The sequence below is a fragment of the Pinus tabuliformis genome, chromosome J (genome assembly GCF_031772625.1).
Source record: "Pinus tabuliformis cultivar Carrire ecotype Pingquan chromosome J, CPIR1, whole genome shotgun sequence".
NCBI lineage: Eukaryota > Viridiplantae > Streptophyta > Pinopsida > Pinales > Pinaceae > Pinus > Pinus tabuliformis.
In genome coordinates, this window is record NC_142295.1 from 1,089,485,367 (window position 1) to 1,089,557,455 (window position 72,089).

A 72,089-nucleotide genomic window follows, 5' to 3' on the forward strand; every position below is an offset into this window, starting at 1 on the left:
TATATATTTCCTCATCTAAATCACCATGTAGAAATGCAGTCTTAACATCTAACTGCTGCAACTCCAAATCAAACAAAGCCACTAATGCTAACACAATTCTAATTGAAACAATTTTAACCACTGGTGAAAATATCTCATGAAAGTCTATGCCAGCTTTCTGAGAAAACCCTTTCGCAACCAGTCGAGCTTTGTACCTGTCTTCCGTATCATTCAAACCTCGTTTCAGCTTGAACACCCACTTGCATCCCACAGTTTTCCTGCCTTTGGGAAGTTCAACCAGATCCCATGTGCCATTCTTACCTAAGGCCATCATTTCTTCCTTCATGGCTGCTTTCCATTTGTCACTATTTGAACCTTCTACAGCTTCCTGATAACACAAAGGTTCATCATCATTAGCGATCAAAGCAACTGAATCATCATACCTTCTCGGACGGCGTTTGATCCTTGTAGATCTCCTTAAGAATGTTTCTGGTGCTTCCACAACTAGCTGTCTATCAACTGTAGGAATTTCTTCATGATCGTCATCTGAGACCTATTCATGTCCTCCATCTGAACCCTGTTCATAATCTGATTCTGAAACCAGTTCATGACTAGAATCTGAACTATGGTCGTTATGACTATCATTAGAAATGTTGTCAAACTGAATATGCTGGAAATCAGATACATCATCCTGTTTCAATCTTCTATCTACATCTAACTGTACAAGAGAGGATTCATTAAACTTTACATCTCTGTTGATGATGATTTTGCGGGTAGTAGGATCCCACAATCTAAATCCCTTTGTTCCATCACTATACCCAACAAAGACATACCTTTTCTATTTCGGATCTAACTTAGTTCGTTGATGTTTAGGCACTAGAGCATATGCATCACAACCAAACACTCTGAGTTTAGAATAGTCACAAGGGTGTCCTGTCCATACCTCTTGCGGAACCTTGCAGTCTATTGTCGTTGATGGAGATCGGTTTATCACATAACAAGCAGTTGCCATTGCTTCCGTCCACAACTCCTTCGGCAACCCGGCGTTACTCAGCATACACCTTGCTCTCTCTAGAAGAGTCATGTTCATGCGTTCAGCAACTCCATTCTGCTGAGGAGTATAAACCGTGGTCTTATGTCTCTCGATCCCTGCATCCTTGCAATAGCTGTCAAACTCCTTGGAGGAAAACTCACCACCATTGTCAGTTCTTAAACATTTTATAGTTCTACCAGTGTTGTTTTCTACCAATGCTCTAAACTGCTTGAAAACTGTAAAAACATCAGACTTCTTTTTCAACATGAAGACCCAAACATTCCGAGAAAAGTCATCAATGAATGATACAAAATAAGATGAACCACCATATGAAACTGTAGGAGCTGGACCCCACACATCTGAATGGATATAATCAAGTAAGCCTTTACTAGTATGTTTGCCTGTTTTAAACTTTTGTTTACTTTGTTTACCAAACAGACAATGTTTACAGAAATCCAATTTTCCAGATCTTAGATTAGGAAGTAACTTTCGGTCAGCCAAAATTTTCAATCCTCTTTCACTCATATGCCCCAATCTTTGATGCCATAAGTGAATGGAACTACTGTCATGTTCAGACAGACACATGATCTGACCCAGTTCTACCTTCTAACTAAAATAGATTTCCTACTTTCTTAGCTTTCATAACTAGTAAGATGCCTTTGTAAATTTTCATAACTCCACCTTGAATTACAGTTTTATATCCATTTGAATCAAGTGCTCCTAATGAAATCAAATTTTTCCTTAAATCTGGTACATGTCTCACATCAGTTAATATTTTGGTTGTGCCATCAAACATTTGTAATTGTATGCTTCCAATCCCAATAATATTACATGTTACATCATTACCCATGTACACAACACCATCATCAATTGATCTATATGTTTTAAACCAATCTCTATGTATACACATGTGGTTAGATGCCCCGGAATCTAACAACTAATGTTGATCATGTTTTGAAACATTAACTGATAATACCTCATCACTCATACCTGAACCTGATACTAAACCTGTATCCGTGGTGTTGGCTTCCTTCTTTTCTGTCGAAGAGCCTTCTTTAGCAGCCTGCTTTCGCTTCCAGCAATCCTTTTTCAGATGTCCAGCCTTGCCACAATGCCAGCACTTCACCTTTGGCTTCTTTCCTTTGGATTTTGAATGAGAGTCGCTATGCTTTCCCCCGAAGTGTCTCTCTCGTGAGCGACCTCTGGCCATCATTACCTCTGATGTCGAGGTGTCTGCATTCGACCTCTTCCTCATCTCCTCAGCCAACAAGGCTCCAACAACATCGTCAAATTCAAGAATTTCTGATGTACTAAAACTTATGGAAGTAACAAAGTGATCCCAGGATTCAGGCAAAGAACATAATAGAGTTATTGCCTTATCCTCTGAATCAAATTTCAATTCTAGATTGTTTAATTGCACCAACAAGGTATTAAAAACATTCAGGTGATCAGCAATTGAGGTACCTTCTTTCATCCGCAAACTGTAAAGCTGTCGTTTCAGGAGAATTCGGTTTGTCAAAGATTTCGTCATATAGAGCTTCTCAAGCTTCGACCACAAGCCTGCGCCGATTTTCTCTGACACAATGTTAAACAGAACATCGTCCGCCAGACATAACCGAATTGCGCTCAGAGCTCTATCATCCATCTCATCCCATTCATCCTCCGTCATGGAAGGAGGCCTTTTGTTTTTCCCCAACAATGCTTTCGCCACACCTTGTTGAACCAGCAGATCGTGCATCTTCACCTTCCAGATCTCAAAATTATTCTTGCCATTAAATTTCTCAATTTCAAAATGGGCACTTTGAGTTTTGGCCATCTTGTATCAGCAAAAAACACAATAATCTCCAATATCCAACCAGCAATAAAAAAAAAATTGCCTATGCCTTTGATTTTACACAAAAATCTGCCTATGCCTTTGATTTTACACAACAACAAATCTGCCTGTGCCTCTGTACTTTTGCCACACACAAAAAAAAAAAAATCTGCCCTTTTGCACTTCACACAAAAAAAATTCTGTGTCTGCCTTTGTGAATTTTCATAAAAAGGAATTTGTGCTCCAACTAAGCAATTTCCAGCTTGATCTCTGATCTTTAAATAACAGAAATTAATCTCAAAGGAAATGCCTATGCCATAAAGTACACTGGTTTTGCTTTCAAAAAAATTCAGCGCCAATGCCAAAATAAAAAACTCAGATTTTCTCGGCGCACCACAAAACTGAACCTCAATCAAAATAAACAATATTTGATGACGCATTCTCAACACACTCATTCATACATAATCGCTCTAAATATTGGTATGCGCCAACGAGAAGCTGGAAAATGTCACGCGGGCGTTTGTTTTTTTAATTCTGCGCAATATTATTGTTTATCCATGCATTAAAATGTTTACCAACACGCATTAACGCACAGCTACAGTTTATCCATTCACGCACAGCTACACACATTTTAATTCTGCGCAATATTATTGTTTATCCATGCATTAAAATGTTTACCAACACGCATTAACGCATAGCTACAGTTATTACGCACCAGCAATGTTATAAAAAACAGGCTCCACACACCGCAGATATATATAAAACAAATGGTTTATTGAAACAACGCAGCACCAGCAAGCACATATTTAACACTGAAATATGCAAATCAGGGCTCAATCAAAACCGCATGTATAGAACCGCACCTCAATCAAAAAACGCACAGCAGTTTAAAATATTCAGGATCAGCGGCTGCCCAATCCACGCACAGAGTTGCAATCACACGGATATATCAGCGGTCACACACCAACAGCTCAGTCCGCACCCGCACCAGCACAGTCTGCACCTTCTGAATGCATTCACGACCTCCTCCGCTGCGCCTGACGTCCAACAGTGCTCCGATACCACTTGTAAGAACTCTGGACACCACATATCTCCACAATGGTATGATATTGTCCACTTTGAGCCTAAGCCCTCATGGATTTGCTTTTGGACTTACCCCAAAAGGCCTCATAACTCCCTCACATCAAATATAGGAGGCATTAACTCCCTCCCAACAGCCTGGAGCTAATCTAGGAACTAAATCCCTATTGTTGTCATCCTTCAAAGATTTTTGCCTATTTGACTCAAACAGAAAATCTCAACAACCATTTTGCCGTGTGGAGTGGTTGTGTCATTGGAGGCGTGGTGAGGCCCAAAATTTTACCCATTCTCGGCTTCCGAATCGCTCAGGAATGTTATGCTACTTATCGACTTCTTGCAAGTGTGTGTGATGGCATAGATGTCCTTTACACTCTCGTCATAGAACCTGAGAGTCTAGTAAGGCAGAGGGTCCAGAAAGCTAGCATACAGAGTGAATCCTCTGACTTCCATTACAAGACTGTAAGGGCCCTTAGATCCATCCTTGTCCAACATGCGACTCACCAATTTCTTCACTGCCGCAATGTTCATTGACTGCCCCACTAAGAGACTATCGGTCGGGTGATCGAAACTCTGATAACAGAAACCTAGTGCTCTATGGTAAGAAAAACAGAACGGTGTGGTAGAGTTTCGGTTCCCACAATGCCCTTATTGGAAGTGTTTGTGGACCAAATCACGCGCCCATCTACATCTGAGAGGAGGAGGTTTCTGTCAGTAGCGTATTTGAGAGTGGCATTCTCTCGGACGAGATCGTTCCTGTTAGCAGTCTAGACGAACCTCATGGTTTATGCTTTATCATAGTAGCCCATCCGAATGGCGAGGGCTTAGGCATGGGATAAAATGTTGTTTGGATCCCCCATTGTTCGATCAACCTGGTGGCCCATCCCTGTGTGGCTGGAGCATGAGCGTTGTAGGAGTGAGTATTTTACTCTGCTCGCGTGAGCTTTACCCACGGTGTGTAAGAGCTCCATGGGCGACTGTGGTTAAGGACTAGGGGTAAAACCCTTCGAGATCGGTGAATTTGCATGCCGAGGCTTCAAATTGAATGCCCCAAGGGTATGCGGATTTACTCAACAACGTGAGTACTTGTTTTGGCTGGCTGGAAAAGAGATAGATTAGGAGAGCCAACTGGTACAATTTTTTTATTTTGTTGGTGATAGTTCTCTAGTATTTGTGGCTACAGAAAGTGCAGTGGGCAGCGAACTATTCCTGATCGAAGTGTTCTTGCATGCTTGATGCAAGGGAGAAAATAGAAGGAGAAATGGGTCAACAAAGGAGATTGAAAGAGTCTCGAAGAAAACTAAGGAGAAAGCATCAAGGGACAAATGTAATATATTGTTTTGCTGAATTTGGTGAAGAGTTTCCAGTTGACGTTGATGGACTTATAGCTAATCAAGTCAAGGATCATGATGCAGATCTAGAATTTGTTGAAATCGTTAAGAGGTTAATGTCGTATCTACCCTCTTTTTCAAGTATGAATTATGAAAGTTGGGCAACTGAAATGAAAACAACATTATGGAAGGTAAATTTATTGAATTATGTTGAAGATGCTATCAATTTAAACTATGATAGTGGAGATGCATCAACATTATGTCTTATAACATCTGCATTAGATGAAAACATCATGTTCAACATACTACATGAATATGGTAAGATTCAAAATGCAAAAGTTTTGTGGGATATTTTAGAAATGAAGTACAGTTTGAATGAGAGCAAAGATGATGAAGGTATTGCTCTTGAAAATGATGATTGTGTTTTCAATCCCATAACTGGTTGTGAAATTGAACATGTCAACATTGAAGATGCAATGATGGGTGATGAATGTGTGCCTGTAATTGACATTAAAACATGTGATGATGAAGATACAACCATTATTGTAGAATCTGAAATTTTTTATGAAGAAAGCTTCCCTGATGCAGAGACCTATGAAGTCAAATTTGATGAGATCTATGTATCTCATGACGAGTGGATCAATCTGATGCATGAAAAACATCTTATTGATGAGTTGTTGTTCAGTGAGAAGAAAAACCTATCTCCATATACAAATCAAATGCAGGACAACATGTTTGCAGCAATAGTATTGAGTAAAGAGGTTGAAGGCATGAATCAAAAAACTATGTCAGTAGAGAGAGATGGAGAAATGAAAGCTCTCTTGAAGGAGCAAGAAGACAAGAGCCAATATGGTCCTCTTTATGAATCTAACATTGTTTTTAAGTGTGCAGATATTGGCATTCAAGAAAAAACAATTGAAAAGTCCTAAAAACCTGCAACATTGAATGTTAGCCTACAATCGAGATCGAGAAAGAGGAGGACAAGAGTTCAAGTGTTCCGCCTTTGGGGAAGAAAACGTAAAAAGGAGGAGAAGCTCCATCAGTACCTTATGGAAAGAAAAGTGAAGATGAAACTTCACCAACAAATGAACAAGCATGGACTCTCAAGCAAGAAGACAAAAATGAAAGCCTAGTTACCAAGTTTTTTATGTACTCGTGTAATCCTAGCTGAGACTAAACCAATAGGCGTATGCTGTTTTTTCAAGCACCCTTTCTCCATTAAGGGGGAGTGTTAGAATTAATGGAGAAATATATTTTAGGAGGGAGTTAGTTCATTAGTTGAGCGTATACCTTTGATTAGGATTTAGTTCTTATTCCTTTGGAGGTTGTTCTAACTTCCCTATTTGAGTGTAAGTTATATATATTCATGTGTGTAATGAAATGATATAGAGTGTTCTACCAATGGCAGTCTCTAGGTGCAGTCTCTCACCTGAGAGCTGCCCAGCTTGATCAATCAAGTTTAGTTCTTCAATTTTTATCAAAGATTTAAAGGACCTCCTCTAAAATCACATCACAAAATCACAATTCACAACCTTGATTGTTCAGAGATAAGCTTCCAAAAGTATGACGATTTCCATATGCCTGTGTTACAACATTATTTAATATAAGCATTGTAAATATTGATTTGTAACAAACTAGCCTGATGAATATTTTAGCAAACTCAAAAATGTAAAATGGAAATTGTGCGAGATGATTTGGAATTTGACTCAAGATGCCAACCCTTTTTTACTCTTTTCTGTTTTTCTGCATAATCTTCTGACATCCTTCATTGTCCCAGTGTTACAACATTATGTGACTCCATATGCAATATTTAATATAAGCAGGGTAAATATTGGTATGTAATAAACTAGACTAAAGAATTTTTTAACAAACTTAAAAATGATTTAGAACTTACTCAATATGGCAGCCCCTTTTGGCTCTGTGCAAGATGATTTAGAATATGAATCAAGATTCCAGCCCCATTTGGCAATGAATACAAATCAAATTATTTGTAATAATACAACATTTAACATGGTTAGTTGTATTTTAGTTGGTAATACCAAACCAATTGTCCATAACTTCTTTAAAAAAACCACATTCTACAACACTATTTGGAATGGAACTCACTCTAGCATAGCAATAACATCCCCATTGTAATGCAACATCCCCACTACCAACCTTCTTGACTTATTAAGTCAGCAAAACTATAGTGATTTAGGAGTACTTCTTTCCCTTCTTTTTTTTTGGAAAGGTTAATCTCAACCACTACCTTAAACAGACTAACAAACACCATGTTTTCCCAATTAGCCACTGCACGGTTGCGATTTTGCGATTTTGTTTGCAAGCGAAAGCACTGAAGTCAGAGCAGAAGTACAACGCTGACCATTCCACAACACAACAGAGAGTTTAAGGAACTTAATGAATTTTGGTAAATAGGTATGGGCAAGCATTCACTCTATGACTGTTGCCCACACTCCACAACACCTGCAAGTTCAGAAAACCATTTACTATGTAAAATCACCCATGCTGCGTATTAATTATTTGCTCTGTCATGTATTAATGTCAAGTTTGTATGTTGAGATAAATATGAATGTAAAAGTCATTTGCATTGTTGGGCAAGTTAGAGATCCATAGAGAGGGTGAAAGTCTGAGAGGTGAAGAGAAAATTGTGGAGCGAATTTTGGTGGGCGCGTGAAAACAACGGTTATTGTGTGTTACTCCACAATCCCTGGTGAAGTGTAAATCTCCGTAAACTTTTGTTTTTACTTGGTAAATGAGCCGCAGCCTCATATGAATGTATTTTCATGAATTATAATTTAATCCAAAATCTTATTTAGTTGCTCCAAGCTTTTACTATGTTTTGTAGTGAATTATTTTGTGTGTTTTAATTAAGCTTTTGTGTAGTTGCGATATCATTGCCGCAACTGAAGTTGAATTTTCCGCATTTCTAAGCCAAAAGCCTCTCCTATGCCCCGTAAAATTTTTCTAGCATGGTATTTGAGCGGGATATCATTGCCGCAACTGAAGTTGACTGAAGTTGACTTTTCCGCATTTCTAAGCCAAAATCCTCTCCTATGCCCCGTAAAATTTTTCTAGCATGGTATTGGAGCGGGTTAAACTCTGTTAGTGTAAAAACAAATGTTTTTACTAGTAGTTAAAATTATTTTGAGGGCAGATTGTTTTTAGCATATTTTTTTTTCACTCAAAAATGGAAACATCATGCACAAGCTTGACTAATACTCAGATACCTCAGTTTAATGGAAAAAATTATGATTATTGGGCTATTACAATGAAGGCCATGTTTTCTTCTCAAGACATTTGGGATTTGGTGGAGAATGGTTTTCAAGAACCAACAGATGTAGCAATATACAATGCTTTGTCTCAAGCAGAAACACATTTGTTGAGGGACAACAAGAAAAATGATGTAAAATCCCTCTTCTACATTTTTCAAGTATTTCATGAAAGTGTTTCTCCAAGGGTTGTAGCAACAACGAAGTCCAAGCAACCATGGGACACCCTCCAGACAGCCTACCAAGGCATGGCAAAAGTCAAGACAACAAAACTACAAATGTTGAGAAGAGATTCTGAAACACTTTGTATGAAAGAGTCTGAGAATGTATACTCATTTTTTACACATGTAATTGGGTTGGTTACTTAAATCACATCTCATGGGGAGACACTTGAGGAAAGGAGAATAGTTGAGAAAATTTTAAGAAGTTTGCCAGCAAGGTTTGATGCCATTGTTGTAGCCATATAAGAGACAAAGGATCTCTCACAGTTCTCAGTGGATGAGCTTCATGCATCACTAATTTCTCATGAACATAGACTAAATAGAGCAACAAGCTCTTCATTGGAGCATGCCTTCAAGGCACAAGTTTCATTTGGACAAGGTCGACGTAGAGGAAGATCATATGCTAGAGGAAGAGGGAGAATCCCACACAGAGGTGGAAGAAGCAGCCCTTCAAGCTCAAGTGGAAGGGGCAGCAATCAAATTCCAAGTCAAGGCCCAAGCCAAAATCAAGCACAAGGTCAGAGGTATGATAAATCTCAAGTTTAATATCATTATTATAAGAAGTATGGTCATTATGCAAATGAATGTAGAAAGAAGCAATATGAAATTAGTAACAAACCAAGTGTAAATTTCACAAAAGAAAATCAGAACCATGATAGCATGTTTTTAGCTTGTAACATAGCACAAGAAAAACATAGTGATGTATGGTATCTAGATTCAAGATGTAGCAACCACATGTCAGGGAACATAGAAATGTTTTCCAATCTAGATGAAAGTGTGAAGTCTGAAGTGACATTAGGGACTGATAGCAAAGTCTCTGCCATGGGCAAAGGAAGATTCAATATCCTAACAAAGAAGCGGGAGAAGAAGTACATCTCAGATGTTTACTTTGCCCCTGGTCTGAAGCATAACCTCATAGGCATTGGACAGCTTATGCAAAAGGGCTACAATGTCTTCTTCAAAAATGATGTGTGCACAATTTTGGATAGGCCTCCAAGCAGACAGTCGATTGCAAAGGTTCAGATGACAAACAATAGAATGTTTCCCCTAAAGATAAGGTCATATTTGAAGGAAGAAGGTGCACAAGCACAACTATTAATGAACTCACAAGAAGACGGAAGAAAAGATGCAGTTGTTACACAAGTAAACTTTCAAGCAAACGTCAAAGATGAAAATTGGTTATGGCATTTGAGATTTGTTCATCTCAACTTTGGAAGTTTGAATTTGCTGCATAGGAAAGGCATGGTGAAGGGTTTTCCACTCATATAAAAACCAAACAACCCATGTGAAGGATGTATCTTGGGCAAGAAACATAAAGAGACATTTCCAGCAGGAAATTCAATAAGGGAAAAGGCACCTTTGGAGATTTTCCACTCATATTTATGTGGACCAATGCAGACACCATCAATTGGTGGCAGTCACTATCTATTGACCTTCACAGATGACTACACAAGGAAGACATGGGTCTATCTCCTAAAACAAAAAAGTGAAGTGTTTGAGCGCTTTTGCCAATACAAGGCTCTTATTGAAAAATAAAGTGGACACTACATCAAAGTCCTTAGGACTGACAAAGGTGGCCAATACATCTCAAATGACGTCCTTCGATTTTGTAGGGAGCATGGAATTCACAAGCAATTTACAACAAGATATACACCTCAACAAAATGGTATAGCGAAAAGGAAGAATAAGACCATTATGGAAATGGCAAAGAGTATGTTGAAGGCAAAGCATTTTCCAAATGACTATTGGGCTGAAATTTTCATTTGTGCAACGTATATCTTGAATAGATTTCCAACCAAAAGCGTCCAGAATATAGTTCCTGAAGAGGCATGCAGTGGAAGAAAGCATAGTGTCACTCACATGAGAGTCTTTGGATGTGTGGCATATGCACATGTCCTGGATGAGTTGAGGAAGAAGTTGGAAAACAAGGGGGAGAATGCATATTTGTTGGTTATAGTGATGAATCCAAGGCATACAAGCTCTACAATCCATCAACCAAGAAGGTCATAATCAGCAGAGATGTACAGTTCATAGAAGAGGAAGCATGGGATGGAAGTTTAGAGAAGACAGTCAATGTCAAAGCATGTATACCACATGAGGACAAAGAGGAATTAACAGTAGCAAGAAATTCCTCAACAGTGACTCCCTCTACTCCTATTCAAATGCAACAAAGGAGGCAGAAAGTAACACCATCAAAAAATAAGAGGACAATGTCGCGTAGTCAAGCAAGTGCTTCTCCAAGCATACCGCAAAGCGCAACACCAAGTGACATGTCAAGCCCATCTTCAGCAAGCACAAGAAGACCAGAATTCATAAATTTAAATGAAATTCATGAGCAAGATGAAGTTGACAGAATCGCTAGTCTAAATTCCTTATTTGCATTATTTTGTCATGTATATGACCCAATCCATTTTGAAGATGCAGTCAAAGAAAAAAATGGGTTGCGGAAATGGAGGGAGAAATAGAAGCAATAGAAAGGAATGACACATGGGAGATAATGAACCTTCCGAAAGGAAAACATGTCATTGGAGTGAAGTGGGTCTATAAGACCAATAGCAATGTCAACGGTAATATTGAAAGGCACAAAGCGAGGCTAGTTGTCAAAGGATACAAGCAACAGCATGGAAGAGATTATGTGGAGACGTTTGCGTCAGTCGTGAGGATGGAGACAGTGTGTACAGTTGTGGCGATTGCCACGCAACATAAATGGAAAGTGTATCAAATGGACGTAAAATCAACGTTCTTGAATGGAGTTCTGAAAGAGGAAGTGTATGTTGCACAACCGCCTGCTTACGAGGTAGAAGGCCAAGAAGACAGAGTATATCAGTTGAGGAAATCTCTTTACAATATAAATCAAGCACCGAGTGCATGGTACAGCAGGATAGATGCCTACCTGTTGGACAATGGTTTCGACAAATGTGATGGTGAGCCTACTCTCTATGTCAAAAAGAGCAATGATATGATTATTATTGTCGTATTATATGTAGATGATTTGATTTTTACAGGCAGTGATGATTTTGTCATCACTGATTTCAAACAAGTCCTGAATAATGAATTTGAAATGACTAACTTGAGGTTGTTAAGGTATTTTTTGGGCATAGAAGTGAAGCAAACAGAAAATGGCATTTGTATCTCTCAAGCAAAGTACATAGCAGAAATTTTGGAGAGGTTTAAGATGCAGAACAACAAGCCCGCACCAACTCCAATTGTCATGGGGTTGAAGTTGAGAAAAGAATATTGCAATAGCAATGTCAATCCGACATTATACAAAAGCATGATAGGCAGCATGATGTATTTGACCGCCACTAGGCCGGATATAATGTATGGAGTGAGTTTGGTGTCGAGGTTCATGGAGACACCCAAGCAAACACATTGGAAAGCAACGAAAAGGATTCTAAGGTATGTCAATGGGACAAAACAATATGCCGTTTTGTACACCGCAACAAGTGATTTCAGGTTGGTTGGTTACACTGATAATGATTGGGCAGGAAGTGTCAATGATAGAAAGAGCACGTCAGGATATGTTTTTCATTTGGGTTCTAGAGCCATTTCATGGGCTTCCAAGAAGCAACCGATAGTTTCATTGTCAACCGAAGTTGAATATGTCGTTGCAATAGCAGCAGCGTGTCAGGCAGTTTGGATGAGAAGGGTGTTGAGAGATCTTCGCCACGACCAAGAGGGAACGACAACTATTTTCTGCGACAACAGATCCGCAATTGCATTTTCAAAGAATTATGTCTTTCACAATAGGACCAGGAATATTGATGCTAAATTTCATTTTATTAGAGAGTTGATTAACAATGATGAAATTGTGTTGCAGCACTGCAAGTCACAGGAGCAATTTGTTGATATTTTCACAAAGCCATTGGCACGTGAAAGTTTTTTTATCTCAGATATTGTTTGGGAATTGTCAATGGAAGCAATTGTAATTAAGGGGGACTGTTGGAAATATTAATCTCAACCACTGCCTTAAACACACTGACAAACACCATGTTTTCCCAGTCAACTACTGCACGGTTGCGATTTTGTTTGCAGACGAAAGGATTGAATTCAGAGCAGAAGTATAGCGCTGACCATTCCGTAACACAACATAGATTTTAAGGCAATTAATGAATTTTGTTAAATGGGTATGGGCAAGCATTCACTCCGCGACTGTTTCCCACACTCCACAACACCTGCAAGTTCAGAAAACCATTTACTATGTAAAATCACCCATGTTGCGTATTAATTATTTTCCCTGTCATGTATTAATGTCAAATTTTTATGTTGAGATAAATATGAATGTAAAAGTCGTTTGCATAGTTAGAGAGCCAGAGAGAGGGTGAAAGTCTGAGAGGTGAAGAGAAAATCGTGAATAAAATTTTGGTGGGCGCGTGAAAACAATAGTTACTGTGTTTTATTGTGTTACTCTGCAACCCCTGGTGAAGTGTAAATCGCCGTAAACTTTTGTTTTTACTTGGTGAATGGGCCACATCCTCATATGAATGTATTTTCATGAATTATAATTTAATCCAAAATCTTATTTAGTTGCTCCAAGCTTTTACTCTATTTTGCCATGAGTTATTTTCTGTGTTTTAATTAAGCCGTTGTGTAGTTGAGATATCATTGCCACAGCTGAAGTTGACTTTGCCGCAACTTTCTGAGCCAAACTTTTTGATCATAGAAATAAAATGTTAAAGAGTCACAATTAATCTCTTACTTTCTTAAGGTCCAATAGACCACATTGGTCTTAGTGGACGTTAATCATCATCATAATCATCAATGTGAGATCTACTTTTCAAAAGTGTAACCCAACGCTTTTACATTTGTTTAGAATTAACACATACTATTGTAGGAATGGGTTCTTGGAACCAACTGCATTCTTTATGACCAAAACAAATAACACAATTGCTAAAATCTATAGCTCTAGTTAATACAAGGGATAGTTCTCTTCACTCGATGGAAATACTTAATAATAATAAAAAAATGTGATCCCTCATTTCCAAGTTGCATATCTATATGCTCAAGCTTCAATTGAGAGATTTTAAGACAAACAATAGTCATAAATTTATTGCCTTTCTACAATCACTATAAGCCTATATGTGAAGCTTGAACATATAAGCATTAAGCTAGACATTTGTTTAAGTTTTCAACTCTCAAATCATTGCCAAATATATTGAATAAAATAACCATAAGACAACTTCTTAATGAAGAAACATCATTGAACATCTTGTGATTGCAAAAAGGTGACAGCCCAAAGATTAGAAAGAAACCTTGAAACATGTATTGAATAATTCATTTAAGCCATCCTCTTTCCATCTCCAACGAAGAAATAAACTTATGTTAGGGGAAAGATAGACCAAACCATTTCTCAAGTAATGGATGATCCATACAAATAGTGTAGCATTCATACAACTCTAAGACAAAGGCCATAATGACCCATGAGTAGGATATGCCGCGTGTGACTTTAGAATTCCTTGAAACCACTACGTATGGACTCTTGGAGGTGCATGTGGCTTGTAGGAGAGGCATAGGGTCTCAATTCATCCATTAATTATTTTACAAGGGTTTGATTTAGATGTCAATAACTTAGAAATTGATTACTTGAATACAATAAATAGAAATGGCAATTTGGCTTGAAAGTTATGATATCTCTTCGATTTTAGTCATTAATCTCAATTAGTTAATTGGATGGATGGCATAAATTCTCTAGTTGCTAGATTTCATCTATTGCTAATGGTGAGTGAAATTTTGTGGAAGTTAATAGAGCTATAACTAAGAATGGATTTTCACACCATCAAGATAATATAATTAACAATTAAATACAAATGATTATTTCCAATAACCCATATACCAAATCCAACATAAAATTTAATGTCACTGCCACACATATTTTACCATAACAATCCATTGAATGTAAAGGTATATGAAATCCATCATACAATAATAAACACACATAGTTGACATAGAGATTTTATTGGAAAACCAATTAGAAAATCCAAAATTTAAATGGTTGTTAAAGTTTAGCACAAAAGAAAATAAGGTGAACTCAAGTAATAGACATACGAACAAACCTAACTATTCATTCCTCATTCTTCACATTTTCTCTCTTATTTTACATTTCTATTTTATTTAATTTCTTTCTCATTCCTATATTTCTCTATCCGATTTTTATTTTATTTTACATTTATTTAATATTTTCTAGTTACACTTTGCATTATTCTTTATAATTTATGTAACATTCACTGGTAATTAATCACATGATACTTCATCAAGCAAGCAGACCTAGTTAAAGAAAAATGCTTTAGTCGTGTGTCTTCAATGTTTCTTTGGCTAAAAAAACTTGTCTCTTGAGCCTGCATTTCTAATTCATTCACTCTCATCATGGTTTCATCATTCTACATCTTTTAGATGAACTCTTCTGCCACCAACAGTAATATTTTGAGTCTTCTTAGAATACTGCAACCAACTAACCAATCTACCTAAAGATATTTGCAATGGCAAGGGTACTGAGAATTATCTTTACATAAGTATCCTCATGCTTACTCATATCACCGTCCAACGCTACTCAAGGTCAACCCTTACTCAGAAACTTGTTTGCTTAATGAATGGCATTTTATCTGTTCTTATTGCAAAATTGAAATTGATGAAGCTCGTGACTAGATCTTTCCATAACTACTACATTTTAATTTGTTCAATGGTTGGTTCCATCAATTAGTTGACATATAGGTCATCCGTTGAAATGTTAATTTCCCCTCCTATGTACTGTTTCCAGAAAAGCCAGTACGCTTCCCAGCACAAATTAAAACAACAGACACATGGACAGCAGTTTTTCCAAGGCAGTTTTCCCTGGAGCAGATAGAGCCGTGCGATATGGATGGGCAGCTGTCTGATTGAAAGTACAGGCCTGCAACACGGAGCTATCTTTTGCGTGACATAAAGTTGAATCTTCATTGACGGCCAGATTTATCAGTCAAGCAATAAATGAAATTTAATGTGATTGGTAAATGTTGGTAAAAATAGTAAAAAGCATGTTTTATTGCGGACATGGGGAATGTACCGCAACATCCAGAAATCTCATGAATTAGATTTATTTGTCTGCTGCTCCATACCTTGTTTTAATTTCCAGTCTTGTCATAGTAATTTTAAGTAGTTTTTCTGGTGTGTTGTTTTTAATGTAATGAGCAGCAGCATAGAAGCAGAGCGAGAGTAGTGTTAATCTCTCTGCAATATAGCACAACAGCGCTTGAATGTGATTGTGTGCTTGAGAGAAGAGCAGAAGACGCTGCAGAGCAGAAGCAGCAACGAAGGCACATCAGTGCAGAAGAGTAGACACAACAGAGTAGACGCAGCAGCGTGAAGAACAATGTAAAGAGATGGCACAACAGTGCAGAGGAGAAGACACAGCAGTGTAGAAGAGATTGAGGAGAAGACGCAACAGCGTAGCAGAGAGCAGAAAGGGAAAAATGCACAGCAGTGCAGATATTGAAAGTAATTTGTTTTGTGATTGTTTGCTGTGAGAAAGGGTAGAAATGCAGCAACACAGTTTTTGTTGTTTGCATCTGAAATGCAAGTGAGGCACAACAGCAGTGCAATTGTAATCAATGAAGGGGAGCACACAGTGCGTATTTTTGTTGTTAAATGTGAAAGGAATGCGCAGCAGCGCGAGAGCAATTTAAGAAGTTATTTTATGCACAGCAGTGCAGTGATAGAGAGAGTGCTGAAACAGCAGTGCTGAAACAGCAGTGCTGAAACACAGTGCTGAAATAGAGTTGCTGAGACAACAGTGCTGAGACAAAGTTTTTGTAATGGAATATGCAGCAGCATAAATGTATTGAAAGTTTTACACACAGCAGTGTAATGTGTTTCAGGAGAAAACAAAGTCTGTAATGCACAGCAGTGCAGAGCTATTACAGCATGAGCACCATTGTGAAGAGCAGTGCAAATGAAGAGATTTTTACACACAGCAGTGTAAAATATCAGACAGGCACAGCAGTGTCAATTTGGACAGATTGAATTGCCTTTGAAGTAGGCAGTTGGAGAATCCCTCTATTAAGAGGAAGATGCTTTTCAGCATAGGCAGTTGATGAATCCCTCTGTTAAAGAGGAAGATGCTTTTCAGCATAGGCAGTTGGTGAATCCCTCTGTTGAGAGGAAGATGCTCTTTAGCATAGATTGGTGAATCCCTCTGTTAAGAGGAAGATGCTTTGTAATAGAAGTTGTGGAAATCCCTCTATGTGAGGAAGGCGAATTTGTATCAGTTGATTTATTGTTTATAAATAGAAGTTCATTTTTGTGCGTTGCTGTTACACCGTAAGTCAAAAATAGGCTTGACGTCAAATCACCGTTGTTGTTACACCAAGATCAGCAACTGACGAAATTACGTTGTTGTTACACTGCGAACAACAATTGACGAAACCGTGTTGTTGTTACACCAGTTTCAGCGTTGCTGCAACACCGTTTCCAGCAAGTGATTTTCTGTTTTTCTGTGCAAAAACAGAGTGCAAGAACAGAGCAAATTTTTGTCTGTCTGTTATGGAATTATCACAAATTCCCAACATGGAATCGGAGCATTGTTCTGCTGTGTTGAATCTTGTTTGAAATTTTCATAAATTCCCAACATGGTATCAGAGCTAGTCCAGGCTCTTTGAAGTGTCAAAGAAGCTAAAGGAAGGATTTCTTGCTGCAGCAGCTTCTCCAGCAGCGTGAAGACTCAGCAAAAGGATCCAGGTATTTCTCAAGAATTTTTGTGTTGTTGTTGAAGACAGTCAGTGATTTTTAATACACAGTCAAGAATTTGAAGCATAGCTGAGAATGCAAGGAATGGCTAGCACAAGCACTAGCATAGGTACTTTTAATCCTCAGCTCCCACAGTTTAATGGGAAAAACTATGACTATTGGGCAATAGTTATGAGAGCTTTTCTTTTCTCAGAAGATTTATGGGAATTTGTTGAAGATGGTTTTGAAGAACCAGCAAATGAAGATGAGTTTAATAGCTTAACTCAGGCAGAGAAAGAGCTGTTGAAGAACTATAAGAAGGAGGATGCTTTGGCCCTCTACTTCTTGTATCGAACAGTGGATGAGAGTGTGTTTCCAAGGATAGCAACAGCTAAGACATCCAGAGAAGCATGGGAAACTCTCAAGACAGTCTATCAAGGCATGGAGAAAGTGAAGATAGCAAAACCTCAGTTCATTGAGGAGAAAGCTTGTGATGAAAGCTTAGAGAAAACAGTGAATGATAAAATCTGTTTGTCTCGTGATGAAGGTGATGAGGAGATCGCTGAAGTACATCCCCAAATAGCGGCGCCAACACAAGGGCAGCAAGTCGCACCCTTGAGGAGAAATGAATGTGCTTCTCCAAGCACACCACAAGAAGCAACAAATGAAGGTACGAATTCTTTGTTTGTTTTATCTAGTCATGTTAATGACCATGTTTATTTAGAAGATGGAGTTGAAGATAGGAAATGGACAGAACCCATGAATGGGAGAAAGGAATTGAAGTTCCTTGAATATTTGTTTAAAGAATATGGAGTTCGATATGTAACTCTTGCCAAGATGGTTGAGATGGGCTTCACTGCCAAAACCCTTGTCAATATGACAGAGGAAGAGATTGAAGATTTGACGAAGACCCTGGTAGAACTCTATCGTATGGATCTTCATATAAGGGAGAGATATGAAATTAAATCTCCCATGAGAGCAGAGAAAGAGCAGGTAGCAGATATTCTGACCAAACCATTGGATCAGAAAAGTTTTGAATTTTTTATGAAGTGTCTGGGTATGACTGATAACCCAGCAGTTGAAATTAAAGGGGACTGTTGAAATGTTAATTTCCCCTGCTGTGTACTGTTTCCAGAAAAACCAGTATGCTTCCCAGCACAAATTAAAAGAGCAGACACATGGACAACAGTTTTGCCAAGGCAGTTTCCCCTGGAGCCAAAAGAGCCGTGCGATATGGATGGGCAGCTGTCTGATTGAATGTACAAGCCTGCAACACGGAGCTATCTTTTGCGTGACATGAAGTTGAATCTTCATTGACGGCCAGATTTATCAGTCAAGCAATAAATGAAATTTAATGTGATTGGTAAATGTTGGTAAAAATAGTAAAAAGCATGTTTTATTGCGAACATGGGGAATGTACCGCAACATCCAGAAATCTTAGGAATTAGATTTATTTGTCTGCTGCTCCATACTTTGTTTTAATTTCCAGTCTTGTCATAATAATTTTAAGTAGATTTTCTGGTGTGTTGTTTTTAATGTAATGAATAGCAGCATAGAAGCAGAGCGAGAGTAGTGTTAATCTCTCTGCAATATAGCGCAACAGCGCTCGAATGTGATTGTGTGCTTGAGAGAAGAGCAGAAGACGCCGCAGAACAGAAGCAACAACGAAGGCACATCAGTGCAGAAGAGTAGACACAACAGAGTAGACGCAGCAGCGTGAAGAACAATGTAAAGAGATGGCACAACAGTGCAAAGGAGAAGACACAGGAGTGTAGAAGAAATTGAGGAGAAGACGCAACAGCGTAGCAGAGAGAAGAAAGGGAAAAATGCACAGCAGTGCAGATATTGAAAGTAATTTGTTTTGTGATTGTTTGCTGTGAGAAAGGGTAGAAACGCAGCAACACAGTTTTTGTTGTTTACATCTGAAATGCAAGTGAGGCACAGCAACAGTGCGATTGTAATCAATGAAGGGGAGCACACAGTGCGTATTTTTGTTGTTAAATGTGAAAGGAATGCGCAGCAGCGCGAGAGCAATTTAAGAAGTTATTTTATGCACAGCAGTGCAGTGATAGAGAGAGTGTTGAAACAACAGTGCTGAAATAGCAGTGCTGAAACACAGTGCTAAAACAGCAGTGCTGAAATAGAGTTGCTGAGACAACAGTGCTGAGACAAAGTTTTTGTAATGGAATATGCAGCGGCATAAATGTATTGAAAGTTTTACACACAGCAGTGTAATGTTTTTCAGGAGAAAACAAAGTCTGTAATGCACAGCAGTGCAGAGCTATTACAGCATGAGCACCATTGTGAAGAGCAGTGCAAATGAAGAGATTTTTACACAGTAGTGTAAAATATCAGACAGACACAACAGTGTCAATTTGGACAGATTGAAGTGCCTCTGAAGTAGGCAGTTGGAGAATCCCTCTGTTAAGAAGAAGATGCTTTTCAGCATAGGCAGTTGATGAATCCCTCTGTTAAAGAGGAAGATGCTTTTCAGCATAAGGAGTTGGTGAATCCCTCTGTTGAGAGGAAGATGCTCTTTAGCATAGATTGGTGAATCCCTCTGTTAAGAGGAAGATGTTTTGTAATAGAAGTTGTGGAAATCCCTCTATGTGAGGAAGGCGAATTTGTATCAGTTGATTTACTGTTTATAAATAGAAGTTCTTTTTTTGCGTTGTTGTTACACCGTAAATCAAAAATAGGCTTGACGTCAAATCACCGTTGTTGTTACACCAAGATCAACAACTGACGAAATTACGTTGCTGTTACACTGCGAACAGCAACCGACGAAACTGCGTTGTTGTTACACCAGTTTCAGCGTTGCTGCAACACCGTTTCCAGCAAGCGATTTTCTGTTTTTCTGTGCAAAAACAGAGTGCAAGAACAGAGAAAATTTTTGTCTGTCTGTTATGGAATTATCACAAATTCCCAACATGGAATCAGAGCATTGTTCTGCTGTGTTGAATCTTGTTTGAAATTTTCATAAATTCCCAACACCATCATCACTAATTGTTCCTCTGTTCCGCTAGCTAAACAATGATAACACAGTGCATTCATTGCGCCTATCACACAAGGTAATGCGGTTGAATAAAAAGTTCCAGGCGGACAGCAAAAACACAACTCAAAACAAGGGAAATGCATGTAAATAAATACTATTGCAGAAGAGAGAGATACCTAAATGGTATTAACAACAGACAAAACCAACCGAAATTCTCCAAATGTTTACAGTTTCAAACACATACCATGTCTATCTATTAACAATTGAATGAGTGCGTGCTCGATATAAACTTCTAACTTAAATTATTAAGATTGATTACATCTCATAGAAGCCAGAGAATGTGTTGGTTGCCAATTTCTAAGTACAAATTAAAGGAAATAGTCTCAATGTCTTAATGGGAAATGCTGCATGTGCTCCTAGCCAACACATGCATTAAGAATTAACAAGTTGAAACACTGAGATAAGGACAATCAAATTACGGGCCATCTCAATATTCAAATTGAAGCAAGGAATTTTATTTTTTTTTCAGTATAATCCCAGTATTCAGAAGGACAACATGAGCTAGTGCTGGAGAATTAGATGACGTTGAACCTTCGTCACAATAATCAAATACAAACCAGCCTAACAATATTGTCACTGACAACTTTCAATATTCACCAATTCAACATGGTAACCTAGAAATATCTCTTCGTTTTTAGTTTCTCCAGCGTCTTGAAATTGTTATTATCCAACTTTTACAGTGTTCCACAAATATCTGTACTTGATTAGATAGGAAAACAGTCTGTTATATGATGCTAAATCCCAGTGAATTCAGTTAAAAGATTTAAAGGACCTCATTTGAAATCACACCACAAGATCACAATTCACAAGCTTGATTGTTCAGAGATAAGCTTTCAAAATATGACGGTTACTATATACCAGTGCTACAGCATTAGCTAACGTCATATGCAATATTTGATATAAACACACTAAAATTTAAATATTGGTCTGTAACAAACTAGACAGATGAATGTTTTAGCAGACTCAAAAAGGTCAAATGGAAACTGAGCGAGATGATTTAGAATTTGAGTCAAGTTGCCCGCCCCTTTTGGCTCTTGTCTATCTTTCTGCATAATCTTCTAACATCCTCCATCTTCTCTGCTAATTCATCCTTAACTGCAATCTCATGTTCGCTGAGCCACTCTTCTGCCTCAAGACCTGCTTCCATGTTTTCAACATCTTCCTTCTGCAAATCTCCCCATAGTTTTTCCTTATTCAACTTTTTCTTCATGTCGTAGATGTTTTGATCCAGTGCATTCCTCAGTTCCACTCTTGATCTTCATCTTTTAGTTTCTCTGCCTCTGCCATCCTTTTGGCAATCTCATCATCACTCAACCTACCACTCTGATTCGTCATGATCATCGCCTCCTTTATCCCACTTGTCTTGTGTTCTGCTGACACCTTCACAATTCCGTTTGCATCGATCTCAAGGGTTTGAATAATTTGAACGTCCCCTCTAGGTGCACGCCGAAGTCCCTCCAAAATAAATTCGCCCAAAAGATTATTGTGTTTGACATTAGGCCTTTCCTTCATACACGCTTACTCTTGCACCTTCCTGATTGTCATACGCAGTAACATAGCTGCCCTCCCTTCTAACGGTAATTTGTGTATTTCTAGGGATCAATACGCTCATAATACCCCCATCAATTTCAACTCCTAGACTGAGGGGAGTGACATCTCGAAGTATGAGTTCTGCTGCTGTGCTATCGCCATTCAACACCGCAGCCTGCACAGAAGCACCATAAGCTACAGCTTCATCACGATGGATGGACTTACACAACCCCTTCTGGCCGTCGAAGAAATCTTTAAGCAGATCCTGCACTTTTTGGGTATTCGCCTAGAACCTCCCACTAAGACAATTTTATCAATCTGAGTTTTGCTCATGCCAGCATACTCCATGCACTCTTCAACAATCTCAATGCATTTTTCAAACAGATCAGTGTTCATCTGCTCAAACTTTGCTCTTCTGATTTTCGAATGAAGGTCCTGGCTTTCATGAAGACAGGGTACTTCAACGATGGTCTCCACACTTGAAGACAGCTCTCTCTTTGCCCGCTCACATGCACTGCGAAGCCTCCTCAGTCCTTTTGCATTTCTTGCTATGTCTGCTTTGTATTTCCTCTAAAATTCCTGCACAAAATGGCTGACCATTCTGTTGTCAAAATCCTCACCTCCTAGATGGGTGTCCCCTCCAACTGCCTTCACCTCGATTTTGTGCTTTTTAATATTAAGCACAGCAACGTCAAAAGTCCCTCCCCCAAAATCGAAGATGAGGACGTTCTCACCATCGTCTGAAGAATAAGCTTTCCTGTCAAACCCATATGCAATTGCAGCAGCTGTCGGTTCATTTAATAATTGTACGACATCCAAACCTGCTATCCTCCCTGCAATTTTAGTGGCCTGCCTTTGAGAATCGTTATAGTAAGCAGGAACGGTAATCACGGCTTTACTTACCTGACAACCGAGGAATTGTTGGGCTATTTCTTTCATGTTATGCAACACCATTGACGATATTTCCTCAGCTTCAAAGATTTTCTTTTCTCCTCTAAAAGAAACTTGGATAAGAGGCTTGTCATTAGGTCCGCGTGCAATAGGCCAGACACACTTATTACTTTGCACAGATGAATCCGAGAAGCGCCTGCCAATCAACCTCTTGGCATCAAAGACGGTGTTTTCAGGGTTGGTAGCGGCTTGATTCTTGGCAGGCTGCCCGATAAGACGTTCATTTTGTGTGAAGGCAACCATGGAGGGAGTAGTCCGATTCCCCTGTTCATTGGCGATGATATCAACTCTGTCGTGATCACCACGCCAAATACGCACACAACTGTAAGTGGTTCCCAGATCGATGCCGAGAGCCTTACCACCGTCACGCTGAGAAGAAGCCAAGGACGAAAAAATTGACTGAGAGGAGAGGAACCAGCACACCTCGAAAAGAAAACAGAGCCTTGAGTGCAGAGGATTGGCATTTGGTAGAAGAGTAGTAGAGGAATATATAAAGATAGGGCAGCCGGGCACGCCTGCACTTCCCGCCCAATTTCTTTTCAAACCGTTTTCTTGCTTGCGCGGTTTTCGTTATTTACACCGTCGTGTTTTAGCTTTGCTCCGCCTCCGGAGTCCAGAGATGAGTGGGGAGTTGTAACTTTGGAAGTAAAAGCCAATTGTTGCGCATTAATGATATTTATTTTATCCTTTGTTTTTTATTTTTTATTTCAGTTTAGATTTGTTTTTTTATTTTATTTAGATTGAGTTTAGCTGGAATGTTTAATAGAAAAATCAATGGTTAATATGTGAAGTGCTATCGCTCTAATGGTAAAAGATTTGGTCATAAGCGAGATTCGATTCGGTTATAAATGGGAGATAATTTGATTAAAGATTAAATTTTATATGAGTGAATTGATTTACATTTTATTAATATTTTAAGTGTTAATTAACGCTATTAATAGGATTAAGTAATGAAACATTTCACTTAAGTTTTTGGAATTAAAAATGAAATTAGAACTCATCAACACGAAAATGAGTTGTTTATATTGAATCTCAATAAATTTTTTTCTATTGAAGATTTTTTGTCCAAGTTCAAAACCCTTAGACTTCGCTTGGAAGGTGTTAAGGTTAAGAAAGAAGATGGTAGCCTTATCTATCCCATTCTTACTAAGTTGGGACCAGCGTACTCTGTGTTTGTTTCCACCTTCCATTCTACTAGAGAAGCCTTTTCTCAAGGAAAAGACTACTAGTCCCCCTCTTTTGATGTTTTTTGTGATTTTTTAATAAGAGAACAAGAAAAGCTCTTATATCTTGGTCTTCTTAATCTTGGAAGCTCTTCTAAGAAAGCCTTAGCCACCCAGCAACAACCAAATTCAAAGAATCCTAAGAAGCAGTATCCTAAAAAGAATGGTCCTAAACCAAACAAGGGTCCTAACCAATTTTAGCCTCAAAATAAAAAATCATTTCAACAAAATGATAAGGCAAATAAAAACAAAGGGAAGAAGACTAATAGGCATTGCCATTTTAGTAATCGAGATGGCCACTTAGAATCCAAATGCTTTAAGAAGATGGAAGCCTTGGAAGCAGCAATGAAGAAGCATAACATCCATTTGGAGCACTCTTCAACTTCAACTTCATCTTCAAGAATAGAACTTTCTGCATGTGGTTGTCAAGCATCTCGGTCTAGTTATGCACTAAATGTATCTTCTTTTTCTCATTCTCATGAGTGGCTCATTGATTCTGGAGCTTCTTATCACATGGCCAAAAACAAAGCCATGTTTTCTTCTTTAAATGATTGTAACACCAAAAATATATATGTTGGTGATGACAAATCTCTTAGTGTTGTAGGGACTGGAACTGTTCATATAGACAATGGTCAATTTAATGATGTATTATGTGTTCCAACCTTATCCTGCAACCTTCTATCTGTATATCAGATAACTCATTCAAATTAAAGTAAAAGTGTTGAATTTTCACCTCACGATGTTGTAATTAAGGACCTAAGAGATCCTAGACAAATTTTAGCTACTGGCATTGCTGATGGTTCTACAAGGTTGTATAAGTTTAACAACTTTGGGTCATCGAATTTTCCCTCGGTATTTGTTGTTCATAATGATGAACTGAGCAAACTTTGGCATGAGCAATTTGGTCACTTAAGCTATCGCTCCCTTCAAAATCTATGTAAAGAAAATATGGTGATAGGTCTTCCAATGGTATCTCGTAGAGATGGTGTTTGTTCTTGATGTGTACTCGAAAAACATCATCGGGATAGTTTTGAAAAGCATGCCTCTTGGCACACCTCAACCCCTTTACAGCTTGTGCATAGTGATTTATTTGGTCCACTTCCAGTTGTTTCATTCTCTAGCTACAAGTATTTCTTAACTTTCATTGATGATTTCTCCAGACGCACTTGGGTATACTTCTTAAAACTCAAGAGTGAAGTATTTAACATGTTCTTGGCATTTAAGGCCTTTGTTGAAAAACAATCTGGACATCAAATTCTTAAGCTAAGATCTAATCATGGCGTAGAATATGTTAACAACAAATTCATCAACTTTTGCACTAAGAATGTAATTCAAATGCAACATACTGTTCCATATACTCCACAACAAAATGATGTAGCTGAAAGGAAGAATCACACCTTAAAGGAAATGGCTAATTGTATGCTTCAATCTAAAGGACTTAGTCTTAATTTTTGGGCAGAAGCAATTAACTGTGCAAATTACATAGTAAATCGCACTCCTACTAAGGTTTTAAAAAATATCACATCAGAATAAGCATGGAGCTCAATTAAACTAGATGTAAGTCACTTTCGTGTTTTTTGGGCCCATATTCCAGATGAGAAACATAAAGTTTTAAAACCTAAGAGTGAAAAATGTATTTTTGTTGGATATTCTGAAGATGTCAAAAGATATAGACTTATTCCACTTAAGTCCAAAAATGTTATCATTAGAAGAGATGTAAGTTTGCTGAAAATATATCGGCCTACGACCCTAGTTCTGCGGATGTTCCACCTCTCTCTATCCCTTCTACTTCTGAAAATATTTCTTCTTCAGATGATGACAGCGAGGATGACAATTCTCCCCTACCTTCTCATGATCCCCCTTAAGCTCCTCAGCTTCCAAAATGGGTCTGTGCTACTCAGGATGTAGCAGGTGCTCTTGCCGGTGATCCTACAGATCAATGATGTACACATTCTCAGTTCGATAGAACCTCTTCTTTACTGGCTCAAGCTTCAGCGAATTATGATCCTGACACCTTTGCAGAAGTTTCAGGCCATTCAGATTGGGATACATCTATGAATGAAGAATATTGTTCATTATTGGCAAATGATACATGGGATCTTGTTCCTCTTCCAAAGGGACGAAAACGTGTTAGATGCAAATGGTTTACAGAACCAAGTATGGACCAGATGGACAAGTTGATAAACATAAAGCTCATCTTGTTGCTAAGCGTTTTTCACAAGTTGAAGGCACTGACTATACTGAAACCTTCTTCCCCATTGCCAAAATGAACTCTATCCACCTTGTTCTTTCCCTTGCTGCCTCTTTCAAATTGGAAGTTCATCAGATGGATGTTAAATCTACCTTCTTGCATGGGGACTTGCATGAAGAAATCTATATGGAACAACCTATTGGCTTTATACAAACAAAATCTAGTCTTGTATGTCGGCTTAAGAAATCCCTTTATGGTCTCAAGTAAGCCCCTCGGACGTGGTATGCCAAAATGGATAGCTTTCTTTTAAAAACTGGCTTTTCTAGGTGTCATTCTGACAATACTGTCTACACCAAGAAAGTGGGAAAGTCTCTTATGATTCTTGTCCTTTATGTTGATGATCTTATCCTTACTGGTAGTGATCCCAACCTTATAAACCATGTGAAGTCCAGCCTTAAAAAGAAGTTTGAAATGACAGACTTAGGGCACTTGCATTATTTTCTTAGTCTTCAAGTCATGCAATCCAAGGAAGGTATTTCCCTTTCCCAATCCAAGTATGCCTGTGATCTTCTACGCCATTTTCACATGGAAGACTCTAAGCCAGCCCCTTCTCCCTTTCAATCTGGAGCCAAACTTTCAGTCACTTGTACTTCCCCTGAAGTTGATGCTACCTTATACCATCAACTTGTAGGAAAACTCTTGTATCTAACCCATACCCATCCTGACCTTTCCTTTGTTGTTGGCCTTATTGCTCAGTTTATGCAAACCCTACATGAAAGTCATTGGAAACCAGCTAAAAGAATACTTCGTTATGTTCGAGGTACAGTTCAGTTTGGGATTCATTACAATGCAGAAGCATCTCCTCTATTGGTTGGTTTCACTGATTCCGATTGGGCTGATGACCCTGATGATCGGAAGTCTACTGCAGGTTATGTGTTCATTCTTGGTTCAGGACCTATTACATGGGCTTGCAAGAAAAAAAGTGTCATTTCTTTTTCTTCAGTAGAAGCAGAGTATCATGGTGCCGTAGAAGCTGGTAAGGAAGCCCTGTGGCTTCGTCAGATCCTGTTAGAGTTTGGCTTTTAGCAGCAGCATCCGACTACACTTTGGTGTGATAATCAAAGTGCCATTCAACTATGCAAAGATCCAGTCCAACATCAGCGCAACAAACACATTGAACTTCACATGCACTACATCAGAAAGCGCATTCATGACCATGTTCTTGAAGTGCAATATTGTTCAACAGATGATCAAGTTTTAGACATCTTTAAAAAGGCTCTCACAAAGGCGAAGTTTATCAAACTTTGATTTATGGTTGGAGTTCAGGAAGTTGTCACTAAGGGGGGATAGGCTCTGATGCCTCCTTCCTTCTCCTATTGTGTCATATTTGTACATCCTTCGATCCTATCCCAAGTTGTTCTTAAGGGGGGATGTTAGGATATTCCGACACATAGAAAATAGTTAAGTACAACTTGGTCTAGTGTAGAGTTAGGTAAAGTGTGTTTCTTTACTATGTACTTTTGTAACTTACAATCCGACGGTCACGATATGTAGTGATCTGACGATTCATTCTCTCCTCGATATTACCGACACTTGATCCGTGGCTTAACACCCAATTGGTCCATGATCTCTATTTAAAAAGCATGGAGAGTCATTTGTAGGGTAACCGTCCATGAGAGAATCTTATGTAAATTTTCATTCTTTTATTAATAAATTTCCTGGAGTGGCCGCGTTGGCTCAAGCCATGGATTGTTTCTCTCTTTGAGGGTTTTAACCACGTCAAGAATACTGGCGTATTGATCTGTGATCTGTTTGTGAGCGGTGTCCTTTGGTGTTCTGTCTGAGGAACTTACCCTGTAAATTCCTACAGTGAAAATGTAAGAATTTGATTGATTAGGCATAAAGAAAGGTTTTAAATTATCAAGCTTAGGGAAGAACAAAATAGATGAGTAAAATAAACGAATTACCAAGCTCATCATACCACCCAACTCAATAAATTATACATCCCCTATGTAATGAAACAACATTGAAGTTTTTGTTCAACATAAATAACCCTACGGTCTTAACAAATCAATTAGGTTGTAAACCTCTATTGAATGAAAACCTCCTAGTGTTGTAATCAACTATCATTTCACTTTAGTTTTATCAATATGAAGAAAGGTATAACTCTTGCAATCTCGAATAATAAATTATAATAGTGGAAAATGAAACATGAGACCCAACCAATGCAAACCAATTCATTGATAGTAATGGCATACATTTGGCTTTAAGGCATAAATATTGAAAAAAAATGTAGTTTTAGTAATTAGCTCCCTCCATCTATTCTAGCAAAATTGCCTGGAATTTCCAATTTTCAATAGAGTTATTATGATGTTAATTAAATTCAACTTCATAAATTATTCATGGGATATGAAACTTTTAATACAAAGGTTAGAAACTTCTTAATTATGTTTTCTAGTCATATTAGCCACTTTCCATATTTTCCTCTTCTCTACTTATTTTTCCTCTACTCTTGTGCTTCCATAGTCATCAAGATATCAAGATGAAGGAGCAAGATCTAGGTGTTGTTTAGTACTATAGGAAGACTCAACAACCAATAAATTATTCTTTATCTTTTTACTTTTCCTTACACCTTAGGAGTTTCCACAATTCTTGGTTCAAGTTGTTCATTAGTGGAAGGAGACCTTACATATTGGCCAATGATCTCGATGTCATCCTCATCAATTGTTGGTTCTAGAGCCATCATACTAATGAACTCATCTTAATTTTGTCTCAGGTAGCTTTGAGTGAATATTTCTTGAAACAATAGGTATATTAGTGCATAATCAGTGAGTTGATGTCATTGTCTAGTGTAAAAAAGTTGTGTCGTGGAATGAAGTAAATGCAATAGGAAGAAATGAACATTGATTTTTTTATTTCTTCTTAAAAGGCCAAGAAAAAAAATGGTATGCCAATGTAGAGTGATCCTTAAATGAGGGAATTATATCCCACTCACTTCACCAACATTGATACCTGGTGAAATTAAAGTTGCTTTTATGTTCTTATACTTATACAAATATATCAGTGTTAGGATGCTAAGAGATCTATGTTTTTAATTCAGTTCTAAGTCTATCCACTCTTCAAGATTAGAGGCATAGCCTACTCTCTAGTGCGACCTACACACATAAACCTAACAAGACAAAAGTAATAAGACCAATAAAAACCAAGATTCTAAATACTATATCACTAAGAGCTTTGCCTTCAATGCTACCCCTTTGCAAATTGATATCCAACTAAATTAACTCTGTCAAGATGATCAATTTGAGATACTGCCATGATTTTTTGTGCATATTCAATTCGGCCAATTACTTCAAATACACTACATATTTTAAAGTGCAATGAATACAAATAAAATTATTGGTAAGAATGCAAGAAAACATTTAACATGACTAGTTGTATTTCAATTGGTAATACCAAACCTCTCATCCATAAGTTATTCAAAAAAACCACATCCTACATCACTATTTGGAATGGAACTCACTCTAGCATAGCAATAACATCCCCATTGTAATGCAACATCCTCGCACTACCAACCTTCTTGACTTGTTAATTCAGGGAAACTACAGTAATTTAGGAGTACTTCTTTCCCTTCTATTTGATCATAGAAATAAAATGTTAAAGAGTTGCAATTAATCTCTTACTTTCTTAAGGTCCGATAGACCACATTGGTCTTAGTGGACTTTGTTGAGATTTTCTGTTTTGATTCGAATAGGCAAAAATCTCTGAAGGATGACAACAATAGGGGTTCAGTTCCTAGATTAGCTCCAGGTTGTTGGGAGGGAGTTAATGCCTCCTATATTTGCTGTGAGGGAGTTATGAGGCTGTTAGATTGTCTATGCTATATAACAGGCAATCATTCGGATGATTTGCCAAGAGAGAGTGTGAGGATTTCATGATGTAATCTCCAAATTTGATTAATATATTCCTGATGCCTATGTTTGGTGGATGTAGCCCAGATTGGTTGGGTGAACCACGTTAAAAGTTGTGTATTATGTGTTTGTTTAATTTATGCTGCTGTGTGTTTAATAAATCGCTGTGCACCTGATCCAACAATTGGTATCAGAGCATGTTGGAGGTGGATCGCAGTTGTTGCTTGCGTGGATGATTAAAGACTGGTTGTTTGGATCGTTTGCTGGAGCGAGTGCGTATCTGTTGCAGGTGCGTGGAGACAGTCCAAGGCTGGTGCGCACTACCATTTTTTTGCTGTTGGTGCGTGGAATAGAAGCAGGGAGCCAATCGTTGCTGTTGGGAGCGCGGAATTGGTTTGGAGGTGGAGCGCGGAGCTGTTGCCAAGGCACTGGAGGTAAAGTAAAGGAAAATCTGCGAAAAGTTTTTTTCTGTTTGCTGTTACCTTCAGCATCTGCTGTACCCAGACTCTTCTGTTGCTATTCTCGAATCCTATGACCGTGGTATGACAATTTGCACATGATTGCACCATGGAGCCTATTCTTTAAATTGCTAGTGCGCTGTTCTTTAGTGCGTGTTGGTAAAACGGTGATCTCCAACAATCGGGGGTATATATATATTTAAAAACAGCATGCATCTATTTTGGAAACGGCATGGACATATTGTATAAACAGCGTGGGTATTTGTTTTAAAACCAGCGTTGTGTTTTTTTTTTAAAAGCAGCATGGGTATTTGTTTTAAAAACAGCGTGGATATTGCAAAGGTAACCTGCGTTGATATATAATCAAACACGGCATTGATATATATTTAAAGCTGAGTGGATATGGTTTTTTAAAAACAAATATATTTAAAGCTGAGTGGATATATATTTAAAGCTGAGTGGTTGTGATATAATGCACTGTAAGAACATTGTGGCATTTGCTAAAACCTTTTCCCATTGAGGCCCACTCACGTCGCTGTGAACATTAATGGTTGGTTGGACCAATATATGCGAATGTTCAAGGGCAACAGATTATAGAAATTTTTTTTTGTGAAGTGCAAAGAAATACTTTTTTTTTTTTTGGTGTAAAGTGATTGGAAAAGGGCAGTGTTTTTAAGGCAGAAGTACAAAGACATAGGCAGAAATTTTTTTGTGAAGGGAAGATATTTTGTTTTAAAGACATAGGCAATTTTTTTTTTAATTGCTGGTATTTAAAACGTTGATATTGGAGATTATTGTGCTTTTTTGATACAAATGGCCAAAAATCAAAGTGTCAGGTTTGAAATTGAGTTTGACGATATCCTTGAGTTTGGCGATGTTGTTGGAGCCTTGTTGGCTGAGGAGACGAGGAAGAGGTCGAATGCAGACACCTCTACATCAGAGGTAATGATGGCCAGAGGTCGCTCACGAGAGAGACACTCCGGGGGAAAGCATAGCGACTCTCGTTCAAAGTCCAAAGGAAAGAAGCCAAAGGTGAAGTGCTGGCATTGTGGCAAGGCTGGACATCTGAAAAAGGATTGCTGGAAGCGAAAGCAGGCTGCTAAAGAAGGCTCTTCGACAGAAAAGAAGGAAGCCAACACCACAGATACACGTTCAGTATCTGGTTTAGGTATGAGTGATGAAGTATTATCAGTTAATGTGTCAAATCATGGTCAACATTGGTTGTTAGATTCTGGGGCATCAAACCACATGTGTATCCATAAAGAATGGTTTAAGGATTATAAATCAATTAATGATGGTGTTGTGTACATGGGTAATGATGTAACATGTAATATTGTTGGGATTGGGAGCATACAACTACAAATGTTTGATGGGACAACAAGAATATTAACTGATGTAAGGCATGTACCAGATTTAAGGAAAAATTTGATTTCATTAGGAGCACTTGATTCAAATGGATATAAAACTGTAATTCAAGGTGGAGTTATGAAAATCTATAAAGGTATCTTACTAGTGATGAAGGCTAAGAAAGTAGGAAATCTATTTCAGTTAGAAGGTAGAACTGGGTCAGATCATGTGTCTGTGTCTGAACATGACGATAGTTCCATTCACTTATGGCATCAAAGGTTGGGGCATATGAGTGAAAGAGGATTGAAAATTTTGGCTGACCGAAAGTTACTTCCTAATCTAAGATCTGGAAAATTGGATTTCTGTAAACATTGTCTGTTTGGTAAACAAAGTAAACAAAAGTTTAAAACAGGCAAACATACTAGTAAAGGGATACTTGATTATATCCATTCATATGTTTGGGGTCCAGCCCCTACAGCGTCATATGGTGGTTCGTCTTATTTTGTATCATTCATTGATGACTTTTCTCGGAAAGTTTGGGTCTTCATGTTGAAAAAGAAGTCTGATGTTTTTACAGTTTTCAAGCAGTTTAGAGCATTGGTAGAAAACAGCACTGGTAGAACTATCAAATGTTTAAGAACTGACAATGGTGGTGAGTTTTCCTCCAAGGAGTTTGACAGCTATTGCAAGGATGCAGGTATCGAAAGACATAAGACCACGGTTTATACTCCTCAGCATAATGGAGTTGCTGAACGCATGAACAGGACTCTTCTAGAGAGAGCAAGGTGTATGCTGAGTAACGCCGGGTTGCCGAAGGAGTTGTGGACGGAAGCAGTGGCAACTGCTTGTTATGTGATAAACCGATCTCCATCAACGGCAATAGACTGCAAGGTTCCGCAAGAGGTATGGACAGGACACCCTTGTGACTATTCTAAACTCAGAGTGTTTGGTTGTGATGCATATGCTCTAGTGCATAAACATCAGCGAACTAAATTAGATCCAAAGTCTAAAAGATATGTCTTTGTTGGGTATGGTGATGGAACAAAGGGATTTAGATTGTGGGATCCTACTACCCGCAAAATCATCATCAACAGAGATGTAAGGTTTAATGAATCCTCTCTTGTACAGTTAGATGTAGATAGAAGATTGAAACAGGATGATGTATCTGATTTCCAGCATATTCAGTTTGACAGCATTTCTAATGATAGTCATAACGACCATAGTTCAGATTCTAGTCATGAACAGGTTTCAGAATCAGATTATGAACAGGGTTCAGATGGAGGACATGAACAGGTCTCAGATGGCGATCATGAAGAAATTCCTACAGTTGATAGACAGCAAGTTGTGGAAGCACCAGAAACATTCTTAAGGAGATCTACAAGGATCAAGCGTCGTCCGAGAAGGTATGATGATTCAGTTGCTTTGATCGCTAATGATGATGAACCTTTGTGTTATCAGGAAGCTGTAGAAGGTTCAGATAGTGACAAATGGAAAGCAGCCATGAAGGAAGAAATGATGGCCTTAGGTAAGAATGGTACGTGGGATCTGGTTGAACTTCCCAAAGGCAGGAAAACTGTGGGATGCAAGTGGGTGTTCAAGCTGAAACGAGGTGTGAATGATACGGAAGACAGGTACAAAGCTCGGCTGGTTGCAAAAGGGTTTTCTCAGAAAGCTGGCATAGACTTTCATGAGATATTTTCACCAGTGGTTAAAATTGTTTCAATTAGAATTGTGTTAGCATTAGTGGCTTTGTTTGATTTGGAGTTGCAGCAGTTAGATGTTAAGACTGCATTTCTACATGGTGATTTAGATGAGGAAATATATATGGAACAACCGGAAGGGTTTGTTCAGCATCGCAATGCGAAATTTGTCTGCAGGCTCAAGAAGTCATTATATGGCCTGAAGCAGTCGCCTCGGCAGTGGTATAAGAAGTTTGATTCTTTCATGTTGAGTCAGAAATATGTAAGAAGTGAATATGATCATTGTGTTTATTTTAAGCAGTTAAATAATGGCATGTTCATTATCTTAGTGTTGTATGTTGATGATATGCTTTTAGCAAGCAAAAGCATTGAAGAAATCAACAGGTTGAAGACTCAGATGGCAAGGACGTTTGATATGAAAGATCTAGGAGCCGCAAGACAGATTTTGGGCATGGAGATTTTTAGAGACAGGAGTAATGGTAAGCTCTGGCTATCACAACAGAAGTATGTTGAGAAAATACTTTTGAGGTTTGGTATGAACAATGTGAAGCCTGTGTCGATCCCTTTAGCTTCCCATTTTAAGCTTTCTTCGAGTTTATGTCCTAATACCGATGAAGAAAAGGATTATATGTCTCGAATTCCTTATGCCAATGTAGTAGGATGTTTGATGTATGCGATGGTGTGTACGCGACCAGATATTTCTCATGCAGTTGGGGTTGTCAGCAGGTACATGGCAAATCCGGGTAAAGAACATTGGTCAGCAGTGAAATGGGTGCTTCGGTACTTGAGAGGCACAAGTAGTTATTGCATTTCTTACAATAAGAGTAGTGAATATGTTTGCGGATATGTTGATTCCGATTTTGCAGGTGACTTGGATAAAAGAAGGTCAACTTCAGGGTACGTCTTTACTCTTGCAGGTGGAGCTATTAGCTGGATGTCAAAGCTACAGAACATTGTTGCTTTGTCTACTACTGAAGCAGAATACATTGCTGCTTCTCATGCTTGCAAAGAGGCGGTTTGGTTGAAAGGTTTGCTTGGTGAGTTTGGTAGGTTACAGGATAACATCAGGTTACTTTGTGACAGTCAAAGTGCAATACATTTGGCTAAAAATCCAGCCTATCATAGTAAGTCAAAGCATATTCCAATCAAATATCATTTTGTAAGACAGGTTATCACTGAAAGGGGAGTTTCTCTTGAAAAGGTGCATACAAAGGAGAACTGTGCAGACATGTTCACGAAACCAGTTTTGTTGGAGAAGCTACGCTGGTGTTTGGCTTCTCTTGGCTTGCAGAAAAGATAAAATAATAATAACAAGGCATCAGGCGAATTGTTGTCAAGGTGGAGATTGTTGAGATTTTCTGTTTTGAGTCAAATAGGCAAAAATCTCTGAAGGATGACAACAATAGGGATTCAGTTCCTAGATTAGCTCCAGGTTGTTGGGAGGGAGTTAATGCCTCCTATATTTGCTGTGAGGGAGTTATGAGGCTGTTAGATTGTCTATGCTATATAACAGGCAATCATTCGGATGATTTGCCAAGAGAGAGTGTGAGGATTTCATGATGTAATCTCCAAATTTGATTAATATATTCCTGATGCCTATGTTTGGTGGACGTAGCCCAGATTGGTTGGGTGAACCACGTTAAAAGCTGTGTATTATGTATTTGTTTAATTTATGCTGCTGTGTGTTTAATAAATCGCTGTGCACCTGATCCAACAGACTTTAATCATCATCATCATCATCAGTGTGAGATCTACTTTTCAAATGTGTAACCCAACACTTTTGAATTTGTTTAGAATTAACACACGCTATTGTAGGCTTGGGCTCTTGGAACCAACTGTATTCTCTATGACCAAAACAAATAACACAATTGCTAAAATCTACCGCTTTGGATAATACCAGGGATAGTGCTACTTCACTCAAAATGCTTAATAATAAAAAAGAAAATGTGATCCCTCACTTCCAAGTTTTGTATCTGTACACTCAAGTTTCAATTGAGAGATTTCAAGACCAACAATAGTCATAAATTTATTTCCTTTCTATAATCACTTTAATCCTATATGTAAAGCTTGAACATATACAAGTTTAAGCTAGACACTTGTTTAAGTTTTCAACTCTCAGATCGTTGCCAAATAGATTGAATAAAATAACAATAAGACAATTTCTCAATTAAGAAACATGGTTGACATATAAGCCATAATCACTAATTGCCATAACACTTTTTGAAAATGATAACGCAAAACAACGATAACACAGTGCATTCATTGCACCTATCACAAGGTAATGTGGTAGAATAAAAAGGTCCAGGCAGACAGCAAAAACACAACTCAAAACAAGGGAAATTGCAGAAGAGAGAGATACCTAAATGGTATTAACAACAGACAAAACCAACCGAAATTCTCCAGATGTTTACAGTTTCAAACACATGCCATGTCTATCTATTAACAATTGAATGAGCGGGTGCTCGATATAAACTTCTATCTTAAATTATTACTACCCTCCCTCAAAACTGTAGCAAGATTGATTACATCTCATAGAAGCCAGAGAATGTGTTGGTTGCCAATTTCTAAGTACAAATTAAAGGAAATAGTCTCAATGTCTTAATGGGAAATGCTGCATGTGCTCCTAGCCAATACATGCACTAAGAATTAACAAGTTGAAACACTGAGATAAGCACAATTAAATTACGGGCCATCTCAATATTCATATTGAAGCAAGGAAAATTTATTTTAACAAGGACAAGGGTTAACAAAGTGTTGGAGAATTAGATGACGTTGAGCCTTCCTCGCAATAATCAAATACAAACCAGCCTAACAATATTGTCACTGACAACATTCAATATTCACCAATTCAATAAGTCTTCGTTTTTAGTTTTTCCAGCGTCTTGAATTTGTTATTATCCAACTACGAATGTGCCTTTAAGTTTTACAGTGTTGCACGAATATCTGTACTTGATTAAATAGGAAAGCAGTATGTTATATCATGCCAAATCCCAGTAGATTCAGTTAAAAGATTTAAAAGACCTCAATTGAAATCTTACCACAAGACCACAATTCACAAGCTTGATTGTTCAGGAATAAGCTTTCAAAAATATGACGGTTACCATATACCAGTGTTACAGCATTAGCTAACGTCATATGCAATATTCTATATAAGCAGGCTAAAATTTAAATATTGGTCTCTAACAAAACTAGACAGAGGAATCTTTTAGCAGACTCATAAATGTAAAATGGAAACTGAGCGAGATGATTTGGGATTGACTCAAGATCCCAGCACCTTTTGGCTCTTGTCTATCTTTCTGCATAACCTTCTAACATCCTCCATCTTCTCTGCTAATTCATCCTTAACTGCATTCTCATTTTCACTGAACCACTCTTCTGCCTCCTCAAGACCTGCTTCCATGTTTTCAACATCTTCCTTCTGCAAATCTCCCCATAGTTTTTCCTTATTCAACCTTTTCTTCATGTCGTAGATGTATTGATCCAGTGCGTTCCTCAGTTCCACTGTTTCCTTCCACTCTTGATCTTCATTTTTTAGTTTCTCTGCCTCTGCCCTCATTTTGGCAATCTCATCATCGCTCAGCCTACTGCTGTCGTTCGTCATGATCATCGCCTCCTTTATCCCACTTGTCTTGTGTTCTGCTGACACCTTCACAATTCCATTTGCATCGATCTCCAAACATTTGATGATTTGGACATCGCCTCTAGGTGCAAACGGGAGTCCCTCCAAAACAAATTCGCCCAAAAGATTATTGTGTTTGACATTAGGCCTTTCCCCTTCATACACGCTTACTCTCACTCTGTCCTGATTGTCATACACAGTAACATAGCTGCCCTCCCTTTTAACCGGAATTTGTGTATTTCTTGGGATCAAAACGCTCATCCTATCCCCTTTAATTTCAACTCCTAGACTAAGGGGAGTGACATCTCGAAGTATGAGGTGTGCTGTGCTATCACCATTCAACACCGCAGCCTGCACAGAAGCACCATAAGCTACAGCTTCATCAGGATGGATGGACTTACACAACTCTTTCTGGCCGTCAAAGAAATCTTTAAGCAGTTCCTGCACTTTGGGTATTCGCGTAGAACCTCCCACCAAGACAATATTATCAATCTGTGTTTTGCTCATGTAAGCATCCTCCATGCACTCTTCAACAATCTCAATGCATTTTTCAAACAGATCAGTGTTCATCTGCTCAAACTTTGCTCGCCTTATTTTAGAATGAAGGTCTTGGCCTTCTTGGAGACAAGGTACTTCAACGATGGCCTCCACAGAGGAAGACAGCTCTCTCTTGGCTCTCTCGCATGCACTGCGAAGCCTCCTAAGCGCTCTTGCATTTGAAGATATGTCGATTTTGTATTTCCTCTGAAATTCCTGCACAAAATGGCTGACCATTCTGTTGTCAATATCCTCACCTCCTAGATGGGTGTCCCCTCTAACTGCCTTCACCTCGATTTTGTGCTTTTTAATATTAAGCACAGCAACGTCAAAAGTCCCTCCCCCCAAATCGAAGATGAGGACGTTCTCACCATCGTCTGATGAATAAGCTTTCCTGTCAAACCCATATGCAATTGCAGCAGCTGTCGGTTCATTTAATAATTGTAAGACATCCAAACCTGCTATCTTACCTGCAATTTTAGTGGCCTGCCTTTGGGAATCGTTATAGTAAGCAGGAACGGTAATCACGGCTTTACTTACCTGACGACCGAGGTATTGTTGGGCGATTTCTTTCATGTTCTGCAACACCATTGACGATATTTCCTCAGCTTGAAAGGTTTTCTGTTCTCCTTTGAAGGAAACTTGGATGAGAGGCTTGTCATTAGGTCCGCGTGCAATAGAAAATGGCCAGACACACTTATCACTTTGCACAGATGAATCTGAGAAGCGCCTGCCAATCAACCTCTTGGCATCAAAGACGGTGTTTTCAGGGTTGGTAGCGACTTGATTCTTGGCAGGCTGCCCGATAAGACGTTCATTTTGTGTGAAGGCAACCATGGAGGGAGTAGTCCGATTCCCCTGTTCATTGGCGATGATATCAACTCTGTCGTGATCACCACGCCAAATACCCACACAACTGTAAGTGGTTCCCAGATCGATGCCGATAGCCTTACCACCGTCACCCTGAGAAGAAGCCATGGACGAAAAAGTTGACTGAGAGGAGGGGAACCAGCACACCTCAAAAAGAAAACAAAGCGTTGAGTTCAGAGGATTTGGCATTTGGTAGAAGAGTAATAGAGGAATATATAAAGATAGGGCAGCCTGCGCTTCCCGCCGAATCTCGTTTCAAATCGTTTTCTTGCTTGCGCGGTTTTCGTTATTTACACCGTCGTGTTTTAGCTTTCTTCGTCTCCCCGACTCCCCAGTCCAGAGATAATTTGGGGGTTGGAACTTTGGAAGCAAAAGCCAATTGTTGCGCATTTTTTATTTCAGTTTAGATTTGTTTTCTTATTTCATTTAGATTGAGTTTAGATTTAATGGAAAAATCACTTGTTTATATATCGCTCTAATTGGAAAAGATCTGGTCATAAGTGAGATTCGATGATTTGGTCATAAATGGGAATGATAATTTGATTAAAGACTAAATTATTCTATATCAGTGAATTGATTTACATGTTATTAATATTTTAAGTGTTGAACTAACGCCATCAACAGGATTAATACTGTTTTGTTTTTGTGAATAAATATCAAATCATATTTAGTATCGTCCAATAACATTAATACGGTTATAAATCTTAAATAATATTATTAAATAAATAACACTTTAAATTCATTGACACTAGGATTACTAAAACGTATTAAATGCCAATTTATTGGTGGTTAAAGTTTAACTATGGTGTTATGATATAATTAATATTTCGCAATGGAGGTTATAATGAGAGTGATACCATTAATTAATTTTAAATATTTTATAAAGTTGAGTTATTTGCTTTAATTAATTACCACACTCATATAAAATAAAAGAGTAGTTTAACAAGATCATAAATTTATTTGGAAAATAATGGAAATTCCGGCATGATTTTTGTCAAAATCTTGTAGAAATTTTGGGAAATTTGGGTTACATTTCTCAAACTTCAGGATTTTGGTTGTAGAAATTTTGAGAAATTTGGGTTACACTTTTCAAACATTGGGATTTTGGATGTCTAAGTGGTTTTTGATGGTGTTGAGTCTATTTCCACCATTAAAAAACAATTCAATCACTCCTATGATCATATCTTTTTGAAAAAAAAATCGTCAAATTTCAGCAAAAAATAACTTTTTGGGTGAATTTGTGGTCTCGATAAACAACTCCTATACTAAATGGTTGGTAAGTGTCAACATGCCTCAGTTTATGATAAGTATAGAAACACTTCATGATACATATCACATTAATAAAACTTAAACAACTCCTAAAATTAATGACTAGTAAATGTCAACATGCCTCAGTTTATGATAAGTATAAAAACACTTCATGATACATATCACATTGATAAAACTAGCTATCGCACCACATGTTGCAAAGGAAACGTCGTAAGGCTGTAGCATAGGAAAGAGTAGCATAGAAGAAAGAAGTAAAAATTTTATGCAATTTTGTTTCTTTACTGGGGTTTGATCATATGTTATGTTTCGAGGAGCTTCCAACCAAGCCAATATTTCATAATACAGTTCACATTTATTTGGGAAATAACAATAGCTAACCTAATAATGATTTAAAAAAATACATTGACAATTCGTATTTATCTGGGAAATAACAACATCTATCCTAATAATGATTGAGAAAAAATACCCTGAAACAATAGAAGCAAAAATACCATCATAGCGAAGAGAACATACACAAGAGGTAAGATGTTATGAGAGTTGAGATAAGAGATCCAATAGGCCTGAAATGTAATGTGTTGGACCAAACATGGCACATTCCTTTCATGCAACAAAACATTTTCAAGTTCTAAATGATGGTAGATGGGCATCTGCCAAAGCTAGGAACACATTTGCTCCCCTTCTCGTTTATCATTTTGTTGTGTTGGTAAATTCTCCCTAATTTTATTAATTGATGGTACGTTTTGAAATGACGAATCCATTTTCATTGGGTTACTGTTCAGTTGCACTAGAGTACATTGAAACTAAATAAGCAAATTGAATAACTTAAATATAATTAGACTTTAATTATATAATTTTCCTCTAGGAAACACGAAAGTTAGGACTCAATCTATAGAATTCTTTACCTCCATTGTTTAAAGTTGAATTGTACTCAAATAAGGTAGCATCAAAACTCAGATATGGAACAAAGCATCCAAAATCATAATCAACCAAACGACAATCACAACCCAAAAAATTATAATGTAATCTATAATCACTCAGGTACTGTGGCAGGTGGCTTAATTACTACACAACTGAATCTTCTGCTTGAAAACTTAGTATAAAGACCTGGTAATGTGCTCCTTGAACTTTTGTGGAAATTGGCCATCAAAGGGGCACATTCCCTGAAAATTGAAAACGTACATAGGTAAGTAATAAAAACAAGTTCCCAAAGCCCTATTTCCCAATAAATGCATCACCATATGAAATAAAATTACATCGTAACCTGTATAAAATTGAAGATCTGTGTTCCATTGTGGACACTTATAGATGGCACATTAAGAGCAATATATTGCAGCAGCAACCAACTTAGATGGTGGATGCGAATTCTTGAGCATATCGTACTGAGCAAGGGATAACCGACTTAATAAGTATGCCATATATCTTATCTAATCACCGAAAAGGTTTTAATTTAACTATTTTTTCAAGGTTTTTCATAAGAAAAGTGTTATCTGACAAGAAATAAGAACAAGAATCTCAAGGTTTAATCAAATTCAATAACAGGCCAAAACATTAAGTGTGTGTATTTTACCAATTTCTGCACTAGACACCTTAAAAAACATATTTAGGAATTTAAATTGAGTTTGGAAATATCATTTATTTTAATCAAATAAACACATAAAACTCTATTAGTTTTTTTTTTTTTTTTTTTTTTTTTTTATAACTAAAACGGTTGTATATTTTATTTATATGTGAAAAACAGTGAGGGACTTTGCCGAGGCAGCCCTGCTTACACGGCTGTAATCCTACTTTTGCTGCCTTAGGAAAGAGGCAGTTTCACAAATTATGATAAAGACTTTCCCCATTTACATTTAAGATTCCTTTGATGAGAGTGTTGCCTAAGTTCGCCATGCGATCTGCTTCCTTGTTGGAATTTCTAAGAATATGATAAAATTTGTATGAATCAAAACTCTGTAGAACCATCTTCAGTCTGTCCATTATTTTGTTGAGCCCAGCATTGTTGAAGTATTCCTCTTTGATTAGTTTTTTGATTAAAATTTCTGAGTCTTCGAAAACTTGAATATCTTTGGCTCTTTTCTCTCTGGCAATGTGGTAGGCCTTAAGCAGCCCCAGAATGTACGCTTGGTTGTTTGTTTTCTCTCCGAGGCCCCATGCAAAAGAAACAGTGGAGAGCCCTTCCGTGAAGTAGATGATCCCACCAGCACCTGCAGCTCCAGGATTCCCTTTGGACGCTCCATCAAAGAAAATAGTAGTTACATTTTGTGCCCTCCACCAGCTTTGAAAGATGTCATCAGTCTCTCTTTTTCTCCAATCCGGGTTAGCTTTCAGGGGTGAGATTCTATACTTTCGGGGATGCGGATCTAGAGCAAGCCACCTTTTTTCTTCTGGCCTGAGCAGGGGGTCTTCTTTGGAATATTGTTGTTGAGCCGCTTCCAGTAGAAGGGCCTTAGCTTTTGCAGCAACTTGAGATGGGGAGTTCTGCAAGTCTTTGAAAACCTGCTGATTTCTAGTTAACCACAGCTGCCAGCATACAAATTTGGGCAGCGCTATCCAAATCCTACGCCAAAAGGACTTGGGGGGGATGCTTTTGGGGTATCTAGCACACCAAGACGCAAACAGATCCGAGACAGAAATTTGCTGAGGGAGAGAGATCTGGAATTCATGGAGAAGAAGCCCCCATACCTCCTTGGCAAAGGCGCAGTCTAGAAACAAGTGCTGGGCAGTTTCTAATTGACATCTGCAAAGAGCGCATCTATGAGGCCCTTCAAACTTTCTTTTTGCCAGATTGTCCCCTGTCAATAATTTGTTGTGTACCAAGGTCCAAAAGAAAAAATTTATTTTTGGGAGAGCTAATGGCTCCCAAACCTGCTTCCAGAAGGCTGGAGTATGGTGGCTGTTCCTGTATCCCTGAAGAGTCCTATATCCCTCTGCTGAGGTATATACTCCAGACTTTCCCCATCCCCATCTATCCTTTTTGAATCTACTGACTGGGGTGGCATCTTCTAGCAGGTTCTCGAGCTGAATTAGTTGGTCCCTTAGGCGCTCTGGGACTCCATGGAAGTCCCATCTTAACCATTCTCCACGGTCGTCCCAGCTTGCCAGATCATAAACTCCGTTAACTCCTGCTCTTTCCAGCCAATTTCTGAGCTCTGTGATATCCTCTCTTTCCGCCAATGAGTCTTTTCCCATAATTCGATCTTTCCATAAATGTGTAGACTTACCATTTCTGGGAGTTCTGTACATGTGTTTTTTGAAGAACTCGCTGCTCTTACAACAGAGCCTCCATACCTGCGAACTGGTCGCTGTAGACTTTAGTTGCATTTTCCTTAGCGTTTCTTTGTCTGAGTATTTTGAATGTAAAATTATGCTGATAGGATGTGAGGGATCGCTAATTATTTTCCACAACAGTTTGCCGCCCAGCGATTTGTTGACAAGGGAGGGGTTCGGAATTTGAAGTCCGCCCTCATCTATTGGCCTCTTGACCGTGTCCCATTTAACTAAGTGCAACTTTTTATTGTTACCTTTCCCGCCTTGCCATAGGAAATTCCTGAGCAGGGTAGAAATCTGGTCCGTGACATATTTGGGGGCGAGGAGAAAAGCTGACTGATAAATGGGTAGAGCTGACAGCTGCGATTTTATTAGAATGGATTTGTCGCCTTTTGTTAACCAATATCCTCCCCAGGCAACGATTTTGGATTTAATTTTGCTGATTATATGAGTCCAAAGACACCTCTTGTTCACCCCTTAGGAAATGGGAAGACCAAGATATCTGAAGCTATCCCATTTGGCCTGACCTTTGAACCCGAGGATCCTCGAAATATTGATGATATCTTGTTGTTCAGTGTTCCAACTATAGATTTCGCTTTTGCTCTCGTTGATAAGAGCTCCAGCCACCCTACAGTAAATTTTCAGTACATTGTCAAAGGATTTCGCTATTCTGGTGGAAACGCCTCCAAGGAGCAGAGAATCATCTGTGAAGAGGGCATGATTTAGAGAAGTTGCTACATTCGAAGGTTTGAGCCCCGGGAGGGAGCCGACGGTTTTTTCAACTGCTAGCTTTCTACTGAGAGAGTCAGCCATGAGGATATACTGGAAGGGAGAGAGAGGGAATCCCTACCTGATACCTCTCTGAGCTTGGAAGAAGTTAGTAGGGCGTCCATTGATGAGAGGGGCAATCCACGGGGATTCTATGCATGCTTTAATGAGCTGGACAAAGTGCTAAGAGAAACCAAAAGAAAGTAGGACTTTGCATAGAAACAAACGATTTACTCTATCGAATGCATTTTCCATATCGAGTTTGATCAACATACCTTTCTCACCCTGTTGTTTGCTTGAATGGATGGTCTCCTGAACCTGAATGACATTGTCCATAATATATCTGCCTTCCACAAATCCACCTTGGTTGCTGGAAATCAACTTTTTGAGCAGAGGCTTGAGTCGATTTGCTAGGAGCTTGGCTATGATTTTGTAAGAAGCATTACACAGCGAGATAGGCCTGAATCTTACAAAGGTATCTGGATTGGTTTCCTTTGGAATTAAAGCTAGATAGGTGGAGTTGATACCACCTCCTATTTTAGCTTTTCTCATAAAGCCTCTGATCATTTTGAGGAGATCAGTTTTGATTACTTCCCAACATGATTGATAAAAATGGATTGTGAATCCGTCGGGCCCAGGGGCCTTATCGGCTTCCATTGACCAGATAACTTGGATAACCTCCTCAATTGTGATTGGTCTGCATAGGTCTATGTTTTCTTCAGCGTTAACAAGTTGGGGAATGTTAGAAAGAAAGTCAAAGATTTCCTCTTCCTCGCCTTGAATGCCTATGTTGTATAAATTCCTAAAGTGAGCTTCAGCAGTGCCTTTCACCTGATCGAACCCTTTGTGGACATGTCCCTCCAAGGTTTTAATTTCCGCTATATGATTCTGGGACAGTCTAGCTCTGTATTGTCTGTGGAAGTAAGAAGTGTTCCGGTCTCCTGCCTTTAACCATAAACTTCTGGACTTTAATCTCCAGTATTCTTCTTTAGTTCGGAAGGCCTGGTAGGTGGATCATTGCGTTTTGACTTCCTCGTCCAGAAGCTCTGATGTAATATCTTTATTCTCCATTTCCGTTTGCATTGAGTGCAGCCTCTGAACTCCCTCTTTTCTTTGGTTGGTTGGATTGGGGTCTGGCTTTTTTATCCACTCCTTCAACGCAAATTTTGTTGCCTTCAGCTTCTGTTCCCAGATGTAGCTGGGGGAACCTGTGATGGGTTTGACCCATGCAGCTTTCACTGTCTCGATAAAACCTGGTTTCTCGATCCACAGTGGGCTGAATCGGAAGGGAATGGGGCCCAAATCTTCTTCATCTTCCAATAGAAGCTGTATTGGCTTATGGTCCGAAGTCAATTTGGGCAAGATTTTTGTGTTGGCGATTTTTTTATTCAACAAAAGGTCGCTTTGAACCAGAAATCTGCCCAACCGGGCGGAGATTTGTTCCAACCCGACCCGGTTATTCGACCATGTATAAAGCCCATGGAGTGGAGGGAAGTCTGAGAGGTCCCAGCTCTGTACGAGCTCCTCCACCGTGGCCAGCATGGAGTCTCTGGTACTAGAGCCTCCCCTCTTCTCCTTTGGCTTCAGAACTATGTTTAAGTCTCCTGCTATGATAATATTGTTTGGGGAATGTTGTTCTAGGTAAGTTGATAGAGAGTACCAGCATTCTCTTTTTTCTGCATAATTTACCGGAACATACAAATTGAAAAGAGAGACAGTCAACTTACTAACTTTGTGCGTCAATTCAGTGTATATCCAGTGCTGGGTTTCATGATAATTATTGAGCTGGAATGTGCTATCTGACCAAAGAGTAGCCAGTCCTCCGAAGGTTCCCCTTGTGCTAACTGCCTTGCCTGTACTTTTATTCCATTTTAGCCTGCTGATATCAAGAAGGGAATGCCCTTCAATTTTGGTCTCTTGGAGCATGAGGATGTCTGAGGGTTCAGCTTTAAGAAGATCCTTGACTGCTTCTAGTTTTGCAGGGCTCCCCAGTCCTCTGCAATTCCAAGAGACAAACTTCATTATTTACCTAGTGGAGGGGTGGGACCTCCCTTGGAAGGTCTCGGCCTGGTATTCCGCCCAATGGACATTTCTATTGTGGCTTGACTCCCTTGGGTTTTAAGTCTCTCGGCCTCTTCTTCTCTCATTTCTTTACGGGATTTTCTACCAGCTCTTTTAGTAGGACGCTCATAGGCTTCATCTTCCGATGATCCTGAACTTTCTATTGTTTTTTTCTTTGTTACTTCTGCATATGAAGGGTTGGGCGGGCTGCCCTGTGTGGCTTCGACCTGCTTTTCTTTCTCACTTTCTTTGCATGGAGGGGTGCTTTCTACATGCACCAGGTTTTCATGCTCCGGATCTGTTGGGTTGATCTGTGTGCTTGTTGTCCCTTGTACATTTGCTTCCTCTTCTTGGATGGGTTTGGAGCTGCTTGGCATCCCTGTTGTCTTTCCTTTGCTGGGGCCTTTTTTTGGGTGTGTTGTTTTCTGGACTAGAGTCCATTGTTCCTCTTTCTGTTTGTCTATTTGCTCTTTTGTCTTCTTCTTGGAGTACTTCGCGAAGTGTCCGTGCTCGTGACAGTGCCTGCATTTGAACGGAAGCTGTTCATAGTCCAGTTTTTGGATATGCACCCAGCCTGCAACTGTAAGTTTGATTGCTTCCGATAACCCTTCCTCCAGATCGACTTCAACACATATTCGAGCGCATGAATACTGATATTTTCTTGCATCTTTTTCAATGTATTTACCCAGTGCATTGCCGATGTTTTCAAGGGATTTTTGGTTCCAGCAGTGGAGAGGCAAGTGGGGGAGTCTCACCCATACCGGGACTGCTGAGGGGACATCCTGGGAGGGATCGAAGTCTGGGGACCATTTATTCAGATACAGGCCCTGCGGTCCCATAAAATATGGGCCATTTCTGAAGATTAAGCTTCTGTCTTCCGGGTTTTCAAACACAAAGACAAAGTATCCTTTCCCAACAAAGTAGCTTTTCACACCCTCCTTGATCAGGGGGCTCCAGTTTCTCTGTGTCCAATCTTCTACTGACTTTGGAGAAGGCCAGAGGCCTGTGAACTGGCCGATGAGGCCTCTCTCTGCCAGGTTCAGTGCTGCTTTACACGTCTCTTCTTCTGAAAGGGCAACTGAGGGGATCTTGTCCATCCTCTTGATAAACTTTTGCTGAGCCACCGATGGGGCTTTCTTCGGGCAAGCTTCGATCAGTGCTTTGAATTCCAGGACCTCCGAAGGAGGGGGAGCCGAGCCCCCGTTGGAGTCCATGATCTCAGAAGAGCACCTCAGGACTGAGCGCGGAGGCGCAGCAGCCTCAAGGGCGCGAGAAGAGTTCTTGGCGATCAGCAGGAAGAAGGACAGGCCCTCTGCGGCAATCAGGGGCCGAGGCGGCCGGCAGCCTCTTGCGCAGCGTCGGCTAGGTCAGGGCCGCAGCGCAAAAAAAAAGAAAGTTCACCTAGTAGTTTTATTTTAATCCAAATAATACCTATACTATTTTTCTTAATATAAACCACTAACTATATATATATATATATATAGATATATAAACAAAATTATATTATAATAAAATAAACCAGCAAAAACTTGAGATGAATATTCTCCACCCAATATTTTATTTTATGCTCCCAAATCTAGCGTAAAAATGAATCAATAATAATTTAGGTGAGAGAAATTGGGAACTTGTACCATTCTTGGGAAACCCTGGCAAAATATATCATTAGTAACTCTTTGTAAAACACAAAACCTATCTTTCAATAAAATTTGGCATTTAAACTATGAAAGAGAGAAAAAGATCTCACTTAGCATTAGAAGCAACAACCATCAAACCAAACTAAAGAAAAATTGACCCGAGAATTTGGTTCAACGTTGGAGTAAAGATTATTTTCCCTTCCTGTTTGCGCTTTGTAGCTAGTTTTGATTCTTTGTTACTGGCAAGACGTCCGCGAAAACATACCCAACATTAATAATTTTCTAAGTTCAATTATTCAACAAATTTCAGTCAATCTTAAAATGAATTTACAATACTAACATCAACATATTCAGTCATGAAGTATATGTAAATATCAACGAAACTCAGATCCTAGGCTATCTAAATATGTGGTAGCAAGTAAGATGGTGTCGTTGACCACCCTGGTCAGATTACTTATTCACATTTGGGGCTTCCTCATTTATGGATCCATTTTATCTTGATAAGTTTTTGACTTCATTAGGCAAGTCCCCTGTCATGTTTCGACATGGTCAAAATATGCAGGTAGTAAGAAAACACCCAAGATATCGCCTGCTCAAATATGGAGTTACTAGAACAAACTTCCTCGATAGTCTTTGTTGCACTAAAAGAAGCATTACTTTGATCAATTTGGTTCAACATTGGTGCAAAGGTTGTTATTGATGAGCCCCAAATTTGGTAACATTTTGGGCTCATTTGGCCTAACTACCTCTGCTCAATCCTTCATTTTTCATAACTTATGCATAATTTTTTAGTATGTTTATGTCATTTGTACGAATAAGGGCAGTCACTATTCCTAGGTGGCTAACATGTGCTCATTTCAGGTTTTTTGACACATGATTGGAACAAAACCGAGCAGATAAGGACCAGGAGACAACCAAGATGGGGTTGAGGATTCGTAGGAGGGTTGTCCAGCATTAAAAGGCCTTCCTCAGGATCTTCACCCCCAACTCCGAGCTCTAACAGCCACCACAACCGGATTAGAAGGCAGCCAAACGGATTTTGAGGAAGCAGCAGTTCACTCCTAGTTTGGTCAGCCGAGTCCCACCAATTTAGGAGGCCAGCTTGGGGCCTCGTGATGTATAAATGCTAAGGCTTTAGCCTTCGAAAAGGACTTTTGAAACATTGTTGCACATTCTGCACTACGAGCTACTAAGTTTGGTTTTGCTCTTTTGTAGCCAATTATTGGCATGCTATTTGACTTATGATTATTATTTTTTAATGGAAAGCAGTCCTATTTGATCTCAGTCCTGAGCTTTTAAAAGGAGCCATAGCTCTCGGGGTTGGGCCCAACCTGAGAGCCTAAGGCCTCCTTCCTTTGTATTGTTATCTTTTCCTTCAGCATTATGGTTTTCTTTCCATGTATTTGAAACGCAGTTTGCTGAGTTAGATTTCTTGGTGTGGTTAAGTAGGTCATTATCATAAGACAAAATTGCTTTAGCTGTTTAGAATAGAGTGAAGATATTGGAGTTGATAAAATTTCCAAGAAAAGGGTTGCCTGCACACTCATTTTCACCTCTTTCTAGGGCCTGGAATTGCAGACAGTGCCACCCACCAAAAACCTTGGTTTACATGTTCATGCAAATCTTTGGTGCAATATTTTCGGGTGTAGAAGTTTTCCATGCGTTCAGACCTCTTGGAATGTTTCTTTGCTTCAGTACCACACATGGTTTTCCTTAAGAATAACGTTGTTGTTCATTGGTTCCATTAAACAGTTAGGAATGTTTTGATTATATGCAAGACGTGGATGATTTGATTCAGTTTGCACTGTGCAGTGCTACTCCCTCACCCTCTCATCCTTCTAAGCCTTGCCCAGGCCAACTACTCATCTCCCAATTAGACCCCTTGTCTCTCAGCTACACTACTGCCCACATTATCCTCCCTTTTCGGCCTTCCATTCCATCTACCCTCCTTCAGACAAACTAGCTTAGCACACCCCCTCATCATCTCATCTCTCGGTCACTAAGGCATTACCAACCCCTCTCCTACCTCCCTATCCACCCATGCAGCCTCTTCCACTCACCCATCACCCAAACTCCGATTGTAGAACATCCTGTAGGAATTACTGAACATCCTGTAGAAACTCTGAAACATCCTGTAGAACCCCTGCAGACTTCCTGTAGAAGCTCATAAACACGGTTTCTTGGGAGCCAAACTTTGTGAGACTCTCTGGAAGGGTGTTAGGGACCCCTTAGACCCTCTCTGAACTTTCCTAACCTTTTTCAAGCCTTTCTCCTCCTTGATCCACCTCTGCACAATAAAAAAACTAGTTAAAAGCACATGCATGATAATTCTAATAATTGAAACAAAAATACAAAAAGTGTTTTCTTCAGATAAAGGTAGTCTAGACACATGCATGTTACCTTCATAGAAGTAATGGCATCTCTTTCAGTAGTTTGCATCCCCACCTCTGCATCAGTAAGACTAGCTGGTAGAACTAGGGTTTGCTAGGGTTTGCGTTCCTTGTTGGCTTTCAGTTCCTTTTTGCAAATAGATTAGCTTCTTTTGAGATTAGATTTCGTCCATCAGTTAAAAAGCTTCTTCTAAGAGCTCATAGAAGTTGGCTTGAGCCCCTAGTGGACTTGTGCCAGCTGACCAAGTGACAGCTGCGGCAAGAGCTATTACTTGTGCATACAGCACCGCCGCTTCCAAGTTTGTTACGAACTACCGAGTTGATAAAATTAAAGAAGGGAGTTCCAGGAGTTGTAGCATTATTTCTACAATACTGGAGCCCACCATCTTTTTGGCGCCGTTGCCGGGGAAGCGTCAGAGTATTGGTGATTGTCGCTTTTCTTCTATTTTCCACTACATCTTCTGCTAAGTAGTATTTCATTTCCATTCTGCAATTTCCTTTCTGCAAAAGTAGCATGGAAATTTCCTGCTTTCATAGATTAACATTTCAATTCCGCAATTTCATTTCTGCAAGCGTAGATTAGCATTTCAATTCCGCAAGCGTAGCCTAGCATTTCATTCCTGCAATTTAAAATAGATTAGTCCTTTCATGCTTTCATTTCAATTCCGCATTTCCATTTCAGCAAGATGGTAGTTGCAGTTCAATTTTAGTTTTGCAAGTACCAGAAAAAAACAAAAGCAATCAGAAGTCTTTTCATTTCATGCCTCGTAGAAATCGAGATAAAACAGGCAAATTCTTACCCAACACCCCCACCACATCACTGGGTCACCCTTCTCTCTTCTTTGGTGGCAGTGATCCAGAAGAACCTATAGGTGAACCTCCTGAGATATACGAAGATCCTATAGCAGAAGAAGAGTTAGAGAACACTCCATCTGAAGCTATGCCTGACAATAGGGGAGAAGATGAGAGAATTGAAGGTGCCTTCCCCATCCGAGAGACCAATGGAGACATGAAAATGAAAAACATCAGCCCCTCTGCTTTACCTCACTTCCATGGACTGACTAATGAAGACCCTGATACCTTCCTGTTTGAGTTTGTCGTCCTTTGTCGAACCTATGACTATACTGAGGATGAGCAAAAACTGAAACTCTTCCCCTCTACCCTTAAGGATGCAGCATTGCGTTGGTTCATGGGCTTACCTGGGAACAGTATCACCACTTGGGCCCAGATGCAGCAAGCTTTCAATACCAAATACCGGGACTACTGTAGGTCCAAGGAAACCAAGGGAGAAATCTTTCGGATGACCATGGGGAATGATGAGTCTTTAGAAGATTACGAGGAAAGGTTTCAACTCAGTTATAAACGGGCCAGGTGCACACTTGAACCTGAATCTCTTAAGTTGGTCCTGCTCCGAGGAGTCCCTGAAGACCTCTTAGATACCCTTCACATGCTAGCTGGAGGAGATATTTCCCAACTACCTTATGAGGACATAAAGACTGTGTTTAGAAACCACTCTAGGGCAGCCCGGAAAAGAGGTAGAGGAAACCTCCTCTCAACTGGTATTCCTTTCTCCAAACATGAGTTTGCAAATCAATTAGGGGACCTCAAGAGTGAGGTGAGATAGACCATCGCCATGCAACTTGATACATTCCGAATCCAGCAGAAGAAAGAGGAAGCTGAGAGGGCTTTGGCTATCTTCTGCCCTAGGTGTACAAGGAAACACCCTAAGAACGAGTGCCCATTACATTCAGTTGAGGTATGTTTTGTCTGTGAGGAGGACCACCCCAAAAACGAATGTCCAACCTTACCTGGGCTTAAAGCCATGTATCAAGGGACAGAAGCACCCATTGAACCTCTCTATTTCCTCAACCAAAGGAGGCCACATGGACCCAGACCTTACCAACAGGGGATGCAAGGGACACCCCAAGCTTATTACAACCCCAACCAATCTTCTCCTATGCCTTCCTGGGGACCCCCTGTTCATCCTTCTTGGTCTATACCTCCTCCATGGTCTTACCCACCTCAGTACCATACTCAGCCCACTACTCCTTCGTTTCATTCACATGCCTAGCCATAGCCTCAGTGGAATGCACCTCAATCGGGATGGAGGCCCCAGTACAATACTCCTCCCGCCATTTTGCCTCCACCACCAGCTCAACCACAACCATTACCTCCTGCTCCTCCAAGGCAACCCCAAATGCCTGCTCAACCGAACCCGAACCCCAACAACAGACAGGCCCAGCAGGTATATACTGGGGAAACATCATGCCCTACCTATGCTGTGGAGATCCAGGAGATCAATCTGCGATCTGGAAAGACTCTTCCGGATCGCCAACCTCCTCCGCCAGAGGACGAGGAAGATAAACAGGAAAGTGAACCAAAGGCTATTCCACCCTTTCCTGAGAGACTAACGGCCACCACACAACCCAACCCAGAAGAGGATGAGCTTCTGGGAGAACTCAAAAAGTTGTGTGTGAGAATACCACTTCTCCAAGCCATCAAAGATGTACCGATATACAACAAACTGGTGAAGGAAAAGTGTTTCAGACACCCAGGCAGGCGAAAAAGAGATGCTTCAACCATCAATGTCATAGGACAACTGTTTGATCTTATGTTGGGGCAGGCCATCTGCCCAAAGTATCTGGATCCTGGGAGTCCTGTAGTGGATGTCCACATCAATGGCACCATCATACCTCACACATTGATTGATCTGGGGGCTTCCATTAATGTGATGACCAGAGATACCATGCTCAAATTCAACCTTCAGGGTTCCTTGAGAAAGACTTCGACAGTCCTGCAACTAGCAGATCGATCCACCGTGACTCCCGAAGGGATTGTAGAGGATGTCTTGGTCTCTGTTGACTCTTGGGAGTACCCTGCGGACTTCTTGGTTCTGCAACCAAAGGCAAAGCTTACTGGATACCCCCTTATTTTGGGAAGGCCTTGCTTAGCCACTGCAGATGCTTACATAAGCTGCCGTGCAGGAAACATGACCATCAAAAATGGTCCTATGTCCAAGCAGCTAGTCATGTACCCTCCTGCCCAACACTTATTAGAGCATGACTTACCACTTTGGTTGGAGGAAGGAGAAGAGGATGAGGTGTACTCAACACCTTTGTGCACCCTAGACACCACTAGGGGAGGCCTCCCAACCGAGGATGATTTGATTGAGACCTTGATCCAGACTCCACCTCCCAGTGCATTGTCCTTAGAGGAATTGGTGGAGGATGCCCAAGCCCGCACCTTAGTGGACCTTTGTGTGACCAACCCTGTCACTCCCAGAGTCAAAAATGTGGAGTTCGGCCCTGAGAGAACGTTAAAGATCAGCTCCTCCTTATCTCCTTCCCAGGAAAAGGAGCTGTGTAGTCTGTTGGCCGGTCATCTAGATGTTTTTGCTTGGAGCTATAAGGAGATGAAAGGAGTCCATCCTTCGGTCTGTACCCATCACATCTACATCAAAGAAGACTGTAAACCGGTTAGGCAACCCCAAAGGAGAATGAATCCAGCCCTTAAGGACATCGTCAAGGAGGAATTACAAAAACTGTTGGATGTCGGATTCATCTACCCCATCTCGGATAGCGAATGGGTGTCCCCTTTGGTGTTGGTTCCCAAGAAAAACGGGAAGTGGAGGATCTGTGTGGACTACCGAGAACTGAACAAGGCCACCAAGAAAGACCATTTTCCTCTACCCTTCATAGATCAAGTGTTGGATGGCCTGACAGGGAAGAAGTTTTTCTCTTTCCTAGATGGGTTTAGCGGGTATAACCAGATCCAAATCAGCCCGAAAGACCAAGATAAGACCACCTTCACTTATCCTTGGGGTACCTTTGCTTACCGAGTTCTTCCCTTTGGACTATGCAATGCTCCTGCCACCTTCCAGAGAGCCGTCTTGAGCATCTTTTCCGAGCTGGTCCATGATTCGGTGGAAATCTATATGGATGACTTCACTCCTTATGGGTCCAACTTCCAGGAAGCATTGTCCAATCTGGGAAAAGTCCTAACCAAGTGCATTGAGATGAACCTGTCCCTTAGTCCTGAAAAGTGTGAATTCTTGATGACTGAAGGGACCGTGCTAGGCCATACCATTTCTTGCCAAGGGTTACAGGTGGATCCTAACAAAATTGCTCTCATCAAGAAGGTTCCACCTCCTCAGAAGGTAAGAGATGTTCGAAGTTTCTTAGGTTTAGCAAGGTATTATTCATTAAAGACTGCAACAAGCTAGCCTCGCCATTGTTCAGCCTCTTGGCAAAAGATGTTGAGTTTAAATGGACTGAAGATTGTCAGAAGGCTCTGAATGAATTAAAGGACAAGTTGGTGTCTGCCCCAATCTTGAGAGGTCCAAACTGGGCCCTACCTTTCCACATCCACACTGATGCCTCGAACAAAGCCATAGGGGCAGCCTTAGGACAAGTTGAACAAAAACTTCCATACGCCATCTACTTTGTCAGCAAAAACTTATCCAAGGCAGAACTGAATTACACTATAACTGAGAAAGAATTCTTGGCCGTGGTCCATGCACTGAACAAATTTTGACATTATATCACTGGATATCAAACATTTGTACATACTGATCATGCTGCAATTAGATATTTAATGAATAAACCGGATGTGAATGCTCGTATTATTAGATGGTTACTTTTGTTGCAGCAGTTTGATTTGACTATTGTTGACAAGCCAGGTAAAGAAAATGTTGTTGCTGAATTTTTGTCTAGATTGGATTTACCTGCAGGAGAGGATGGAACAGTGGATGACCAGATGCCAGATGAACATCTGTTTGCTATTTCGATACTCTCTCCATGGTTTACTGATATAGCAAACTACCTTGTCTCAACACAGTTTCCTCCGCACCTATCCTCCAGAGAAAAGAGCAGGATCATACGGAAGAGTGCCTCATTCACTTGGATCGGGGGCAACCTGTTCAAGCTTGGCCCTGATCAGATCTTAAGGCGTTTTGTAAGGGAGGAGGAAGTCTTTGATATCCTCCTAACCTATCATGACAGACCTTGTGGAGGACATTTTGCAGCCAAAAGGACTGCCTTCAAAATCCTGCAGGCAGGCTACTATTGGCCCACGCTTCATCAAGATGTCAGAAGGTATATCAGCCAATGTGACCGATGCCAAAGAATGGGGAAACAGACTCCAAGGGATGAAATGCCTCTCCAACCTCAAGTGACTCTTGAGCCATTTGAGAAGTGGAGTATGGATTTTGTGGGTCCAATCAGCCCTCCTTAGAGGCAAAGGTCTTACATCATTGTGTGCACAGACTACCTGACAAAGTGGGCAGAAACCAAGGCAACCAAAGCAGCGACAGAAGAAAAGGTGGCCGAGTTCTTAAGAGAGAACATCTTCTACAAATTTGGCTACCCAAGAGAGCTAGTCACCGATCAAGGAAGCCAGTTCACCTCTAACTTAATTGAAGACCTACTTTCTCATCACAAAATCAAGCATAGGACTTCCACCCCCTATCATCCTCAAGCAAATGGGCAGGTGGAAGTCACCAATAGAGCATTGGAAGGGATCTTGACTAAGGTGGTGAGCAGCAGCAGAAAAGATTGGGCAGATCGCCTGGTTGAGGCCATGTGGGCTTACAACACCACTTGGAAGACCACAATCGGCTTCACACCTTATGAGCTGGTCTATGGGAAGAGAGCTTTGTTGTCAATTGAGTTCGAATACAACACCTTGAGGATGGCAGCTCAGCTGGACCTGGATCTCAGCCATGCCCAACAAGAAAGGTTATTGCAGCTGAATGGATTGGACGAGCACCAAATGCAGGCCCTTCTCCACTCAGAAGTGGTTCAACTTCAGAGGAAGGTGTGGCATAACCAACACCTCAATGACAATCAATTTCAGCCGGGAGATTGGGCGCTGTTGTATGATTCCAGGCATAAGGATTTCAAGGGGAAGCTGAGAACCAGATGGCTGGGACCATATGCAGTGGAAAAATGTAATGACAATGGATTTGTTCTTATTCGAACCATTGATGAGGAGGCCATCCCTATGCTTGTCAATGGGCATCGACTAAAGATCTATAGGAAACCTCTTTCAAGGCAAGAATTCATCCAAACTGTGGAAAAATTAGTGCTGGTCATAGAGAAGGGTTCTGCCTCTGTTTTGGGTGTACCCTAAAGATCTTAAGAAAAAAAAAAAAAAAAAGAGATAATAAAGATCCTTGGGTGAAAACCTTTCTGAGGCTCCCAAGGCAGATGGTAGGGGTGAAAACCTCATTGAGGCATCCCTGCTGTCTTTCTGGAAATGTTTGAAAAAGACCCTTGAGTAAAAACCTCTCTGAGGTGCTCAAGGAAGATGGTAAGGGTGAAAACCGGCGCCCCTGTTGTCTTTCAAAAAAAAAAAATAGGGAAAACAAGTTCAAGATGTGGCAATGCATGCAGGTTGCAGGTATTCCATGCAAGAAAAGAGGCCCCTCAACTCAAAGACAAGGGTCCCTACTATGCTACCAGGCGACCTCACCAGCACTCCCTCCGGAAACACTCATCTCTTCCAAGGTCTGGGCGTGATTTGATCACAGTTTAGCCTCCTACAGGAAGCTACAGGACTTTCTACAGGAAGTTCTGTATTTCTACAGGAAACTTCCTGTAGAAGCTTTGGACGGCCCAGAACCGACTGTGTGGGGAGATCTAACACCCAAGGTCTGACACGGAGGCATGCAAGTTAATGTTTTCTCCATCACGCACTTCTGTCGCCTCCTTCTACCACCCCAGTTGCCATGCAATGGAGATACCTACAAAGTCAAATCAGAACATTGAATTATCAGAAGAAGCGATTCTCAAATGGAAAAGAAGATGCAGAGATACCATGCACTACTTGTCAAAGCCGTCCAAGGGTCCTGCGATCGTGACCGTGATGCCACCATCTCCACCGTTTCAGCATGCAACCGAGGAGGAGAAACTACCATAGGACATCCTGCAGGAATCCCGTAGCAGTTCATCCAGCTAGAGTGCACACCATCAAGGCGCCTGCAACACATAGAGCGGGCACATGCACCATCCGCAGACAGGTAATAAGCGTTGCAACCAACAGCAGTCTGCGAAGAGGAACCCCGTGCCTGTGCACGAAGCAGCAACAAGAAAATCCAATCACCCTCGTCTTGAAACCTGAAAATAATGTCGCGACCGCACAGGTAAGTGCCTCACCCTTTTTTCGTCAAATTACATGAACTATTCTTTGAAATGTTTGCAAGTGTGGAAATGAATGGGTTGAGCAGTCGGGTAGCCATTCAACTGGCCACCACGACCAGTCAGATGGTCTAGCCAGATTTGGAAAGTGTTGGTCGTGGCAAGCAAAACGGCTAATGGACACGTGAGAAGCGTCCAGTCGGGGAGAAGCGGCGATATAACGGAAATGGCGGCGGCGGATCTGCAGGGAATGATGCGGCAGTAAGGGAGACTTGCAGTGAAATGAGTAGGTGACGTTGTCCAACGGTCCAGCAGGGACAGCTCACCCCCGCGCCACGAGTTCGGCCGGGATTCAAATCCACCGGCTAGATCGTCACTCCACTCATTTATCACCAGCCGTTTTGCAGTCGAGTAAGCGTTCGAATTTCTCTGAAGGTCGTTACTCCAAGTCCTCGGCTCGTTCAGACGTCTGGTGGTGGCACAAAAGGTGCAGAACCACTGTCGTGCTCTCCGGAACTGTGTGCGACTTCTACAGGAAGCTGCGCTACAGGAAGCTAGCCGCTACGGAGGAAAATTGATCTATTCACATCAAAGGTGGCGAATTGGAAAAGGTAAGCCTGAACCTGTTCCTCCCATGAAATTGGTTTGAAGGGTGGCGAAGTCGACGTCCTCAAAAATGTAAAACTACAGTCTGAGCATAAAATTGCAAGCGTCGTCTTCCTTTTGCATGAAAAGTGTCGTCGTAGTATATGCGGGGTTTTATACAGGATTTGGTTCGTAATTAAGGCTCTGTCAAGGCTCATCTGTAGATAGCCAAGAATTCATGAATTGTGTGCATGACAGAGGCGTAGTTCTGCGCTCTGTCCCAAAGAAATCCGAAAGGCCATCTTTTGATACGCACCCGCCACCTCTGGCTAACATAGCAGGCTTTCACCATGCCGGGTGGATTCATCAGAAAGGAACCGACAGACTCAAAGAAACTACGGGAAAACCCGGAGGTGGTAGAACTGTTCACCCGTGCGTGATGGATGTCGTTCTGCGACAAACTTCAAGGTTATGATGATGAGGTGGCAGAGGAGTTCCTACGAGCTTTGAAGCCAAAATTGAAAACACTGGCCATTGTCAATTTCAGGGGTTTGAATCTCAGACTCACCCCACAATTCATCATCAGGGTCACTGACCTCCCAATGGGGGTACCATGGGACAAGGAGGAAAGGAAATTAGGCCAGAAGGCTAAAAAAGAGTTCTTTCCACCAGAGGATCAATTCTCAGAGGATAAGAACAGGGTTCGCAGAGCTAGCCTACAGCCGCTTTGGAGTGAGGTTAGCCTCCAAATCATGAATTATATAACGTGCGAAGGACGATTCAGCATCGTATATGGGTACCATTTCCGGCTGCTCACAAAATTGGGGCACCAAATGGACCTACCTTCAGAAAACAAGCTAAGTATTCCTTACTTCCTTCTGCAGTCCATGACTGAATGTGCCACCAAATTACGAGAGGGCACGTCAGACCAGGTAGCCCATCATGGGCTCATTAAGCTCCTCGTGGAGGATGCACTCCACACCTACACAGTCCCTCTCTCGTGGGAAGCCTTCCGAAATCTGACTAAGGATGGTGATATCAAAATGCTGACCGAGGAGCTCACCTCCTCCAGCAGCGAGGAGAAGGAGTCAGTACACACAGAGAAGAAAGGGAAAGGCCAAGAACCCGCGGCCAAAGCACCGAAGAAAGAACAAAAAGGGAGGCAAGAGAAACCCCAGGTTGCCGAAAATGGGGGTGACAAATCCACATTGACACCCAGAGAGAAAAGGTTACAGAGTAGGGTGGAAAGGACGGGACAAGTCCACGTCAGTAAAGGCACCTCGAAGGCAACCTCAACCAAGTTAAAAATCAAAGCACCCTCAGCCAAACAGGCTAAAACGATGCCACCTGTTTCTACAGGAAAACCAAAAACGGCTTCTACAGGAAGCCAGAAATTAGCTGATACAGGGCCTTCTACAGGAAGCCCTGAGAAAGGAAAGCCAAAAGAGAAGACAATGGAAATTCTTGCAAGGGAGGAAGCAGTCGTGCTGGCCACCCTCAGTACACCTCCTAAGCCGAAGGAAAAGCGGAAGAGGGATACCCCTCTGTATTTCAAAGCCAGGAGAAGTGTGAGAATCAAATCGGGCAGGCCCCAACCTCCATCCAACAGCCCAATTACTATAGAAGATACCCCTACCTCGCCAAGGGAGAGGTCCCCCTCAAAAATCTCAGTCACTTATGAGCGGGGGAGCCCGAAGACAACTACTTGGAAGGAGAGGATGGACAGGTTGGCTTCGAAAGCCCGGCTACAGGATGCTGAGGCCGCTCTATAGGAAACATTAGCCCGGCTTAAGGAGATAGAGAGGATGGAGGGAGAGGCACCCTCATCACCACTTAGGGGAGACGAAGTAGAGCCACCGAGGGAAGAAGAGAAGGAGCATATTCCGGAACCAAGTCCCCAGCCAAGCTTGAGCTCGTATTATAACTTTTTGGAGGCTGGGAAAATTATTCCACAAAAATTCACCGTGCCGCTTTTCTTCGCGTTGGAAGAAGAAAGAGTGAGGACCCACACGTGGATGAAAATAGCTAAATCAAAAGGAGTGGCAGATATAGGCCCCTTGGAGGAACAACTCAAGGAGGCGAGAAAAGAATTAGCTATGGCCAAACACGTGGCAAACTGCCAGCGGGTATTCCTACAGGAAGAGAACGAGAAACTTAGACTGCAGCTACAGGAGCTGAAGAAGGAAAAGGGCACATCCTCAGGGGACACTACAACAGAACATCAAGGTAGAGAAGGACTACAAGTTGGTCTTGGGGAGCCAACCTCGCATCTACAGGAAGGGGAACTGCAAGCACAAATCGAGATACAAGCTCTCAAATAGCAGTTGCAGCAAAAAGAGGCACAACTGGCTTGCATGGCCAGTTGGGCCATGGATGCTCTACAATGCAGACAGCCGGCCAAATCCTATGGCTTATACCTACGAGACCAGTGGCTGCAATTTCAGATTAATGCGTTGGCACAGAGGGGTATCTCCCAACTCCAAGACCCCCAGCAGTTCACAACGTTATGTAATAGCAGTTCATCAGAGGATAAGGCCAAACTCTCGGAGTTCTATCTCCATAATTTGGCCCTTCCAAATGTGACTACATGGGATCCCAACACAGTTGTAGGGGATATGCAGTTGATGGCATTTGCCTCATGGTTGAACCATGAAGAAAAGAGGGCAGCAGAGGTCAAAGAAGTCATGGGCCGAGAATTACATGAGCCACTCCTGATTAGAGTGGAGCCAGGGGATCCCACTACATTGATATCGGCCCACCAACACTTAGCCACCAACCCTCAAACTTTATTGAAATATATGGATCAGCAAGCACAGGCCATAACACATTTCGAGGATATGGAGCAACTGTTAGGGGACAACTGTGTTCATGCTTGCACCCGCTGATGGAACACATTGTCCCACAGCCTTAAAATCAGAGAATACCATACTCCAACTCGAATGAGGGAAGCTCTAGCACGGGTGCCCCTCTACAAAAAGTCCATACAGAACCTCCAAGCCAGCTGGATTGGCCTCAAGCTAAGCCCACCTCTGCTGTTAGGATTGATGGAAGGCAGCACAGAAAAAGAAGAGCATAAGCAGTGGGAAGAGGTGGAAAGGAAGGCTGGGTTCCATGCCAGTGAGGAAGAGACCACTTCAGAAGCCTGGGATGTGAGGGTGGCGGTGAAAGCAATGAAGGACGAGGAGCTGGATTAGTTGCTCAGGGATGAGCAATCATTTTAGCTGGGGGGTGATGATGAGCCCCAAATTTGGTAACATTTTGGGCTCATTTGGCCTAACTACCTCTGCTCAATCCTTCATTTTTCATAACTTATGCATCATTTTTTAGTATGTTTATGTCATTTGTATGAATAAGGGTAGTCACTATTCCTAGGTGGCTAACATGTGCTCATTTCAGGTTTTTTGACACATGATTGGAACAAAACCGAGCAGATAAGGACCAGGAGACAGCCAAGATGGGGTTGAGGATTCGTAGGAGGGTTGTCCAGCATTAAAAGGCCTTCCTCGGGATCTTCACCCCCAACTCCGAGCTCTAACAGCCACCACAACTGGATTAGAAGGCAGCCAAACGGATTTTGAGGAAGCAGCAGTTCACTCCTAGTTTGGTCAGCCGAGTCCCACCAATTTAGGAGGCCAGCTTGGGGCCTCGTGATGTATAAATGCTAAGGCTTTAGCCTTCGAAAAGGACTTTTGAAACATTGTTGCACATTCTACACTACGAGCTGCTAAGTTTGGTTTTGCTCTTTTGTAGCCAATTATTGTCATGCTATTTGACTTATGATTATTATTTTTTAATGGAAAGAAGTCCTATTTGATCTCCGTCCTGAGTTTTTAAAAGGAGCCATAGCTCTCGGGGTTGGGCCCAACCTGAGAGCCTAAGGCCTCCTTCCTTTGTATTGTTATCTTTTCCTTCAGCATTATGGTTTTCTTTCCATGCATTTGAAACGCAGTTTGCTGAGTTAGATTTCTTGGTGTGGTTAAGTAGGTCATTATCATAAGACAGAATTGCTTCAGCTGTTTAGAATAGAGTGAAGAGATTGGAGTTGATAAAAGTTCCAAAAACAGGGTTGCCTGCACACTCATTTTCACCTCTTTCTAGGGGCTGGAATTGCAGACAGTGCCACCCACCAAAAACCTTGGTTTACGTGTTCATGCAAATCTTTGGTGCAATATTTTCGGGTGTATAAGTTTTCCATGTGTTCAGACCTCTTGGAATGGTTCTTTGCTTCAGTACCACACATGGTTTTCCTTAAGAATAACGTTGTTGTTCATTGGTTCCATTAAACAGTTAGGAATGTTTGGATTATATGCAAGACGTGGATGATTTGATTCAGTTTGCACTGTGCAGTGCTACTCCCTCACCCTCTCATCCTTCTAATCCTTGCCCAGGCCAACTACTCATCTCCCAATTAGACCCCTTTTCTCTCAGCTACACTACTGCCCACATTATCCTCCCTTTTCGGCCTTCCATTCCATCTACCCTCCTTCAGACAAACTAGCTTAGCACACCCCCTCATCATCTCATCTCTCGGTCACTAAGGCATTACCAACCCCTCTCCTACCTCCCTATCCACCCATCCAGCCTCTTCCACTCACCCATCACCCAAACTCCAAATGTAGAACATCCTGTAGGAATTACTGAACATCCTGTAGAAACTCTGAAACATCCTGTAGAACCCCTGCAGACTTCCTGTAGAAGATCATAAACACGGTTTCTTGGGAGCCAAACTTTGTGAGACTCTCTGTAAGGGTGTTAGGGACCCCTTAGACCCTCTCTAAACTTTCCCAACCTTTTTCAAGCCTTTCTCCTCCTTGATCCACCTCTGCACAGTAAAAAAACTAGTTAAAAGCACATGCATGATAATTCTAATAATTGAAACAAAAATACAAAAAGTGTTTTCTTCAGATAAAGGTAGTCTAGACACATGCATGTTACCTTCATAGAAGTAATGGCATCTCTTTCAGTAGTTTGCATCCCCACCTCTGCATCAGTAAGACTAGCTGGTAGAATTAGGGTTTGCTAGGGTTTGAGTTCCTTGTTGGCTTTCAGTTCCTTTTTGCAAATAGATTAGCTTCTTTTGAGATTAGCTTTCATCCATCAGTTAAAAAGCTTCTTCTAAGAGCTCATAGAAGTTGGCTTGAGCCCCTAGCGGACTTGCGCCAGCTGACCAAGTGACAGCTACGGCAAGAGCTAGTACTTGTGCATACAACACCGTCGCTTCCAAGTTTGTTACGAAGTACCGGGTTGATAAAATTAAAGAAGGGAGTTCCAGGAGTTGTAGCATTATTGCTACAATACTGGAGCCCACCAATTATCCTTCCCTGTATGCACTTCGTATCTCGTTTTGAATCCCTACTATTGTCTAGATGGCTACCAATTGACATCATGCGTTCTTAATTATTTAAGTTCAATTATTCACAAGATTCAATCAATCTCAAAATGAACTACCAATAAATACATCAACATATTCAACCAAGAGTGAGGAAGTATATGGAACCATCAACGAAACTTAAGTCTCAATCTATGTAAGTATAAGGTATTGAGTGAGATAATGTCAATGAATACCCTATTTTGGTTACCTATTCACACTTGAGGCATCCTCATTTCTAGACCCATTTTCTCTTGATGAGTTGTTGACTTCAATAGAAAGGTCATATGTAATGTTTTGACATGGTCAATACCTCCATCTATTAAAAAAAATAACCATAAATTATGTGCATTAATGAGTTAGCAGTGTTAATAGAAACATTACTTTGATTAATTCCATTCAGCATTCGATAAAAGACTTTTTTTCCCTTCATGTTTGCTACTGGCAAGAGATTTTCCAGTACAAACCCCGGATTAACAAATTTAAAATTTTATTAAGTTAATTATTCCAAAGGAAACCAAAAGGATTTCATAGAATTTGATGCATCTAATTCTAAACATACCTTTTACCAATTATGTTCTCATCTGCAAAAAACTTAATCCTTGAAGGAATTTTGCCTCTTTCAAATCCCAACCTGTTTTTTTTGTCTTCTTAATGTCATATGTTTTTTAGGAAAACAATGAAAAACAACCCAAATATTATTTTGTAAGGAGTTACCAAGTCTTTGGGTTGAATAATTATGATTCTCAGCAAGTTGTAAGCATTTTGGTGGGGCGTGAAATGTGTTCTCACTTTTGTTCGGGTCCCGAAATATGAAGAGGTGTACTGAAAGTGTACAATATAGGAACCAAAAGGCACACTGACCTCAAGATATATTGTTTTAACTTTATACATTGAAGACATTTGATTGTAGTCATGTTGAAGCAGTTTCAATGCCTCAAGTTATGTTGTTTTAAATCTATACATTGAATACATTTGATTGTAGTCATGTTGAAGCAGTTTCAACGGTTAAAAATAAAAATAGATTTATCATTTGAAGTTGTAGAGAATAAGTATTTACTCCTCAAAATTGGCACCTGAGCCAAAGGAAGTTTGTTCTTTCCAGGGAGGTAACTTTGGGAGGGATAAAAGAATGGATAAAAATTATTAAAATTAAATTTAAAATAAAAATAAATAAATAAAAGCACAACCTCAATTTTGCTACCCGCCCCAAAAAACTTGTTACAAGAACACAACCTGGGCCCTATATTCACTGAATGAACAAAATTATTATTAACCCAAATGCCCCATTGCACTTCACAAGACCTGAGCCTTCCAGTTACTGGTTGAACAATCATATTTTGACACCAAATTCTCCTTTCCACTTCTTTTGAAGATACACCAATGTTTATAAAGTTGCCAAAATAAAACTAATTTAAATTTTAAAAAGAAGAGGGTCAAAAGTCCACAATCACTCCAAAACTCACAACGCTAATTGAAATTAGGAGCCAAAATTCACCATGGCTTCACAAAATACTTATCACAAGGGATAGCTACATATAATAATCTTGTGAGTACACATAAACCCCAGAGCCCCAACATAGAGAAAGCAAGGTTGATAATAGTAAATTAATGAAAGGCCCCTTCCCTGAGAGATTAGATTGATCAGAAGGTCAGAAAACTTCATGAAATTAAAAACACGTTCAGAAAACCTCTAAAATATCCTGCATGAGGCTCAAATCATTCCAGATGATGGTATACAATGTTCCATGTGCTAAATAGTTCTTTCCGAAAAAGCTAACATACATATGAAACCCAGAGTTATTAACCACAAAGGCATGGGTTTAAATAACATAAGGCATCTCAGTCTGTTGTACAATAGTTTTTATTAGGATAAGATATGAAACTCATCATAAGAAATAAATAATACCCAAAAAGAAACAAAACCAGCAATACTTGCTAGCTTAGAGCATTAACTAGCATGAAGAAATCTATAGGAAAGAAATTAAGAAAATCGCCATGCAACCAAGATTTATGAGCTCGTGAATATAAATGAAAGATATGAAGCACTGATGGAGGCTATCCACTCTACTCTAGAAATTTACAAACCTAAAATTATTAATGAAAGGTATGAAGCACTGATGAAGTCTATCCAGTATACTATAGCAATTTGCAAACCTAAAATTACGAAGAAAGAAAAAAGGAAGGGCCCCAAAAATGTTTTGGGGAACCCTTCTTCAATGAGAATAGTCACGTTAAGGACACAACTGCAAGGACCATTGGAAGAATATTTTAATTTTTACACAGTTCAACAATGGAGACACCCATAATCACACAATTAAATTTCCCACATATCCTATTAGTGCTACTTGAAAGCTTGAAGGATGCACTGAATGTTGCTGAATTTTTTTGTGGTGTAGTTGTATTTCCTGGCCCTAGGCTATGAAGATGCAAGGGAAAATTTCTCTCCGCTATCTATGTTTTTTAAGAACATTGTTGAGGCTCTTCTTGATGTAGTATCTAGGGAGGACTCAAGTGAATCTAGGTTGAGGACTGCAGCATACGAGACATTGAATGAGATTTTTGATGCTCAACTAAAGAACCGACTACTATTGCTATGCAAATTGTTCATGTCATCATGCTTAAGCTTAATGAAACTTTGGAGATGCGGAAAGTATCATCAGATGGAAAAGAAAAACATAATGATTTGAAAGCACTTCTATGTGGTTGCTTGAAAGTGATCATTCGAAAATTATGTGCTTCTGAGTCAACTAAGTATTGTATTCTAAAATATGTTGATCAAATGATCAATCTTTTCTTGAGGGTATTTTCCTATCAGAGTGCCATTGTTCATGAGGAAGCAATGTTGGCAATAGGAGCTCTTGCATATGCAATATGCGTGGAATTTAGAAAATACATGCAAGAATTCTACCGATATTTAGAGGTGGGTCTTCAAAACTTTGAAGAACACAAAGTTTGTGTTATTATTGTTGGTGTAGTTGGTGATAAATGTAGGGCATTGCATGACAATGTTCTCCCTTTCTGTGATGGTATTATGACCTACCTTCAATATATGTCGATCAATCAGTTGCATCGATCCATTAGGCCTCCAATATTCTCATGCTTTTGAGACATTGCATTGGCTATGGGACTCCAATTTGAGAAATACTTAATATATGTAATGCATATGCTTCGAAGTGCAGTAGAGATGATGAAATAATTGAATACAATATTCATCTACATAATGGAATTCTAGAAGCTTATGTAGGAATTTTCCAAGGTTTAAAAATTTCACAGAAGGTTGAGTTGTTGATGCCTTATGCAAGTCACATTTTGCAATTCCTTGGGAATATTTATCAAAAAAAGACATGTAAGAATCAAGTTCTATTTCAACTAGAGGATTTTTGTATTTAGTAATTTTTTATGAGCTATCATTTTTGTCATTATCATTGGTTTAAGTTTTTTCAATTTCCTTATTTTTTTTATCAAAATTACAAATAAAGCCTTCAGTGCCAGTTATGTTTACCTAAGCTTCATTCTAATAATTTTGATAAAAAATTATATTTTCATACATGTTAATGGAGGGATGAGAAAGTAATAAAGGCTGCAGTTGGGGTCCTAGGTGACTTGGTTGATATGTTGGGTTCAAATTTTGCACCATTGTTGTGACATCATGCCTTTTACAATGATTTTGTTGACGAATTCTTGTCATCTGACTCAAATGATTAAGGAGACTGCAGAATGGGTTCAAATGACCATGCATCGAGTTGTTTTGAGTTGAATGTGTCCAGAAAGTTTGGAAATGCATGCAATTATTTGGGTGTGTCGAGTTAAAGGAGTTCGGGATATCATAATTATCATTATGTTAATGATGATTCCACCTTGAGGATCAGGGTTTTGGTTGAGAGGATATGCAAATTTGATTCATGCAGTTAAATTTCCCAAATATCCTATTAGTGCTACTTGAAAGTCGAATGTTGCTGAAAATTTTTGTGGTGCATTATATTTCCTATCCCATGGCTATGAATATGTAGGGGAAAATTCTTCCCCACTCTCTCTATTTTTTAAGAACATTGTTGAGGCTCTTCTTGATGCAACACCTAGGGAGGACGCAAGTGAATCTAGGATGTGGATTGCAGCATACAAGACATTGAATCAGGTCGTTCAATGTTCAAGTAAAGACACAGTTGATATTGTTATGCATCTTGTTACTGTCATCATGCTTAAGCTTAATGAAACTTTGCAGATTAAATAGGAAGTTACATCTAGTTTTGGGAGAAAAATATTGATAGCAGAACAAGTATTCTTTGGAAGATTCTGCAATTGATAAATCATTAACACCATGTTGTAGACCCTGAATAGATGGAGGGTCCACTGTGACAACCCTTTTTCAATCACTTGAAATGTATGCGAACAAAATTCAAAAGAAATTATGCATTAGATTGATATCTATAGATATTCATGGAACAAAAATAAGTTCATAAATCTCATAGACCTCCATAAAGTTACGCTCAACCGATGGATAAAAAAAATCCAAAGATCTAACTATATTTCAAACAGTGCTATAGAACATACATGTTCATATATTTGTAATGATGGATCCAAGCCATCATTAGAGGCAAGATGCCAAACAAGAAGCTATTAGCATACACTCATGAAAAATCAAGCACCAATGCAAAATCCATGGAAATAAAATGTTAATTAGAATGGGAGGACCCAGAACAAGACAAAATATCAACATTTCCCCATTTGAAAATTATTTGGACTTGAGAATTGTGGCATGTTGCTATTAATCGGCAATATAGTTTAGGGAAAGCGCTACAGAAACTAGGTTTCTTCATGCATGATAGAGAGAAAAAATTAAGGAGAAATTACATGTTGGATCAATGCCCCAGGGTTGGTTGCAAGAATTCCATAACAACTCAATGAGGGATCAAATCACCAGATTTGAGCTCTGCTAGATGTACAACGAATCAAAGTGGGGCAGGTGAGTGCTATTGAGGAAGGATTGCTTAAGCCCATAACTAACCTTAGTCGATGAGGGTCATTGGATCCATGCCCTAGTAACGAAGGTCAGATTTGTTGCCAACTCGCCAAGCAGTACACAATTCAAATCAATGGGTCAGAAGAATCCAATTGTCTAACGAAAGATTGAACAACGGAGATGAGGATAGGAGGGAAGCAAGGGATTTGTTTTCAAATGGGAATGCCTTACGATGTAATTATAAAATTGTAAAAATTAATTGAAAAAAAAATCATGTTTTTATATGTTAGGTAATGTAGGTCCCGAAATGACTAACACAACTAACTTGTGGTTTGAGTAACTGTGACCCAAGAGGATATGAGATGTCAAAATCATCCAGGGATTGCACCCATCTTGGGCCACATTAGCCCTTATTGTTATACCCAAGAACACACTAAGGAGGGTGGGGGGGGTGTTGAATCAATCTTTCAATTATTTTACCAATTTACAAATTTTGACGAATTAGCAATGTAGTAATTAATATTAACCACTTCCAATATATCAATAAACATAACAATGCATGATATCAACAATGAATCAAGAGGTCATAACATCAAAGAGACACAAGTTTTTTAGGTGGAAACTCATATGGGAGAAAAACACCAATCTTTTTATTCTTCATCTTCAATTCATTTACATAGATTTTCAAACTACAACCTATAGGAGACAAATACCGATAAGAAATGAAAACTATCACTTGCAATAGGCTATAATGTGATTGAGGAACCAACATCGAAAGATGCAAGCAACTGCTCACTGTAAGCCACAACTTGATTGAGGTTCCAAACACAATGATGACTAGGCTCAAAACTGCTCTAGGCTCCATCCTGCTCTAGAATCCAACTTGGTTGAGGCTCGAACCTGCTCTAGACTCCAACTTGATTGAGGCTCCATGTTGGCTTATTGGAGCCTGACCTAGGTTCAGAGTTAATTTAGCTAAACAAGTCCCGGTACTACTGGCCCTTTTGGCAACAGTCCGCGGAGCGCGGACTGAGGTCTCACCCGAAGTAGTATGGGAGGGTTCTAGAACCAGGTTTTTGTACCCTGGAGATGTCTGATGAGTTCAAGTGGTCCTTGGTTTAACCCTACGCGCAGGTTGCTTCGCGCACTTTCCCATCATTCGCAACTTGATATACTACCTTCGCGCAGCCCTACCCAGGGGCTGAATGTCGCGCTCTGCGTTATTACCCACGACCTTACTAGTATTCCAATGTTAGTTGATTATCATAGCCTACTTGCGTACTTTAAGTTATACTTAATAACATAAACCATTCATATAGGTGCGCGCAATAAATAAACAATATATTTGCAAATTGTATCAAGCATGCATTAACCCAAGAACAAATACACAGAATTATGACAAAACTTCTCTTTATTAATTCCTTCCTTGGTTACAGACTCAACTCGCCTTGCACACTCAGCTACGGACTATTAGGCCTTTGTGCACTCAGTTGCAGAGCCTTCTCCTACTCTACGACCCAAAGGCACACTTCAACTTGTGACTCAATCACTTAGACTTTTTCCTTCTTTCTTCTCCCCTTTTACACTTAGAGCCTCGCTTTATTTATAAAGTCCCATGGTCCGCGGACCATGTGTAAGTCTATCCATCCGACGTTACATTACAAAACTAGGGCGGACAACCCTGTGACTCTATCATACTTTCACGCACCACGCCCGCAATTTGCGGAGCTTTACAACAAGATTCGATCAAAACTTGGGCTTTAAACCCCAAAACATGCCTTGGGGGGATTCCATGCCCAACAGATCCCAACACAAACATCGTGACTCGCCCTCAAGTCACTCTATCGGCACAATGATCTTTGCTTGGAGTCCCTCCAATTGTTCTCGAACTGCACGGAGGTCAGCAGTGCACTGAGTTGTTGCTTGCTGGATCTGCTGCATACGCTATTCCGAGACCTCTGTGTCGGGAGTGCTTCTCTGCATCAATGTGTGCATCCCCTTCATGTTTGTGAGCTTACCTTCAATGTCTACCATGATGGTGAAGGCCTCGTTGATCCAAGGTTGGACATGCACTTTTAGGCTGGCAGCGCAACCCTCGTGCACGATTGCGGACCTCGTGACTCTTTGCTGCTGTGCATATCTCCAATATCGCATAGCTTCCAGGCAGAATAGTTTATAGTCCCGCACTCCCTTCCAACTGCCTGGAGCACGAAGACTGTCCTTCCCTCAGCTAGTCAGGTGGTCACACCACCCGTGAAAAGTTCCAATGGAGCAGTCATCCTATTGCTTGGAGAATCCCCACATTTTCTTGTTATGGTCGGCATTGTGTGCTTTGTTATTTGCAATGCACTACTGTGGTCACTATGCTTAGAAATATGCGGTCCAAGCCAAGGCATCAGACTGATCAATTCGCGGCAATAGGCCTTAACTGTGTCATCGTGATCATATGCACCTTGCCTTACCACTCTAGTCTTTTTGCCGAGAAAATCTTCCTTTATTTCGTCCTCCAGCTTCTTGACTTCCATGTCCATCAAAGAACTTTTCTTCCTTAACCGTACCCTTTCTTCTTCAAGTTCATGGAGTCTAAGGTTTCCCTATTGGATTTCTTCCTCAAGTCCCATGCGTGCTGCTTCTTGTGGCTGTGTGATCCCTTCTTTCCGGGCTTTGCGAACCATTGCATCTACTGGTGCTACTATGCGCGGACCAGGCTTTGCATGCTTCATGGGGATTACAGCATTCACTTCATACTTCAACTTCGGAAGTGCTTGCGCGGTTAGGGTTTTGCACATGGTCCTATAAGCCCAGAGAACTGCTGGTACGCGCAGGTCCCAGTCAGTTCGTTTCACATGGTGGACCATGTTCAATGCTTCACGTACTTTGTCAAAAGCTTCTACGTGAATATTCTTTTGTGCGTTTGGTCTTACCATACTTCCTGGCCCCAACTGGAGAGGTTGTTTGCGCCATTGTCTTGCCCGCTCCTGCTTATCGGTCATGTTTCCTATCGCGAGGACGGTGTGCTTTCGTGCAGGTTGCGCACCATATGCCTGTACCCATCTAGAAAGGTGGGCACGCGGGTTGTTTCGTCCGTCATACTTGGCTTTCATCCACGTCTGAGGCTTTCCAAACTGAATGCACATCATCCTTCTGCATTCACGCCAGTCCTTAAAACTTTTTTAGTGCGTACCCCACCATCTTGCGGGCGTAGCGCATAGTACCCATTTCAGAGCATCTAAACGTTGTTGTTCTGGTACTTCCTTTTCAAATTTTTTCAAGAAATCATCCACCTCTCTTAACCCGTCATACATAGGCAGATCTCTTACCTTAGTTTCCATGTAGTGCAGCGACCTTTTCATCATGTTACAGTTGAGCGTGGTTACCTCGTGTAACCGGTTCTGCCATAGTTCTATTTCCTCGTCCAAATATGAGGTGCAAGAGCTTTCACGCTCCCACGTGATCTTGCCATCCGCGGTTGGATTTACCCAATCCTACTCCCATGCGGTTATCTTGTAGATGCAGTCTAGATCGTCGTCGCTATCGTAGTCGCGCACTGGCTCTGTGTAGCGCGATCCTTCTACAAGATCTAAAGGTACCACTACGCGCAGTGAATTTTTTTCAAAAATCATCTTGTGCTTCTTTAGATTTATCACTCCATTCATTTCAGTGGCCCTATCTATTCCCAATAGCACAGGATAGGGATTGTTTTCATCAACAATCTCTATTACTTCAAAATCTGCTAGAGCGCTCCCACCTTTGATATCTACCGTTATTCCCTACAATATTCCCATAGGTAGGATCTTTTACTAGTTCGCCATTCACAATTGAATAGGAGACCATTGCAACGC

At 40.3% G+C, this 72,089-nt stretch overlaps 1 protein-coding gene and 2 pseudogenes across 1 annotated transcript; 1 reads left to right on the forward strand and 2 right to left on the reverse strand.

Moving 5' to 3' along the window:
- Positions 1–21,484: 21,484 nt before the first annotated feature.
- LOC149230818 (heat shock 70 kDa protein 1-like) lies at positions 21,485–29,113 on the reverse strand (annotated as a pseudogene).
- Positions 29,114–36,966: 7,853 nt separating this feature from the next.
- Positions 36,967–38,917, reverse strand: LOC149230819 (heat shock cognate 70 kDa protein-like). The gene has a single exon (XM_089376142.1). It carries the CDS (start codon positions 38,915–38,917, stop codon positions 37,043–37,045), a length of 1,875 nt encoding a protein of 624 aa, XP_089232268.1. The 3' UTR covers positions 36,967–37,042.
- Positions 38,918–65,335: 26,418 nt separating this feature from the next.
- LOC149230820 (importin subunit beta-1 pseudogene) lies at positions 65,336–67,044 on the forward strand (annotated as a pseudogene).
- Positions 67,045–72,089: the final 5,045 nt, after the last annotated feature.

Excerpts from the sequence above, each read along its gene's own strand:
- LOC149230819 (XM_089376142.1), bottom strand. The coding sequence starts at position 38,917 with ATGGCTTCTTCTCAGGGTGACGGTGGTAAGGCTATCGGCATCGATCTG.